Source organism: Nicotiana tabacum, chromosome 21, assembly GCF_000715075.1.
Source record: "Nicotiana tabacum cultivar K326 chromosome 21, ASM71507v2, whole genome shotgun sequence".
In the NCBI taxonomy this organism is placed as follows: Eukaryota; Viridiplantae; Streptophyta; class Magnoliopsida; order Solanales; family Solanaceae; genus Nicotiana; species Nicotiana tabacum.
The window spans coordinates 79,915,541-79,987,629 of NC_134100.1; the positions used below are offsets into that span (position 1 = coordinate 79,915,541).

At 36.8% G+C, this 72,089-nt stretch overlaps 4 protein-coding genes across 4 annotated transcripts; 3 read left to right on the forward strand and 1 right to left on the reverse strand.

Moving 5' to 3' along the window:
* The first annotated feature begins 172 nt into the window (after positions 1-172).
* Positions 173-788, forward strand: LOC107804842 (histone H3.2-like). The gene has a single exon (XM_016628781.2). It carries the CDS (start codon positions 225-227, stop codon positions 633-635), a length of 411 nt encoding a protein of 136 aa, XP_016484267.1. The 5' UTR covers positions 173-224; the 3' UTR covers positions 636-788.
* Positions 789-14,682: 13,894 nt separating this feature from the next.
* Positions 14,683-15,360, forward strand: LOC142175104 (histone H3.2). Its single transcript, XM_075241612.1, has one exon. It carries the CDS (start codon positions 14,753-14,755, stop codon positions 15,161-15,163), a length of 411 nt encoding a protein of 136 aa, XP_075097713.1. The 5' UTR covers positions 14,683-14,752; the 3' UTR covers positions 15,164-15,360.
* Positions 15,361-34,155: 18,795 nt separating this feature from the next.
* On the reverse strand, positions 34,156-36,421 carry LOC107816202 (large ribosomal subunit protein uL5z). Its single transcript, XM_016641893.2, has 5 exons — positions 36,275-36,421; positions 36,085-36,192; positions 35,865-35,907; positions 34,840-35,035; positions 34,156-34,550 (listed from the first exon to the last, which is right to left on the reverse strand). Exons 1-5 carry the CDS (start codon positions 36,275-36,277, stop codon positions 34,355-34,357), a joined length of 546 nt encoding a protein of 181 aa, XP_016497379.1. The 5' UTR covers positions 36,278-36,421; the 3' UTR covers positions 34,156-34,354.
* Positions 36,422-43,366: 6,945 nt separating this feature from the next.
* Positions 43,367-44,252, forward strand: LOC142175318 (uncharacterized). Its single transcript, XM_075241903.1, has 3 exons — positions 43,367-43,547; positions 43,699-44,005; positions 44,096-44,252. Exons 1-3 carry the CDS (start codon positions 43,367-43,369, stop codon positions 44,250-44,252), a joined length of 645 nt encoding a protein of 214 aa, XP_075098004.1.
* Positions 44,253-72,089: the final 27,837 nt, after the last annotated feature.

A 72,089-nucleotide genomic window follows, 5' to 3' on the forward strand; every position in this document is an offset into this window, starting at 1 on the left:
GGGATTAACTAACTTAATCACGTGGCGACTAAAGATTTATTACTTTGGTAGCACATAGATTACTAAACAAGTTAAGGGACTAACTAATTTAACGCCAAAAAATTTTAAACTCTTTTCAAAATTTCCCAAAATTCCCGCCCCACTTCCCTCCTATAAAACTTCCTCATTACACATCTCACAAATTCACCATTATCTCACAGTCAAAGCATTTCCCAATCTACAAAATGGCTCGTACTAAGCAAACAGCTCGCAAATCAACAGGTGGTAAGGCTCCAAGGAAGCAGCTAGCTACAAAGGCTGCGAGAAAGTCAGCTCCGGCTACCGGAGGAGTGAAGAAACCTCACCGTTTCCGTCCCGGAACTGTAGCTTTAAGGGAAATTCGGAAGTACCAGAAATCGACAGAGTTGTTGATAAGAAAGTTGCCGTTTCAGAGGCTAGTGAGGGAAATAGCACAGGATTTCAAGACAGATCTGAGGTTCCAAAGCAGTGCTGTTGCTGCCCTACAAGAGGCTACTGAGGCTTACCTTGTTGGACTCTTTGAAGATACAAATCTCTGTGCCATTCACGCGAAAAGGGTCACTATCATGCCCAAGGACATTCAGCTCGCTAGGAGGATTCGTGGTGAAAGGGCTTAGGATGAAACTTGTTACGCTTATGGTTATGGATAAATTCGTGTTCTCTGATCTAGGGCATTGTTTTTTGTGTCTTTTTGCTGAATGTTAGGGTTAGTGATGTAAATCAAGTGACTTGTTTCGATCAATATATGTAAAACCTCTGGTTTATTAGTATTTTGAAATCTTATTAATGCTGTTACATCTTATTAGCGTTTGTACTTTTGATGTTTGATTATTTGTTTAGAAGGAACTCAATAGAAACATCAAATTATTTTTTCCTTGTTATCATTTGTGTAGAAATTATCTTTTCCTTTTTCACTACTTACTGGTGCTTGGCACTTCGTATTCTGCTTATGAAATATTAAACCCCCACATTCTACTAAAGAACGAAGAAAAAGATTATGTCTTTGTAGGAAATGGAACTCAATACTAGCAGTTCCTAAGTTCTGACATTACTAGTTAAACATGGACTTAAAAATCCTCTATGTGGTGTAGGGTGTTTAAACTTTGAATTTCCTTTATCATTATTTGAAACTAAGATTGATTTGGGTTTGTTATCAAATGCTTATTTACTATTGTTGTAGGAGGGTAGATGTTTCTTTTGTCACGTTAGTCATCAAAGGTTGAACTTGGCTGCTGTAGATATGGATTAGCCATTTGATGTGTTTTCTGTTTTACTTTAGCTTCTGGCAAAATGAGTTGTGTTTTAACTAAGATGATTGGTCTTCTGTGAGGCATCTCATCTTCCGCAAGTTTTAGGTAAGTTTTCGCCCTTGTCTTACCTAAGATTGTTGGTCTGTGTTGCCAAAGAGAGCTGCTTTTTAGTTTCAGTCTGACTTGAAGTACTGAGTTTCATAAGCTGTTTATGCATTCAAATGGTTTCATAAGCTGTTTCCTTTTCTCATTATTAGTACTTTCAACCGCTGAAGTAGGTAAGTTTTGTTTTTGCTTCTAGCAATGTGACTGCTGCTGCATCTGAATGTTTCAACAGAAAGTGATGGAACCAGTCACTGTAATCTATTGGGATAAGCAGTGTTACAGTCATACTTGCTCAAATTGAGTAGCTTTCTGTATATTCAACTTGACCTGAAAGCTCCATTTGTGGATATCAATATCTCCTGAATAGATGGTATCCCTTAAAAAGAGTTGTAAATTCAGTAGCTTTCTGTATTCTGAAATCTTATTAATGATATCTGTTATTCGTTTTCTTTCAGACAAAGGTACTGCTCATACATATGGTGTGAAATTCACAAGCACTTGAAAATTGAAAAACTGTTTTATTTTGGCGATGGAGTATTGTAGTTTTGTACTCATAAATGAAGGCTTGAAGCTTGGGTAGACATACATAAAATAATGTAACCTATTTGTTATTTGGGAACTAGGAGATATATTTCTTAATGATTTCGAGGGTAATTTTCGTTTCCTTATATGGCTTTGGCCTTCTGTTATTGATGAGTGCAGGGCTTTCATGAATGTTAAATTCTCTTATGACATCTTAATTGCTACTTCTTGCCTTGTGTGTTGTTATTTAGGGGAGGAATAAAAGCATTTAGAAATATGGAACCCTGTTACTCTGCAGTGACTAATAGTATAGGTACTCTTCATTCAAAATTGACTTAAAAGTCCTCATCACTATCATGCCCAAGGACATTCAGCTCGCTAGGAGGATTCGTGGTGAAAGGGCTTAGGATGAAACTTGTTACGCTTATGGTTATGGATAAATTCGTGTTCTCTGATATAGGGCATTGTTTTTTGTGTCTTTTTGCTGAATGTTAGGGTTAGTGATGTAAATCAAGTGACTTGTTTCGATCAATATATGTAAAACCTCTGGTTTATTAGTATTTTGAAGTCTTATTAATGCTGTTACATCTTATTAGCGTTTGTACTTTTGATGTTTGATTATTTGTTAAGAAGGAACTCAATAGAAACATCAAATTATTTTTTCCTTGTTATCATTTGTGTAGAAATTATCTTTTCCTATTTCACTACTTACTGGTGCTTGGCACTTCGTATTCTGCTTATGAAATATTAAACCCCCACACTCTACTAAAGAACAAAGAAAAAGATTATGTCTTTGTAGGAAATGGAACTCAATACTAGCAGTTCCTAAGTTCTAACATTACTAGTTAAACATGGACTTAAAAATCCTCTATGTGGTGTAGGGTGTTCAAACTTTGAATTTCCTTTATCATCATTTGAAAAGTCATTATTGGGGGATCGGATTGCACGCCGCAATAGACTTATTGAAAAGTCATTATTGGGGGATCGGATTGCACGCCGCAATAGACTTATTGAAAAGTCATTATTGGGGGATCGGATTGCACGCCGCAACAGATTTATTTAAAAGTCTATATATATACTTGATTGAAATAAATATATGACAGACTTGATTAAAAGGAAAATATTGGGGGGAGCGGGTTGCATGCTGCAACAGAATTGAATGTGAATATATTGTGAGAGCGGGTTGCACGTTGCAATAGAATTGGGTGAAATAATAATGGATTATGACTGCTGGGTTGGCTTCAATTATTATAAATGAGTTACCTGATTTATTTCTATTATTTGTTGTTGTTATTAATATTGCGTACAGGTTAATGTAAGTGAACCGTCTTAGCCTCGTCACTACTTCGTCGAGGTTAGACTCAGCACTTACCAGTACATGGGTTCAGTTGTACTGATACTACACTCTGCACTTCTTGTGCAGATTTTGGAGTTGGTCCCAGTGGCGTACCATAGACTTGCTCGGATTTCAGCTACCAGAGGAGACTTGAAATATAACTGCATGGTGTCCGCAGTTCTGAAGTCCCCGTCTATTGTACTTTAGCTGTATATTTATTTTCAGAAAGCTTTATTTTATTCAGACCTTTATTTGTATTCATTCTAGAAGCTCGTGCACTTGTAACACCAATTTTGTGATGGTATTTAGACACCGTTATTTTTATGGATTATTTCAAATTGCTTCCGCATTTGCTTCCTTGTTAATATTAAATTTAAAATTATTTTAAAAATGGATAATATTATTCTAACATTGGCTTGCCTAGCAAGTAAAATGTTAGGCGCCATCACGGTCCGAAGGTGGAAATTTCGGGTCGTGAAAGTTGGTATCTGAGCACTAGGTTACATAGGCCTCACGAGTCACGAGTAAGCTTAGTAGAGTCTGAAGGATTGGTACGGAGACGTATGTACTTATCTCTCAGAGGCTATGAAGTTTAGGAACAATATCACTTCTTTCTTATTCTGTCGTGCGATTTTATTCTATCATCGATGATTGAACCATTTTACTCTTATTCTCTCGCAGATAGTGAGAACACGTAATACCTCTACCGATGGACAGGGACCAGAACCCGCAGTGGAAACTATGGCCAGGGGTAGAGGTCGAGGCCGAGGAAGAGGTCGAGGTAGAGCTCAATCCAGAGCTCGAGCAGCTGCACCTGTTAAAGAACCTCAGGTGGACTTTCAGGAGGAGGTTCCATTTCAGAATGTACCAGTTCAGAGTAAATTTGAAATTAGAGCTGATTGAGTTTATGAATGTATGACTGCAAAATAGGAGTACAATAGATATAGAATTCGTAAGACTCTTTACTTTCATTTTTTGTTGCTTAAATAGGCCGGTTCACTTGGATTTTTTATATAGGAAAGTGGAGTTAGTCTGTTGGCTTTCCTAATGTTTTAGTCGTTGTGTGGCTCGACCAGCCAAGAAAAATCATAAAAAATGCAGCCTACAGATCAATCTGAACATTGTTGAATGATATTTAACTCATGCCAAAAAATAAAGCTTGTACTAAATGGTAGTAATAGAACTGTAGTAGCAAATTCTTAATAGAGAACACTTGCTAGAGCCATGCTTGCAGGCTGCAGTGTGCATTGACCCTCCATTCTTTAGTTATTTAAGTGTTAAATACTAATAAAACAATTAATAAAGGCATGCAGATGCTAAATCTTGAAGGGTTTCAACTAGCAACCTTACCTGTAATTGCGACTACATGAACTTACAAATAGCAACAAGAAACAGATTGATTATATATATTGTCAAATCTTAATAAGGGAAAAGAAAGATAGTTAGACCAAAGAGCATATCTTCCTTTCTAATTTTAGCATATATACACCCTTGCAAGGAAAAACAGGAATACAAGAGATTAATTAAGAGGATAAAGACAGTATGAAAGGCATGGTAAAGCACTGATAGAAAGGAATGAATACTTGATCCTTCGAGCCTTTTTTAAAAAATATTATAATTGTGAATTTTCTATTTCAGAGTAAAAGATCATTCAGATATATAAAAGGTATACACAACGCTCAATAAAAAAAAAATTAAGTGAATGCTGAAACTTTCCACAATTACAAGACAAAAAGGAAATTAAAGATTCTTGTGGCAAAACTTGCAACAAATCAAATCAGAATCTCGCTCAAAACCTCCTCCTCCTGTCCCAGCAGCGTTTGGGAGCACACGAATCTTTAGCAGGTTTAGGCATATCATGAAAGTCCACCATTATGATCCTTCTCTTCGCTTTGTTTTGCTCTGCAACCCTTTCCTCAAATTTTCTTTTACTTGATTCAAACTTCATTCTTGAACTCTTCATATCTTTGATGCTTTGTGTTGTTTTTTGCATTGGTCTTGCAACTGTAGAACTTTGTGTTGTTTTTTGCATTTGTCTTGCAACTGTATAACTCTGTTTCTTTAGATTCTCTACTCCCTCAAGCCTCTGTTTCTTGGTTGCCGATCCCGTAACACAACTCATGTTCTTGCTTTTAGTATTATCGGACTGACACTTTCCTGCTTCTGTCTTCTTTTCTTTATCACTATCAACATGCTTGTGTTGAACCTTGTCGTCAATGTCTCGAGTCTTCTTTAAACTTAGTTTTACCTTCAATACAGTAGATTCGGTCTTACTGATGTTGTAGTTTTCTTGTCGCCCAAGAATATGGCATGTTTCTTGATCATCAACAGAGAACTTAGCACCGCCATTACTGTCGACTTCTTCATCTTCTTCTATATCACTAACACTGTCGATTTCTTCATCACCAACACTGTGTTTTTCCGGATTCAGTAACATCATTAGTATTTCATCTCTGTGCTTCTTGAACTTTGTTGGGTGTTTCAATGCAACAACTTGAATAGATGCTTTAATCAACTGAATTATATCTGGCTTCTTCTTTATGGAAAAAACGTTCAGAAAAACTGATTCTATATCCATGGCTACACTCTCTCAACAGCAAGAACTGCTAACCCTAATAACAACACAAGTATTATGTAAAAATTGAAAGAGATAATTTGTTTGGCAGTCGAAAGAGACATTTATATGGGAAGGAAATTTAGAAACTATTTTTCCTACATGGTTTAGGAGTACTAACTTGCGTGGAAATTAAGTTCTACACACACGCTTACTTCTCTTTCTTCAAGGACTAGTACCCATTTCTCTTAGTAGTAGTAGCAACTAACGGTAAAGGGAATTGTATAGGTTTGATACCAAAATTAAATACCCATTTCTCTTAATAGTAAAGAAAAAACAATATTTTCAACACATACATTACTGTCAATTGGGTAAATACTAAGTTGCTCGGACTCGGGTGCGGGCATTAGATACGGGCACGGATCCGAGTGTCGGATTCGAAAAAATCTAAATTTTATGATTCGGGGGTGCGGATCGAGGTATGGATACGGGGGCGAGGATTCGGCTAAAAAAATTCAAAATTATAAAAATAGAGCTGTAAGTCCGATCCGAACTCAAAACACGACCCCTTGAATTTTTGATTTGGTATCATAAAACTGTATTAATTGCTACCACCCGGATCTGGAGTCACAATTCACGAGCATTCTAAAATTTACTACAAGTAATAGTCTGAAAGAAATACAACTGTCTGAATAAAAGGGGACTACGAGGCTTGCGGATGCGGGCATGTGTACCTTGAAGTCTCTAAAAGCAAGCTCAACGCGCTAGTACCGGGAATAATAAGATGTACTTGGATCTGCACAAAACATGTGTAGAAGTGCAGTATGAGTACACCACAACGGTATCCGGTAAGTGCCAAGTCTAACCTCGGTAGAGTAGTGACGAGGTCAGGTCAAGGCCCTACTGGAGATAATAAGAAACAAGACAAAAGACAAAATGACATAATGATAATGACAAAGGAAGTGAAACAATAAAGAATTTATGAAAAGTTAACAACATGTAATCAAGGCAGTTAATACAACACAAAAGGAAAACAAAGATTTTACATATTAAGGAAACAACAACCAAAATAAATACAACAAATAGAGAAAGATCAATAGGGGGCCCTACTGAGATACCGACTCGTAGTCCAAAATCATTAAATAACTCACAGTCTTTTCTTATATCACCGCGGGAGCCTTTACATTTATTTTTGAAAATTATTTTTCGAAATAGCACCCCGCATTTTAGCCCACCTTATCACACCGCATGGATTTTAGTAGTTCCCCTGCTAGCCACGCGTATCAAGCCCACCTTATCTCACCGCATGCGTTTCAACACCCAGACCTTATATCACTATTGCTCCCAAACGCACACACAAATATACGTGATCGTACAAGTAATAAAATGATAAGTCGAGTGTTGTTGAGCCCATAGAGACTTGTATTAACTACCCACTAAATTCACCAAGATTGTTATTTAATCGAGTCGATCCAAGTTCAAAAGTGTGATTATACTAAACAATAATTCTAACTAGTAACTAAATTATCAAGCAACAAAATGGTTGTTGTGTATTTAGTAGAGACAAATATTCCAGGGTTGTGATCGATTCACCAATCCGATTGTGTTCTAGTTAACTCTCCCTTTCATACAATTCATTCATGGTTGCTAATTAATCGAACAATTGCTCTCGCAGCCTTCTCCTGAAGTACTACTCGCCTACTCAAAATAGATTAACGCTTATATTCCTATGAAATCAATCTATTAAGAATGCATTAAGATTACGATATTTAATTAAGCATGGTGACTAGGTATATTCCTATCCTAACCACAAATTCGCCCACCCTCAGAGTTAAGATCATACTCTTTTCAATTCTTCTCTAATCTAAATATGGCTTTCTCAAGCATAGCATAGATAGTAAATAGAACCTAACCGTTGGCCATACAATTAAAAAATTAATCACAGAATTGAAGAAATAATCATATATTGGTGAATTGTAATTAAGGTTAAGTCAATGTTAAACAACAATATTCATGGCTAAATCACAACCCCAGAACTATGGGTTTTAGCCACTCACGATAGTATCAAAACAAATTTACAAGTGTTGAATAATTGAAAATACAAAGAAAAGATGAAGAAAACTAAGATATCCTCACTCCCGGATGTTCCTCGTGTGTATTTTCCTTCAAAGTGGCGTATCCCCCCTTAAAATAGGCTTAGTCTTGCTTTTATACGCATTGGGTAGGTCTTGGGCCGAAATAACCTTGTCCCGAGTAAAGTTGGAGAAATTTCCGTCACCAACACCCAGGGCAACGTGGGGCGCTAGCCCTGGCCCTTTGAACTTTCTGTAAATTTCGCCACAGGTGGCGTGGGGCACTGCCTGTGGCACTGGAAATCAACATTTTTTTTATTTTTTCTCTGTTTGGCTCTAATCTCGCACCTTTCCCCCTCTATTGCCTCCGGATGATTCCTACATATAAAAACACCACGAATTAATATAAATCAATATATTTTACATCCGAAATCCATGAAACACGAGTAAAACATGAGTCGATATACATATAAATATATATACTTTAAGCGAAAAACTTGTTGCTCCCAAATGCACACGCAAGTATACGTGGTCGTACAAGTAATAAAATGATAAGTCGAGTGTCGAACCTACAGAGACTTGTATTAACTACCCACCAGTTTCACTAAAATTATTATTCACTCAAGTATTTCATAGTTCAAAAGTGTGATTATACTAAGCAATAATTCTAACTAGTAACTAAATTACCAAGCAGCAAATTAGTTGTTGTGTATTTAGTAGAGACGAATATTTCAGGGTTGTGATCGATTCACCAATCCTATTGTGTTCTAGTTAACTCTCCCTTTCATACAATTCATGGTTGCTAATTAATCGAACAATTGCTCTCGTAGCTTTTTCTCGAAGTACTACTCGCCTATTCAAAATAAATTAACGCCTATATTCCTATGAAATCAATCTATTAAGAATGCATTAAGATTACAATATTTAATTAAGCACGGTGACTAGGTATATTCCTATCTTAACCAAAAATCCGGCCGCCCTCAGATTTAAGATCATTCTCTCTTCCATTATTCTCTAATCTAAACATGACTTTCCCAAACATAGCATAGATAGTAAATAGAACCTAACTGATGGCCAGACAATTAAGCAATTAATCACAGAATTGAAGAAACAACCATATATTGGTGAATTGTAATTAAGGTTAAGTCAACGTTAAACAACAATATTCATGGCTAAATCACAACCCCAGAACTATGAATTTTAGCCACTCATGATAATATCAAACAATTTCACAAGTGTTGGATAATTGAAAATACTAAAAACAGATGAAGAAAACTGAGATATCCTCGCTCCCCGATGTTTCTCGTGTGTATTTTCCGTTCAAAGTGGCGTCTCTCCCCCTTAAAATAGGCTTAGTCTTGCTTTTATACGCGTTGGGTAGGTATTGGGCCAAAATAACCTTGTCCCGGGCAAAGTTGGAGAAATTCTCATCACCAGCGCCCAGGGCAGCGTGGGGCGCTAGCCCTTTGAACTTTCTGTAAACTGCGCCACATGTGGCGAGGGGCACTGCCAGTGGCGCTGGAAATCAACATTTTTTAACTTTTTCTCCCTTTTGGCTCTAGTCTCGCACCTTTCGTCCCCTATTGCCTCCGGATGATTCCTACATATAAAAACACCACAAATAAGCATAAATCAATACATTTTACATTCTAATTCCACGAAACACGAGTAAAATATGAGGCGATATACATATAAATATATATATATATATATATATATATATATATATATATATATAATATATATACTTTAAGCTAAATATCACCACCGCATGTGTATCAATAGTAACAACGACACGACAGAAACCTCTTGCAAATAGTAGCGACAACACGGCAGAAACCTCGTGCAAACAACCAAACAATCCTCTCAACAATAACACAAATGTCAAAACATAACAACTCAATAAAATGATACTTTATAACTTACACTCGTTACCTTGCGTACACGGCCTTGCATATCACAATTGTCACAACAATACCAAATCCTATGGGGTTCTCCCCCACAAGGTTAGACAAGTTACTTACTTCAATCCACGCTAAATCAATCAACTAGAAGGACTTTCCCTTGATTTTCCAACTCCTAACGGCTCGAGTCTAGCCAAAGCAAATTTCATACTATAAATATAAATATAGGAAACTAGTTTAAATAATGAAATTACGATCTTAGCAAAGAAGTGAAAAATCGCACCAAAAAGTCAACCCGGGCCTGAGTCTCGAAACCCGATAAAATTTATAAAATTCGAACCCCCATTCGATATCGAGTCTAACCATACAAGAATTATCCAAATTGAGCTCATTTTGACTTTCAAAACCCAAAAACTTAATCTAAGAACTTCTACACTTTTTTCTCCAATTTTTCCAAATCAAATCCTTAATTACATGATAATAATATGATAGATTAGTATAATTTAACCAAATTCGAGTCAAGAATTCTTACCCCAACAATTCCTATGAAAATCCCTCGAAATTTTGCCTCAAACCGAGCTCCTAAAATCCCAAAATAAAATATGAACCAAACACTCTGAATTCTTCCTTTTTCTACCCAGTGAATCCGCATATGCGGTCACTTAGTCGCATCTAGGACACTGCACCTGCGATCTGCAGATAAAAGCTCACATCTGCGAGCCCACTTAGGCGAAGAAACGACTGCATTTGCAGTCACGCCCAAGGCTGCTTCCCCAAATTCCGCTTCTGCTAAGGCAGTTTCCGCATCCGCAATTTCGCTTCTGCGGACAAATGATCGCACCTGGGATCCCAGCTGGGCTAGGACGATTCCTCTTCTACGACTAGTGGCTCGCATTTGCGAGTCCGCACCTGCGGCCAATCCCCCCGTAGGTGTGAAGACACCAGAACCAGCCCAGCTTCAGCATATTCACAGAAGTCCAATCTTGTTCCAGATTCGATCCGAATCACACCCGGGGGCCCCGGAACCCCGTCCGAGTATACCAACTAGTTTCAAAACACATAACGGACCTATTCGAGGCCAAAAATTACATCAAACAACTTAAATTCAATGAAACGCAACCCAAATTCAAGCCTAAGCAATTATGAACTTCCGAATTCCGAAACCAACGCTGATTGATACCAAACACAACTCCGATTGATACCAAATTTTGTACACAAGTCATAATTGACATTAAAGACCTATTCCAACTTTCGAAATCGGGATCCGACCCCGATATCAATAAAGTCCACTCCGGTCAAACTTTTCAAAGTCCTCCAATTTCCAACTTTCCCGAAATCATGCCGAAACGACATGCGGACTTTCAAATCAACATTCGGACACGCTGCTAAGACCAAAATCATCAAACGGAGCTATTAGGACCGTCAAAATTCCATTTCGGAGTCGTCTTCACACAAGTCAAATTGCGATCAACTCATACGACTAAACCTTCCAACTTAGGGACTATGTGTCCCCCTTTCACTCTGAAACTCACCCTAAACTAAAATCAAATGCCTCGACAAGTCATGTAATCACAATCTAATATAGAGGAAGCATAAATTAAGGGATCGGGGTTAAAATACTCAAAACGATCGGCCCGATCGTTACACAAGGCCTTTGAATTCACTCTCACTGGCAAGGTTGGCAGATATAACTAAACAATTTATCAATTAAAGATTTATATTCTGCTATTCACGAGAAGAGTATAAAAATAAGGTTTATGGTCTCTATTTTTCTCCATTTTCCCAGTTTGGTTCGATTTTTTTCCCGATAAGGTCTCTGCAACACGAAATATGTAGCTAGTGCTTTCAACAATTTTTTTTTATCCTAGTAAGTACAATTACATGTACTTCCTAAGAAAATAACATAAAATATAAGAACAATCATGGTATTATGCTAAAATATACTGTCACCAACAATAAATATAGTTAAACTCATAAAACATATTGTTAATAAGAGATAATAAAAATTTAATTTGAGCTTTATTTGAGTTACTAGACATCTATAGACTATAATTCTATACACTCTTCTATTGGACCATTCAAATTTGTAAGTCAAAACCCTGAAATAATATGTTAAGAAATATATATAAACTCTGAAAAGTTTAAGAAATATTTATAATAATTTTTTTTACGTATAAAGTAATATATTTTTAAAAACTGCATACACATAATATCGGCGTGGTTTGATTTCGATTTGACTTTTTTAGTTAAAACCAAACCAAACTAAACTAATTATGGTCAGATTGTTTTTCAATTCTTAACCAAATCACACCAAAGCACTGGTTGATTTTTTTTTTTCTTGATTTGAATCGGTTTATCAGTTTGATGCGATTTATCGATTTTCTTTAAATACCCTACGACGAAGTATAGTTTGACGTTTTAACTCTATTATCACTTTTATAGTTGTGGTAGAGCTCTTTACAGGGGCGGTTCAAGCACTTACGAGGCTTAAATTCAAAATTTAATATGAGGCCTATATTTTTAAAAGAAAGTTATAAGATATTTTTTTTATTTGAAGTCTATTCATCTGGATTTTTGAGATATAAAGTTATTAATAATATTTTTTATAAACGATTTTCTCTCATAATTCCTATTCAAGTGATAATATAGCCAACTCATTTAATCTTTCTTTAGATATTGTTGATATCAGATAAGAGTTTATAGAGCAATAGAAGTACCGAACTATTAGAAGCTTAAATGTATTTGTTGAACACTTGAACTAATCAAATTTAGAAAAATAAGATGAGTAATATTAAAATCTTGGAGAAAGAAGGTGAGTAAAAATATTAAATAGAAAGACAGAAAATATGTAGGGTTTTCTGAATTACGAAGAGATCAAAGAAAAGAAGGATTGACTTAAACAAATTAAGAACGGGAGAGAAAAATTTGACACGTTACCTAATGGAGGAATAAAAAGTAAAAAATTAAAACGTTGGAAAACTATTTATCTACCAATTTTTAAGTAAGTTAAATTATTATTTTATTTATATATCTAAAGAGCCTTTTTTCCTTTTATATTAACAACTAATGTTTTAAAAGGCGGGGGCGTGAGGCGTGGGGTGTGGGGCGTAGGGCGAGGCGTTTTACCTCTGACGAGGCGAGGCGTAATTTTAAGATAGTATAAAATAAAAAATAATTATAAAAATTACATTAAAATCACAAAATTATAACAACTAATCTATTTTAAATATTTATAAATTATAATACAACTATGAATAATAGAAAAGTATGACATATATCATAATATGCAAATTAGTTGCAACGTCGTTACAACTCAAACATCAAATGTAATGTATTCGATGCGAAATCTTACATGTATCTCTTAAGGAGTAATGAATCTTGAAAGAATTTCGATATTATAATTTGATATTTTTTTTAAATTCTCCTTTTATTTAATATGCTTTCTATTTGAAGGAGAATTTATATAAAAATATAATTCACAATTTAAATATGATTCTCTAGCATCATTTATTTTTAAGTTTCAACAAGTCAATAAAGTGACACATAATTCACCATACTATACCATGATAACTAATTATTTGTAAATAGTTACTAGCTAATACTGAACTATTAAATTAATAAGTATTGCATCTCGTAAATGTGAAAAAATAATATTTAGAAAAATAATTATAAAATAATTATGGACTATTATATAATAAAGACATAACAAAAGTTAATAAATAAATACTTTTAAATGAAAGATTTAGTTAAAATTTACTATCATAGCAGTCTTAGTGGATAACGTGCAATAATTTTTATTTTAATTATGACATAAAATACTCTCAACTTAATGATTTATGATTAAGAAAAAAGTAATTTTGAATAATCAACGATTTATTAAAAAACTTTGAGGATCTACAATGTTAGTTACACACAATTGCATAAAGTTCTATTAGGCGAGCCTAGTACGCTGGGTGTTAGGCGTGTCCGAGGCGTAAGCCCCGATGACCGAGGTGTAAATCTCACGGAACTAAGCCCCACACATAATCTCAGCCCCCAAGGGCGTTTTACGAATGCTCCGCCCAGGGCGAGCTCCGAACGAGTCCAATTCTGCCTTTTAAAATAGAGTTAACAACTCTACTTTTGTATTAAAAATACTAAATATTATTTTTAAAAATACCTATAAACATATTATTTTTTAAAAATGCCCCCCTCAAATTTGGGGCCTAAGGCACCGACGTTACTACTCAAAATATTAGAGCCGGCCCTCACTCTTTAGATTTCATGATGACATATATATGAATTTAGAACCTGTAATATTGTAAGTAAAAGCTTTTGTTGACTTGAATATAGTAAACATTTGCCTGTAAAAAAATGTTACATTTGGCTTGGGTTAGAATAGATGATACTAATCACAGAAGAAGAATTAGTTTTAGAGATATTTGCTAAGAATTATGTTTATCAAAAGCGTTTCCACTCCAATCCATCGACCAAGTATGGAGAAAGCACAAAAAGATCTTAAATCCTACCTTTCGTATGGAGAAATTGAAGGTTCTATCTGAAATAAACAGTTTAATTTCAATTAAACAGAAAATATTTTAGATGGGTTTAATTCAACTTTTTAGATGCGTTTAAATTGTGGCAAAAATAGAAACGACAAGTAAACACGTAAGTACAATTAGAAAGAAAACATGTTTTAAAAAAAATGTAGGAAAGAAAACAAATTAGGGAGTAACTTGCTTATCCACGTGGCGACTACAGATTTGATACTTTGGTAGCACATAGATTACTATCCGAGCTATCATCTCCTCCTCAAATCTCCACCGTTAACTAAATCTCAACCAATCAACGGACTTCATTCACTCTCAAAAAAATTCAAACTCTTTTCAAAATTTCCCAAACTTCCCGCCCCATTTCCCTCCTATAAAACTTCCCCATTACACATCTCACAAATTCACCATTATCAGACAATCGAAGCTTTTGGCAATCTACAAAATCTGTCATTTTCAAAAATGGCCCGTACTAAACAAACAGCTCGCAAATCAACAGGTGGGAAAGCTCCAAGGAAGCAGCTAGCTACTAAGGCTGCGAGAAAGTCAGCTCCGGCGACCGGAGGAGTGAAGAAACCTCACCGTTTCCGTCCTGGAACTGTAGCTTTAAGGGAAATCAGGAAGTACCAGAAATCGACAGAGTTGTTGATAAGGAAGTTGCCATTTCAGAGGCTAGTGAGGGAAATAGCACAGGATTTCAAGACAGATCTGAGGTTCCAAAGCAGTGCTGTTGCTGCCCTACAAGAGGCTGCTGAGGCTTACCTTGTTGGCCTCTTTGAAGATACAAATCTCTGTGCCATTCACGCGAAAAGGGTCACTATCATGCCCAAGGACATTCAGCTCGCTAGGAGGATTCGTGGTGAAAGGGCTTAGGATGAAACTTGTTATGCTTATGGTTATGGATAAATTGGTGTTCTCTGATATAGGGCATTGTTTTTTGTGTCTTTTTGCTGAATGTTAGGGTTAGTGATGTAAATCAAGTGACTTGTTTCGATCAATATATGTAAAACCTCTGGTTTATTAGTATTTTCAAGTCTTATTAATGAAATTTGTAGTTCATTTGGCTGTTACATCTTATTAGCGTTTGTACTTTGTGCTTGATGTTTGAAGCGTCAAATTATTTTTTCCTTGTTATCCTTTGTGTATTAAGGATTTTCACTACTCACTGGTGCTATGGAATACCCCCCTCCCTCCCCCCTCCCCCCCACGCGCACACACAACTACCATACCCTACCAAAGAACAAATAAAAAGATTATGTTTTTGTAGGGATTGTTCTAACTTTGCGTTTCCTTTATCATTATCTGAAACTAAGATTGATTTGGGTTTGTTATCAAATGCTTATTTACTACTGTTGCAGGAGGAAGGTAGATGTTTCTTTTTTTCACGTTAGCCATCAAAGGTTGAATTTGGCTGCACTGGACCAGGATTAGCCATTTGATGAATTTTCTGTTGGACTTTAGGTTCTGGCAAAATGAGTTGTGGTGCTGCAGCTGGTTGTATTTAAACTGAGATGATTGGTCTTTTGCGTGGCATCTCATCTTCGCAAGTTTTAGGTAAGTTTTTGCCCTTGTCTTACCTAAGGTTGTTGGTCTGTGAGGCCAGAGAGCGCTGTGTTTTAGTTTCAGTCTGACTTGAAGTACTAAGTTTATGCATGCAAATGGTTTCATCAGCTGTTTCCTTTTCTCATTATTATCACTTTCAACAACTGAAGTAGTCAAGTAGGTAAGTTTTGTTTTTGCTTCTAGCAAAGTGACTGCTGCTGCATCTGAATGTGTCAACAAAGTGATGCAACCAGTCACTGTAATCTATTGGGATACGCAGTGTTACAGTCATTTGTAGAATTTTCTCATTAACTTCTGGCAACAGGTGCTGCAGTTGTTTTTAAGTTACTGAGATTTCATCTCAGCGAAAATAAGGGTTTCAAAGTTAGAACACGAAAGTTTAAGTTGCTCAACTTGTCTAAACTTTGGAGGGACTAGTAATATTCTCGTTTATGAGTTAATTTCAACATAATCCAATTATACCATCCAATCGATTGGGTTTTGTTTGGGTGCACTCTCTAGGATGTTAGGGTTAGTGTTGTAGATCTCATAATGTTAAACACTAAATTAAATATAAAATGTTGAGAATTTTGTAGTCTGGTGTTGGTAAAATCTGTTTCATTCACATTTGTCCTTTACTCACTTATGTCCTCTACTCACTTTTTGCCGCTGACATAGTGCCATGTATACTGGAATTAAGAGCAACCGAAGCTTTTTAGTTTTTTGCAGATCTGGAAACAAGAAAATCATAGTATATGAAAATGAGGCTCCATTCCCTTGCTGTCCTAAGAATTTGTGCTCTTAATTTAACATTGACACGCTGAAGTCCTTGCTATGTTGAATCAGAAGTGTCCAGCCTCTACATTTACTTTATCAATTGTCAGAAGGTTAGTTTAGCCAAGCTTTTTTATTTTTTCTCCGTTCGAACCTGAAAGGAAAAACTCTATTTTCAGGCACCCTGACTCCAAGTCTTTATAAAGGAAATTTGAAATAGAGTTGATTGAGTTTATGAGTGTATGGCCGCAAAATAGGAGCACAATAGATATAGAATTCGAAAGACTCTTCACTTTCATTTTTTGTTGCTCAAGTAGGCTGGTTTACTTGGATTTTTTATACAGGAAAGTGGAGTTAGTTTGTTGGTTTTCCTAATGTTTTAGTTGTCGTGTGGCTCGACCAGCCAAGAAAAATGATAAAAAATGCAGCCTACAGATCAATTTGAACATTGTTGAATGATATTTAACTTATGCCAAAAATGGTAGTAATAGAACTGTAGTGGAAAACTCTCACTGGCCAGAGCCATGCTTGCAAGATGCAGTGTGCATTGCCCCACTATTCTTTAGAGTACTAACATCACTCAGCATTTTTGCTCTACTTGCTTGCAATAAACAACTGCAGTGGACTGTAGGCCATAACTTTAACTCTGTCATGGATTGTTTCATGTTAAGTTCATTTTGGGTGGTGTCACTTCACTAATTGTAAAAGAATTATCAAAATATTTTCAACATGGAAACTTTATATATTTCACTTTATGCATAGCTAGATGATTATCTCTTCTCTGGAGAGGTTTACTGCATTTCATGTGTGAGTACTGTAAGCAACCAGTGGGAGAATGTGACTTTTGTTCCATCTCATGCTGTAGACGTAAAACGGAACCATTATCCTGATAACTTGAAAGCATCTTTAACAAGTTCGTGTAAGTAACCTTTGATACTATACAAACTCTGTTTAATGCAACCATGAGTTGAAAATTTAATCTATACTTTCCCAACCTGTTAAACATCTCCTTGAGCTTATCTGCCTCGGAGGTATGAAATCTAGTTTTGGCTATTTAAGTACACTAAATATCAACTATCAACCTCACCTGTTGTTGCAACTACATGAATTTACTAATAGCAACAAGAAAAAGATTGATTATTGTCAAATCTTAATAAGGGAAAAGAAAGATAGTTAGATCAAAGAGCATATCTTCCTTTCTAATTTTAGCATATATACACCCTTGCAAGGAAAAACTGGAATACAAGAGATTTATTAAGAGTATAAAGACAGTAAAGCAACTCTGAGTTTTAAACAAAGAATGATACTTGAAAGGCATAGTAAAGTACTGATACAAATGACAGAGTGCAGAAAAGTAGGACTGAAAAGACCCCTTTGGAGCCAAAATACACATGAGGAGGGAATGAATACTTGATCCTTCAAATATATAACAGCTATACACAATGCTCAATAAAAAAATGAAGTGAATGATGAAACTCTCCACAATTACAAAGACAAAAAGGAAAGTAAAGATTCTTGTGGCAAAACTTGCAACAAATCAAATCAGAATCTCGCTCAAAACCTCCTCCTCCTGTCCCAGCAGCGTTTGGGAGCACACGAATCTTTAGCAGGTTTAGGCATATCATGAAAGAGATAATTTGTTTGGCAGTCGAAAGAGATAGAAGGCACATTTAGGAGTAATACTTACATTTTATTCCTGTATTTTATTGTATTTTAATACTTTTATCCACTTACTTAGAACACCTCGTCAGTTAAATCTATCAATAATATTTTTGAGTATTATTTAATTATTTAATTTACTTATTTTTAAATTAATTCAAAGTATAAATATTCTCACACCATTTTTATTTTCCTCTTTATACCTTCTCTTCCATACTATAAAATTTCAATTAGTTTTTTACATTAATATTTACCAATAATCAAAATGTATAGTATCACATTTTATTTTAAGTTGTAACTTTGAATTAGACTAAAATATTATTACATAAGTTTTTTGATTATTATACTCTAAATCTATTGAATTTTTTTTATAATTATTTTTTGTATCAAGTGCAATTAATTTGTTTTCCTCTTTTAGCCAGGATACAAATTTGACTTTAATTTTTGTTAGTAAAATTACCTACATGAGATATTTATTTTGTATTTTTAAAATTTTAATTTGTTATCCAATTGTTATTTTCTATCTAGTAAAACTTTATTTTTGTGGTCCTATGCATAATTTGAGTGTTTTCACTATAATTTTAATCTGATCTCAAGTTCAAATCGTCTTCCTTCTATTTCTAATATTAAATATTTTTAAATTTTTAATTATTGCTACTACGTTGCTATATATATATATATATATATATATATATATATATATATATATATAGTATTTCATGTTATGTGGCTTTTATTAACTTCCCTCTTTATTTAATCTCATTATCCATTATTATTTTTTAATATAATATATATAGATGTATTTTTTTAAATTTTGAAATAAATATTTAAATTAATACTCGAAATTATTACACTATTAAAATTTATTAATAATATTTTTAAGTATTATATATTTAATTTATTTTCTATTTTCTAGACTAATTCTTAGTATGAATATCCTCGCATTATCTCTAATTTATTTTTATTATTTATTATTTTAAATTTTTTACTTTATCTATTAAACTTCAGTTATGTGGCCTTATCCACATCATGATCTTTTTTATCATACTTAAATAAACTTTCTTATATCAAAATTAAATAAGTTTTATCCTTTTTTTCTTTATGATAAATTTTTTAACTTTCTCTCTATTTGTTTCTTATTTTGCTATTATATTATTCAATACTTAATATTATTACATTGTCATATAACTCTTTATTAGGTTGTTTGAATTTAATATCTATTATTACCACACTTATTTTAATATAATAATAATAACAAATAAAATTGATTTCAATAGTAACTTTGACCTCATTGCCCATATTCAAAAATAAGATTTTTCTTATCATATTTCAGGAAAAAAAATCTCATATCAAATTCAAATATATTTTATTCTTCTAATTAGATCGTATTTTCAAAAATCATCTTATACTTTGAAACTTAACCTAACAACACCCAATTCAGATATTAAGAAATATTTATTTATGTATAAAATATATGTTTATCCAATTTTTTAACATTAATATAACCTCATTGTTCTTGTTATTATATATATATATATATATATATATATATATATATATATATATATATATATATATATATATATATATTTTAAGTAAAAAAACAATTGCTACTTGAAATTTTTTCACTTTTCAAAGTCATCAAATCCTTAATATTTTAAGTAAATTTATTCACTTTATTTATATTTTAAGTTACCCCAAAGTATAATTAGTTTTTGGTTATTCTAATCTACGTCTTTCTATTTTTTTTTTATTTTATTATTATGACTTTTAATTATTTTTTTACTTTCATATTTTTAACTAATATAGAAGAAAAATTGATGATTGAGTCTATATATGATATAAATATAGGTATACATACATATATAAATATGTAGATTAGATTTCTCTTTAGATTTTGTGTGCTAAGTGGTATTTTTTCAATATGCTACTTGGCTTAACCTCATGCTTCACTACCCGCATTTCAATATAATTATAATGATCCGGCCGATCGTTTTGAGTATTATAGCCCCGTTTCCCCATTTATTGTTCAATTTATGCCTTACAATGATTTTATGACTTGGCGAATTAGTTGGTTCGGGTCCGGAAGAAATTCGGAGTAAAACGAGACACTTAGTCTCACAATTAAAAATTTAAGTTAGAAAAGTTGACCGGATGTGGACTTATGTGTAATTTTAGACCAAATCTTAATAAGGGAAAAGAAAGATAGTTAGACCAAAGAGCATATCTTCCTTTCTAATTTTAGCATATATACACCCTTGCAAGGAAAAACAGGAATACAAGAGATTAATTAAGAGGATAAAGACAGTATGAAAGGCATGGTAAAGCACTGATAGAAAGGAATGAATACTTGATCCTTCGAGCCTTTTTTAAAAAATATTATAATTGTGAATTTTCTATTTCAGAGTAAAAGATCATTCAGATATATAAAAGGTATACACAACGCTCAATAAAAAAAAAATTAAGTGAATGCTGAAACTTTCCACAATTACAAGACAAAAAGGAAATTAAAGATTCTTGTGGCAAAACTTGCAACAAATCAAATCAGAATCTCGCTCAAAACCTCCTCCTCCTGTCCCAGCAGCGTTTGGGAGCACACGAATCTTTAGCAGGTTTAGGCATATCATGAAAGTCCACCATTATGATCCTTCTCTTCGCTTTGTTTTGCTCTGCAACCCTTTCCTCAAATTTTCTTTTACTTGATTCAAACTTCATTCTTGAACTCTTCATATCTTTGATGCTTTGTGTTGTTTTTTGCATTGGTCTTGCAACTGTAGAACTTTGTGTTGTTTTTTGCATTTGTCTTGCAACTGTATAACTCTGTTTCTTTAGATTCTCTACTCCCTCAAGCCTCTGTTTCTTGGTTGCCGATCCCGTAACACAACTCATGTTCTTGCTTTTAGTATTATCGGACTGACACTTTCCTGCTTCTGTCTTCTTTTCTTTATCACTATCAACATGCTTGTGTTGAACCTTGTCGTCAATGTCTCGAGTCTTCTTTAAACTTAGTTTTACCTTCAATACAGTAGATTCGGTCTTACTGATGTTGTAGTTTTCTTGTCGCCCAAGAATATGGCATGTTTCTTGATCATCAACAGAGAACTTAGCACCGCCATTACTGTCGACTTCTTCATCTTCTTCTATATCACTAACACTGTCGATTTCTTCATCACCAACACTGTGTTTTTCCGGATTCAGTAACATCATTAGTATTTCATCTCTGTGCTTCTTGAACTTTGTTGGGTGTTTCAATGCAACAACTTGAATAGATGCTTTAATCAACTGAATTATATCTGGCTTCTTCTTTATGGAAAAAACGTTCAGAAAAACTGATTCTATATCCATGGCTACACTCTCTCAACAGCAAGAACTGCTAACCCTAATAACAACACAAGTATTATGTAAAAATTGAAAGAGATAATTTGTTTGGCAGTCGAAAGAGACATTTATATGGGAAGGAAATTTAGAAACTATTTTTCCTACATGGTTTAGGAGTACTAACTTGCGTGGAAATTAAGTTCTACACACACGCTTACTTCTCTTTCTTCAAGGACTGCAAGAATTAGTTCATAATTAGAGAATAATTTCTTTTTAAATGTATGCAAAATATAACAATTGAAATAAATTGTTCATTAATTTGTAATAAGTTCTTAAAGTAATTAGTACATCAAAGATTTAATTAATTATATATATACAAAGAAAAATGGCAAAGGATTTTCAAACCAAATCCAAGAAAAATTTACCATCGCCGTTAGCTGGTACTAGTAGCAGCTAACGGTAAAGGGAATTGTATAGGTTTGATACCAAAATTAAATATCCATTTCTCTTAATAGTAAAGAAAAAACAATATTTTCAACACATACATTACTGCCAATTGGTTAAATATACATTACATTACATTTTACCTGTATGATATTATTTTATAAAGCTACACTACGTTTAAGTATAAAACAATTCTTTATTCAGGAAGAATAAAGAATTTAGTTAAATATGCATATAGCAAGAAAAGTTACTTTATTACAGTTGTAGATCACAATTTTCTCTATCGGTTAATAGATTAATTCTAACAGATTAAAAACCTATATTTTAATTGAGCAAAATTGAATAAACCTACATATTTCATGTTTAAAATATTATTGTCGTGTATAGCTTTGTGATAGAATTTATTTTCGCTTATGTAATACTTATTTGTTAATACTTTTATTCTTGTATGAAAGTTACCTAAGAGTATTATATTTGAACTTTTAACAAACATATAATTGTAATTAGTTTTTAGTTTTCATCCGGTATCTGGTATCCGCTTTGTGGCTAAATTAATTTTGATTCGCTCCAAAGAATTTCACTTTAAGAATAAATTGCTCCATACCAAAGGCAAAAGATATTTAATTGTGACTGACATAAATAATAATTATTTCTATATATGGAAAATATCCAAATATACCTCAAAATTATGCAAAATGGTTTACCCACGCATTCCTTTAATAGTTCGGTTCAAATAAGTTCTTAATACACTAGCTTATATTTGTCCTTATTTTTTCACAGAAAATTGTTAGAATCTCTAATTGAATTATTTAGCACCAAACAATTGCCATGTGTCCAACAGATGGCTTAAAATAAAATCAATTGTTTCTCCATGTCCTCTTCTTCCCTACCAATTTTTTTTTCTTCTTCTTCTTCTTCTCCACTAGAGCGGAGCAAAAAATAAAAAATAATTGCATTACATCAAAAAATAAAAAGATAAATGAAAAAGTAAAAAATGTGGCGGTCAATAATGTAACGACTCGAGTTGTCGTTTTAAGAATTAACGCTTCGTTCAGCGACTTAAGGTCCCAAGCAGCTTTGTGATGTGTACTATGACTTGTGTCTGTGATCGAGTTTGATTTTCAGATGATTCGGGATCAAATTGGAAGAACAATTCTTATTTAAGAAGCTTAAAAGAAAAAAGTTGACCGGAGAGTTGACTATTGAGCAAATGACCCCAGAATAGAGTTTTGATGATTTCAATAGTTCCGTATGGTAATTTTGGACTTAGGAGCATGTTCGGAAAATTATTTGGAAGCCCGTAGCTAAATTAGGCTTGAAATGGCTAAAATAAAAATTTAAGTTTGGAAGTTTGACCGGGGAGTTGACTTTTTGATATCAGAGCCGGAATGCGATTCTGAAAATTTGAATACCTCTATTATATCATTTATGACTCGTGTGCAAAATTTGAAGTCATTCCAGATTGATTTGATATGTTTCGGCACGAGTTAAGAAAGTTGTATAATTTGGAAATTTTTGAGTTTGATTTATGGTGTGATTCGTAGTTTCGACGTTGTTTGATGTGGTTTGAGGCCTCGAGTAGGTCCGTGTTATGTTTTAAGACTTGTTGGTATGTTTAGTTGAGGTCTCGAGTGGCTCGGGTGAGTTTCAGGGTGAGTTTTGAACGAGTTTGGGCATTTCGGCACTCTGATGATGTTTTGGGACAGTTGAAGGGCCAAGAGCACATTTTGGAGTACGGATGTGTGGCCGCAAACTCTCAAAGTGCGGAGGCAGTAGTAATTATGTGGACCTGTAACGACTCGGCTAGTCGTTTTAAAAGTTGTAGCCTCGTTTCTCCATTTACTGCTCATTCTGTACTTTATAACTGTTATGTGATTTGCCGGGGTAATTGGTTCGGGTCCGGTGAGGTTTTTGGAATGAATTGGAATACTTAGTTCCAAAGTTTAAAACTTAAGTTGAAAAAGTTGGATGGATGTCGACCTATGTGTAAACGACCCCGCAATAGAATTTTGATGATTCCAATAACCCCGTATGGTGATTTTGGATTTAGGAGCGTATTTGGAAAATTATTTGGAAGTCCATAGTGGAATTAGGTTTGAAATGGTGAAAGCTGAATTTTTGGGAAGTTTGACCGGGGAGTTGGCTTTTTGATATAGGGGTCAAAATCCAGTTCAAAAAATTTTCATAGCCCCATTATATTATTTATGACTTGTCTGCAAAATTTGAGGTCAATCGGACTTGATTTGATAGGTTTCGGCATCGAATATAGAAATTAAAAATTTCTAAGTTCCTTAAGTTCCTTCTACGCGATCTCATGAGAATGCGATCGCGTATGCTAAGTTGGAGCAGTGAGATTTTGTACTATGCGATCGCGTGAAGGCATCCGCGATTGCGTAGGTTTGGCCAGGCCGTGCTACGCGAACGCGTGGGAAATGCCGCGTTCGCGAAGATGGATGAGGCAGAAGGCTGGGCCACGCGTTTGCTCTATGCGATCTCGTGTGTCTGTCTGCGATCGCGTAGGGCTGAGGATCCTGTGTTTCGCGATCACGTAGGGTCTTTTCTGGGCAGCTTGCAATTGCACTTCTCGATCGCGGGACCTTGTCTGCGATCGTATAGAAGAAATCACTGGGCAGAATGTTTATGTTCTGAAAATGGGACTTCCATTTTTACTAAATTGGAGCTCGGAAAGAGGCGATTTTCGAGAGATTTTCAAGAAAAACAACGGGGTAAGTAGTAGTAGCAGATAATGGTAAAGGAAATTGTATAGGTTTTATACCAAAATTAAATACCTATTTCTCTTAATAGTAAAGAAAAAACAATATTTTTAACACATACATTACTGTCAATTGGTTAAATACTAAGTTGCTCGGACTCGGGTGCGGGCATCCGATACGGGCACGGATTCGAGTGTCGGATTCGGCAAAATCTAAATTTTAAGATTTCGGGGTGCGGATCCAGCCATCCAGGTATGGATACGGGTGCGGGGATTCGGCTAAAAAAATTCAAAATTATAAAAATAGCGCTATAAGTCCGAACTCAAAACACGACCCCTTGAATTCTTGATTTTTCTAGAACACAAAGCAATAAATATAAGATAAAAGTACTACAATATTGAAGGCATGCCATTTCGCATGTCCTAAATCTGTTTTATTTTTAATTTTGAAAAATCAAAATCTCAATTTCCCCCCAAATTTGTCGATGGACTCAGGTCAAAGTATTCGAAATTAGTTGACCGAATTCGAGACGTATCCGCTTTCGCTCCCGTCCCGGGTTGAGACGGGTACGGCACCAAAAATGAAGAGCTCGCACAACTTAGGTTAAATATATACCGATATTACATTATATTTTCCCTGTATGATATTCTTTTATAAAGATACACTACGTTTAAGTATAAAACAATTCTTTTTTCAGGAAGAATAAAGATATAATATGTTTATTCCCTAAGAATAAAGAATTTAGTTAAATATGCATATAGCAAGAAGAGTTTCTTTATTACAGTTGTCGATCACAATTTTCATTATTGGTTAATAGATTAGTTATAACATATTAAAATCCTATATTTCAATTGAGTAAAAATAGAATAAACCTACATATTTCATGTTTAAAATATCATTGTCGTGTATAGCTTTATGATAGAATTTTATTTTCGCTTATTTAATACTTATTTGTTAATACTTTTATTCTTGTATGAAAGTTTACCTAAGAGTATTATATTAAACTTTTAACAAACACACAATTGTGCTTAGTTTTTAGTTTCCATCTGGCGTCCGGTATTCGCTTTGGGACAAAATTAATCTTGATCGCTCCAAGAAATTCCATTTTAAAAGCAAAGTGTTCCCTGCCAAAGATAAAATATATTTAGTTGTGAGTGACATAACGATAATATTTATTCCTATATATGGAAAATATCCAATATACCCCTAAATAATGCAAAATGGTTTACCCACGCTCTCCTTTTATAGTTCGGTTCAAATAAGTTCTTAACGTTATCAAACTAGCTTGTATTTGTCCTTATTATTTAACAGAAAATTATTAGAATCTCTAATTGGATTTTTAGCACCAAAAAATTGTCATGCGTCCCCAAGTCCAACAAATGGCTTAAAATAAAACCAATCGTTTCTTCCCTTCCAATTTCTTCTTCTTCTTCTTCACCAAAGAGAAGCAAAAATAAATATTAATTCTGTTACATCAAAAATAAAAAAGATAAATAAAAAAGTAAAAAATGTGGCGACCAATAATTAATAGTAAGTTCACTTTTGCTATGTACAGAAAACATAACAAATTTACGCGCAGCTTATTACAACAACAAAAATAAGGTGTTTTTAATTCTCAAGTTTGATTAATAGCTTGTTTGGCCAAGCTTCTTTTGAGGCAATAGTGTTTTTTATTTTTTTGTCAAAAACGCTTTTTTCTAAAATTAAGGTGTTTGGCCGAGCTTTTGGAAGGAAAAAAAGTACTTTTGAGGAGAAGCCGAAGCCGTTTTTGATAAGTAGAAAAAAATAGCTTCTCTCCAAAAGCATTTTTCTGTAAAGCACTTTTGAGAAAAATACACGTAGAAGTATTTTTTTTAAAGTTTGGCCAAACACTAATTGTTACTCAAAAGTACTTTTCAAACTAAATAGCCAAACACAAACTGTTTTTCACCAAAAGTATTTCTTTTGAAAAATACTTTTAAAAAAAGTACTTCTCAAAATAAGCTGATTTTAGAAGTTTGGCCAAACAAGCTATAAGAATTAGAAAACGCTTAGGTACGTAAATTGGAAACTTAACAATGCGCTGTGTCAAATATAGGCACTGAAGAAGAGGTGGAGGAGAAGACATGTAAGAAAGATCAAGGCTCTCTAACTAATTTTTTTGGGGGGGTTGTAAATAAAATTAAAATGTAAAGTCTCTTGAAAGGAGAAAACAAAATTGGTTCTTAAAAGTAAATTATGGGGTCCATCCCCATAAATGAAAAAAGAGAAGGAAGAAAAAAGTGTTAGATTCCATTATGACTTATTTTGGATTTAATTTTTTTTAAACCCCTCCCAAATCTAATTTGCAAATCTGCAAATTATCAAAAATAGTAGGCGTCAGACAAAGCAATTTGCAATTACAAATTGCAATAACCAACCGTTTTGATCGGTGGAAGATTGGACGCTCAACAATATAAAAGGAGAGTTTCGGCTCTCATTTCAACACACCAATCTCAGAGAAAAATATATCTGAGAGCAAAGAGAGCAGTGTGAGGTATTCATAGGCGGTGTAATCTGTGAAGAAAAATAGAGAGTGCGAGCGATAATGTAGTGAGGTGAGAATTTCAAAAGAGGGTTATTTCTTTTGAGTGTATAGTGGTTCCTGGATTATTTACTCGAGACTACGGAGTGTAAAATTCCTCATTATAGTGGATTACTTTGCTCCTTTCAGGCTCGTGATTTTTTCCTTATTCAGAAGGGTTTTTCACGTTAAAATCTTTGTGTCCTTGTTGTTCTTTTTATTCTTGTTGATTACCGTATCTCGTCACTACGTTATTATTCCGATGTTATTACCATGAATATTATTTTTGTGGGAGGTTTATTCCCAACAACTGGTATCAGAGCACAAGTTCTGCTCGTTCACAGAAATACTATTCACTATCGGTAGTACTATACTCGGTGAAAACAAAATTGTCGGAGTAAAGTACGAGGTAGAAAAATTTAACGGAGATAGAAGTTTCTCAACATGGCAAAGAAGGATGAGGGATCTGCTCATCCAACAAGGATTACACAAGGTACTAGATGCTGATGTCAAAAAGCCCGATACCATGAAAGCTGAGGATTTGGCTGACTTGGATGAAAGGGCTGCTAGTGCAATCAGGTTGCACTTATCAGATGATGTAGTAAATAACATCATTGATGAAGACATCGCATGTGGCATTTGGACAAAGTTGGAAAGCCTATACATGGCCAAAATATTGACAAATAAACTATACCTCAAGAAGAAGCTTTACGCCCTACACATGGGTGAAGGTACGAATTTTTTGTCTCATTTAAATGTGTTTAACGGCCTAATCACACAGCTCGCCAACCTCGGAGTGAAAATCGAGGAAGAAGATAAAGCCATCTTGATATTGAACTCGTTGCCATCTTCGTACGATAATTTGGCAACAATCATCCTACACGGTAAGACTACCATTAAGTTAAAAGACGTCACATCGGCTTTTCTACTCAATGAGAAGATGAGAAAGAAGCCTCAAAATCATGGACATGCTCTCATCACAGAAGGTAGAGGCAGGAGTTACTAAAGGAGTTCAAGTAACTATAGTAGATCCGGAGGTCGTGGGAAGTCCAAGAACCGATCAAAATCAAAAGCCAGAAATTGCTACAATTGCGATCAACCGGGTCACTTCAAAAAAGATTGCCCAAATCTAAGAAAGGGCAAAGGTGAAAGCAGTGGCCAGAAGAAAGATGACAACATAACCGCCATGGTGCAAAATAATGATAATGTTGTCCTCTTCATAAATGAGGAATAAGAATTCATGCACTTGGCAGATCCATAGTTGGAATGGGTGGTTGACACAGCAGCATCTTACCATGCCACACCGGTAAGAGATCTTTTTTGTAGATATGTAGCAGGTGATTTTGGAACTGTGAGAATGGGTAACACGAGTTACTCAAAGATTGAGGGCATTGGTGACATTTATATTAAGACAAATGTCGGATGTACATAGGTTCTAAAGGACGTGCGGCATGTACCTGATTTGTGGATGAACTTGATCTCGAAAATTGCTTTTGATCGAGATGGATACGAGAATTATTTTGCAAATCAAAAGTATAGACTCACCAAAGGATCATTGATGATTGCAAAGGGAGTTGTTCGTGGCACGTTGTATAGAATAAATGCAAAAATATGTCAAGGTGAATTAAATGCGGCACTAGATGAAATTTCTGCAGATTTATAACATAAAAGAATGGGTCATGTGAGCGAGAAGGGATTGCAGATTCTTGCCAGAAAATCACTCATTTCTTATACCAAAGGTACAACGGTAAAACCTTGTTTATTTGGTAAGCATCATAGAGTTTCATTTCAGACATCGTCTGAAGGAAAATTGAATATACTCCATCTGGTATATTTTGATGTTTGTGGTCCAATGGAAATTGAATCGATGGGCGATAACAAATAGTATTTATTTACTTTTATTGATACTTCACGAAAATTATGAGTTTATATTTTGAAAACCAAAGATCAGGTGTTTCAAATTTTTCGGAAGTTTCATGCTTTGGTGGAAAGGGAGACAGGCCAAAAGCTAAAGCGTCTCCGAAGTGAAAATGGAGGTGAGTACACTTCAAGGGAATTTGAAGAGTATTGTTCGAACCATGGGATCGTACATGAAAAGACAGTTCCTGGAACCCCGCAACACAATGGTGTAGCTGAGAGAATGAAGTGCACCATTGTTGAGAATGTGAGAAGCATGCTCAGAATGGCTAAATTGCCTAAGTCATTCTAGGGTGAAGCAGTTCAGGCAACATGTTACCTAATCAATAAGAGTCCATCAGTTCCATTGGAGTTTGACATCCCAGAGAAAGTTTGGACCAATAAGGAGGTGTCCTACTCACATCTAAAGGTGTTCGGTTGCAGAGCTTTTGCACATATACCAAAGGAACAGAGAACAAAGCTGGATGATAAATTTGTTCCCTGCATATTCATCGGATATGGAGATGAAGAGTTCGGGTACAGATTGTGGGATCCTATAACGAAGAAGGTCATTAGAAGCAGAGATATAATCTTCCGAGAAAGTGAAGTTGGAGCTGTAGATGATCAGTCAGAGAAGGCCAAGAATGGTATAATTCCTAACCTTGTTACCATTCCTTCTACTTCTAACAATCCCACAAGTGCAGAAAGTAGGACCGACGAGGTTGCCGAGCAAGGGGAGTAACCTGGTGAGGTTATTGAGCAGGGGGAGCAACTTGATGATGATGTCGAGCAAGTGGAGTACCCCACTCATGAAGAAGAACAACCTCAACCTCTGAAGAGATCAGAGAGGCCAAGGGAAGAGTCATGCAGGTACCCTTCCACAAAGTATGTATTCATCAATGATGAGGGGGAGTCAGAAAGTCTTAAGGAGGTGTTGTCCCATCCAGAAAAGAACCAGTGGATGAAAGACATGAAGGAAGAGATGGAATCTCTGCAGAAAAATGGCACGTATAAGCTGGTTGAACTTTCAAAGGGTAAAAGACCACTCAAATTCAAATGGGTATTTAAACTCAAGAAAGATGGAAATGGCAAGTTGGTCAGATACAAAGCTCGATTAGTGGTAAAAGCTTCGAACAGAAGAAAGGTATTGATTTTGACGAAACTTTCTCATCTGTTGTCAAAATGACTTATTTTCGAACAATCTTGAGCTTAGCACCTAGCCTAGATCTTGAAGTGGAGCAGTTGGACGTGAAAACTGCATTTCTTCATGAAGATTTGGAAGAGGAGATCTATATGGAGCAGCCAGGAGGATTTGAAGTAGCTGAAAAGAAACACATGGTGTGTAAGCTGAATAAGAGTCTTTATGGATTGAAGCAGGCACCAAGGCAGTGGTACAAGAAGTTTGACTCATTCATGAAAAGTCAAACTTACATAAAGACATATTCTGATTATTGTATATACTTCAATAGATTTTCTGACAACAATTTTATTATTTTGTTGTTGAATGTGGATGACATGTTAATTGTAGGAAAAGACAAAGAGTTGATCGCAAAGTTGAAGGGATATTTGTCCAAGTCATTTGATATGAAGGACTTGGGCCCAACACAACAAATTCTGCGTATGAAGATAGTTCGAGAGCGAACAAGCAGAAAGTTGTGGTTGTCTCAGGAGAAGTACATTGAACGTGTACTGGAATGCTTCAACATGAAGAATGCTAAGCCAGTCAGCACACCTCTTACTAGTCATCTGAAGTTAAGCAAGAAAATGTGTCCTACAACAATGGAGGAAAAGGAGAGCATGACCAAAGTTCCTTATTCCTCTGCCATCGGAAGTTTGATGTATTAATGGTATGCACTAGACCTGATATTGCTCACGCACATGGTATTGTCAGTAGGTTTCTTGAAAATCCTAGAAAAGAACACTGGGAAGCAGTCAAGTGGATACTCAGATACCTGAGAGGTACCGCAGGAGATTGTTTGTGCTTTGGAGGATCTGATCCAATCTTGAGGGGTTGTACAGATGCTGGTATGGTAGGTGACATTGATAATAGAAAATCCACTACTAGATATTTGTTTGCATTTTCAGGGGGAGCTATATCATGGCAGTCGAGGTTGCAGAAGTGTGTCGCACTCTCTACAACTGAAGCGGAGTATATTGTCGCTACTGAAGTTGGCAAGGAGATGATATGGTTGAAACGGTTCATTCAAGAGCTTGGATTACATCAGAAGGAGTATGTCTTCTCTATTGTGATAGTCAAAGTGCAATAGACCTTAGCAAGAACTCCATGTACCATGCAAGGACCAAACACATCGATGTGAGATATCACTGGATTCGAGAAATGATAGAGAATGAATCTCTAAAAGTCTTGAAGATTTCTACAAGTGAGAATCCCGCATATATGCTGACTAGGGGTGTACATGGACCGGGTTGGTTCGGTTTTTATCAAAATCAAATCAAACCAACTATATCGGTTTGGATTGGTTCGGTTTTGTCGGGGTTTTCGAGTTTTTTGTTATATGAATATTATTTCAATCTTACTTTGTTAAATTTTTGATAAGTAAAGTATATGTTAAGTAAAAATTGAAAAAATTGACAAATATATGATCTATTAAAATATTCTTATGGAAGAATTTTCTTAGTAACACATGATAGTTATTTTTTAGTCGTCTGACAATAATTTTACTTTCAAGGTTAACCGAATTTAATAATTAAATATAAAAATAAATATGAACTTATATAATTATATGTTCTATTTAATTTTAAATTATCGAAATGCCTTTTCAAATTCGAAAAAGATATAAGAATTTAATAGATCTTGATATATGAATATTGAAGAACAAAGAGATTGACGTATTTCACTAACATTTGATAAGAAAGTGATCGTACAACCCATTTAAAGTTAATAAATATGGAACACTTCATATTTAACTAAATATTACATCCCATAAGAGAACCGCAAATATTTCTAGATATTTTTTAAAGAAAATTCTATGAGAAGTCTTAAAAGTATATATAAAAATTATATATATGTCGGTTTGGTTCGGATTTTTTTACTCAATACCAAACCTAATCGGATTTTTTAATCGGTTTGGCTTGACCTTTTGGTTTGGTGCGATTTTTCGGTTCGGTTTGTACACCCTTACTCCTGCCTTTAAAAGACAGATAGACTGTTTCCAATAGACCCTCGGCTTAGGAAGGAGAGAGGGGAGGGGCAATAACAAGCGAACCGATCTGGAGGGGGAGATTTGTGGTGTCCATCCCCATAAATGAAAAAAGAAAAGGAAGAAAAAGTGTTAGATTCCATTATGACTTATTTTGGATTTGATTTGCAAATCTACAAATTGTGAAAAATAGTATGCGTTAGACAAAGCAATTTGCAATTGCAAAAACCAATCGTTTTGATTGGTGGAAAATTGGGCGCTCAACACTATAAAAGGAGAGTTTCGGCTCTCATTTCTACACACCAATCTCAGAGAGAAATATATCTGAGAGCATAGAGAGCAGTGTGAGGTATTCACAAGCGGTGTAGTCTGTGAGAAAAATAGAGAGTGAGCGATATTGTAGTGAGGTGGGAATTTTATTATTTCTTTTGAGTGTATAGTGGTTCCTGGAGTATTTACTCGGGACTACGGAGTGTAAAATTCCTCATTATAGTGGATTACTTTGCTCCTCTCGGGCCTGTGGTTTTCCCTTATTCATAAGGGTTTTTCACGTTAAAATCTTTGTGTCCTTGTTGTTCTTTTTATTCTTGTTGACTACCGTATCTCGGCACTACGTTATTATTCCGTTATTATTACCGTGAATATTATTTATGTTGGGGGTTTATTCCCAACATAAATATCCCTTTTCTAGGAGACTCTGTGCCTCAATTTATATCACAAAATGGGAGGAAAGAAGAGAGTTCGGGAACCAATCAGCAAAAGGACGGAGAAAAAGAGAGTTTGGGCACCAATCAGCATAAAACAGGCAAGGAATTTTGATTTCTGTAGAGTTTGCCGATTTTATTGTATGCTAAATGCAACTTTTTTTGTTTTGAATAGGCATAATAATCACAAGTTAGTACTAGTTTTAATAAGACAAATATTAGGATTGAGAACACTACTACAAAACTTTAGGCAAAATGAATTTTCATTTGCAGTTATCAGAGCTGAGTAATTAATGGAAAGTTAATTATAAGAATTATTAGCTGAGAGAAATAAATCGGCTGATTGGATTAAGCTGCTACGTGCAAAAATCAAGTGGATTAATACAAGAGGCACTTTATAGTTGCTAGTTGCTACTGACGAAGAATGAAATACCAAAGCTGATTTACTCTGTATAAATTAAAAATGAAGGAGAAGCTGAGCAAAATTAGACATGTTTTTAATTGCCAACCTTATTTCATGCATGTCACTGCTGCACTTCCTATGTTACAACCATTATTCGTCCTGAAATAGATTTTCTTTTTTTTTCTTGGTCAAAGATGTAATCACAAAACACTAACAGTATTTGACTCCCTCTAGATGCTACTAGTAAAAGTAGTACTAACATACAACTCACACACTAACCACAGTCAATGAGATTTAGAACCTAATATTTGCCTGAAACAACATTTGAAGAAGTGCTTATAAAGATTATAAAAACTCCTGCAACCACTCAAGATCATAATTGTGCAATAAGGAACTTTTAGGATCACAAGATAGTCTCCAATTGTATATCCTAGTGCAGAAAAAAGTAAAATTTCATTCAGCCCTTGGCACATTTAAAGTTGCTCTTATAGTGATTAATGTCGCAGGTTACATGTGGAAATACCCCTCTGCAAAAATACAAGAGGACTGTATTCAACCTCCCTTATCATTGCATTACGCAATTTGTGTACAGGGTCAACCCTTTGATTAAAGTATCTGCAATGCTACGAGATAAATATAATTTAAATTTAAAATCAGATAAGTTTGTCGCCAAGAGAAGCAAACTACTAGAAATGCACGACAGAAAACTAACACAAAACGATATAGTAAGATTGAGTTGATCGCATAGCCAAAATGAAAACATAATATGACAAATAACAGTAACTCTCAAAAACTATTTAACTCTGGGAGTAATTAGATGTTGGTCTACAAAATGCATGAACATAAACTTGCTACTGAACAAATTGATCCAGCAGACAGCTCTCAACTAGCTCTCAGCTTACTCAGCTTACTGAATGTTAGAGGACTTGTTAAGGATAACACCTTCATATTTGACCTGGAACCACTTCATGGCGTCTTCCTTTGTAACCCTGTGCTGGATTCCAACCCGAGACTTGCACCTACGACGTCTGGCAACACGGTATCCTGGGCGTTCTAGGACAACATAGAAATCCATACCATAGATACCAGTCGAAGGGTCATACCTTTAAAACATTTAAACAAATAGAATGTCAATGAATCAAGAAGGCACAAAATTGCACAGATATAAATGCGGAAGAGCAGATGCAAATCCTCCTAGGCTCCCATAGTAAGGTAAGGTAAAATATAACTAGTCTTTGTATACTCATGAAATAAGAAACCAAACACTTCTAGAAGAGGATTAAACAGTAACCGACATATACGTGATAAAAGCTGGCAGCACTCCTAAACTATATATGTGGAATGTGAAAGATATCTAAACAACAAATTAGAGATAGATCTCAATCTGCTTACTTAATTCCAAGATCAATGTGCTCCTGAATACCAAATCCAAAGCAGCCAGTCTCACTGAAGTTCCTTCTCAACAACTCATACTCCTTGACCTTCAATCCACTCTCAAGGAGCTGCATAGCTTTATCCCCTCTGACAGTGACGTAGCAGGCAATCTTTTCATTACGTCTGATTCCGAAGGATCGCACAGTATACCTTGCTGTCAACAGGAATAAAGCAAGCATATGACAAGCCGAAATAGCACCCAACGCAAAATGTGTAATAACATATAGTCAGCTAAAAGACGAGGAAAAATTGAAGCAAAAATTGCTATTAAATGATGATTTTGGTTTACTAGAGACATCAACAGATTGTTTTAGCTCGGTGGAAACAAAATCCTTTTCAAACATCTCATGAAAATAACCATACACGTGAGACCAATATCAATGTAATACAAATGAGGAACATTATGTGTAACTTGAGACACGTAGGCCGCAAGTTTCAATCATTATTACACCAACTTGACCAACTAAGAGCACTAACTCGTGCTGCGTGCATCCACTTTAAGAAAAATAAATCCACATTGATTAGAAAAGTGTTTTTATTTTGCTAGTTGCTTAACGCCTTAGCTCGTCACAACATAATGAGTTTAAACAACAGCAACAACAGGTAAGCCTCAGTCACAAACAAGCTGGGGTCAGCTATATGAATCATCGCTGACCATGCTTCTCCATTTAAGCTCAATTAACAAGAAAAGTTTAAACAATAACTATAAATAGGAAAACAAGGGGGTGGTAAAACCCTACAACCTCGTATTTCTATTGATTACAAATTAAAGCCAAACTTCAACAAATTACCAGTTCAGCACTAACATTACCTTATCAGATTCTTTCACGCAAAAGAAGAGTTCATTCTTTGACGGACACAGAGCTCAAAAAACATAGAAATGAGCTGGATACAAATGTTTCTTAGAAATTGGAACTAGTCATAACACCCGAATTCGCAAATAAAAAACGAAAACAAAGTGCAAATGATATTCAAAATCTTACCCTTGGAGAAAACAGGGGATTGGCCACTGAGTTGCTCCAAGACCTACAAGTACAATAAAAACATTCAATTAACCATTTAAACACATTCAATAATAACTAGTCTGGATCGAATATATAAAACGTTTATAATAATTCCACTCTATTCGGGTCCCATTTCATTCTAATACTGGAAAAATAATGTCTTTTTAAGCGTAAATTAAGGGGTTATGAAGTGGGTGACCTTGGCGGCTCTGGTGAGACGATCTCCGCTTTCACCGACAGAGATGTTGAGAACGAGCTTCTGGACTTTAATCTCCCTCATCGGATTGCTCAATTTCTTCTCTGAAGCCTAAAAAACAGAGCGAGTTTAGATTATGAATACAAATATGTAAAAGCAACAACGAAATCGAAAATGGAAGGCGGAGAGGTACCATTGCGCTTCGTTTGTAGCTACAGGGCAGGTAGTTTAGGGTACACGGGGAAGGGGAAGGGGAAGGGGAGAGTCTGAGAAACCCTAGTTCAATCCCAGTATATATATGTGCGTCTAATGGAGCTGCGCTGTTGTTAGCTTTCTCAACCTAGGGGCATTTTCGGAATGATTCCTAATATGCTCATTAGATTGCATTTAAATCCGTAATTACGTAAAACTGTCACTTTATGTAACAATTAATTTGGCATGGTCACATCGTTATCTTATTTTTTCTTTTCTTTTATTTTTTTAATTAAATAATTATATTTTATTATTTACCTTATCTGTTTACATAATAATTTTATCATGTACCCTACTTTTTCTTGTAAGTTTTATTTTTTATTTTGTCGGTACATGATATGATTGAAACGACGGCAAACGATACAATCTATCCAAATATTGTATTCATTAAAATAATATAATACAATACACTACGATACGATACATTATGAAACGATATGTAACAATCATCCAACAAACCGTTAATATTGTACTCTTTGCTTCATTACACGAACCATTAAATGTTCGTTTGGTGTGAAGAAAGAATGGGTAAGAGGCCTAAAATACCCCTAGGAAAATCACCGTTCATTATTACTTTAGGATCATTTATACATCTATCGTTAGAAAATGGTCTTATATTGTCATTGTTACTAGCATTCTCCCACTTAAAAAATACGGCAAAGGGCCAAATATACTTATGTATTTTCGAAAATGGTCTAAGAATACTCTTCGTTATACTATTGGGTCATTTATACTCCTCCCGTCATACTTTGAAACAAATATACCCTTACTTTGGATGAAGTGTCACGTGGCAGCACCAGATGAAAACGACCCATTTCTTTTTTTTTACCTCATTCGTTTTACAAAATCCACCACCCGACCCGTTTTAAAATTCAGTTTTCCGTTTTTTTAAAACATATATTTTGTAAAAACTGGAATTTATTTTTTGTAAAAACTGGAAAGAAAAAAAAAGAATTTGCAAAATATATATTTTTAAGTTTTTTCAGTTTTTTTAAAGTATTGTTTTTGTAAAAACTGGAAAAGAAACTGAAAAATATATATTTTGTAAAAACTGAAAGAAAAAAAAAATTGCAAAATATATATTTTTCAGTTTTTTTAGTTTTTTAAAGTATATTTTTTGTAAAAACTGAAGAAAAAAAAAGATTTTGCAAAATATTTTTTTTTAAAACTAATGCATATGTAGTCCACTGCTTTAGAAGAGTTTTATTTTTTTCAGTTTTTACAAAAATAAATACTTTTAAAAAACTAAAAAAAAATTAAAAAATATATTTTGCAAATTTCTTTTTTTTTCCAGTTTTTACCCAAAAAAAATCCAATTTTTACAAAATATATGCTTTAAAAAAACTGAAAAAACTGAATTTTAAAACGGGCCAGGTGGTGGGTTTTTTAAAACGGATCGGGTAAAAAAGAAATGGGTTATTTTCATCTGGTGTTGCCACGTGGCACTCCATCCAAAATAAGGGTATATCTGTTTTAAAGTATGACGGGAGGGGTATAGATGACCCAATAGTATAACGAGGGGTATTCTTATACCTTTTTCGAAAGTACAGGGGTATATTTGACCCTTTGCCGTAAAAAATAACAAAGCTAATTTAAACGATAATCAAAAGTTTAACGGGTAAATTTGGACTTTATAGAAATATTTTAACACGTGGAACCCAATCAATCGATACTTTCATTGAAATCAATAGTAAATACGGGACCATGTGCTAACATCAAATAAACGGTGTTATTTGTATATCATGTCCTTTTACAATTTATAATTTAAGAAAATGACATTTTTATATCTCTTATGTGTAAAAGATAGATATCTTACGTGTAAAAGTAAATCTTCTATGTGTAAAAAAGGAGGTAGGGTCATAAAACTAAAAACAAGTTTGTAAAGAGTCACAAATATACAAATAGCTTTAGAGTACAACAACAATAATAACAACTCAGTATAATCCCACTAGTGAGGTCTGGGGAGGGTAGTGTGTACGCAGACCTTACCCCTACCCTGGGTAGAGAGGCTGTTTTCGATAGACCTTCGGCTCCCTCCCTCCAAGAACTCCTACCTTGCTCTTGGGGTGACTCGAACTCATAACCTCTTTGTTGGAAATGGAGGGTGCTCACTATTAGTACGGATGGTAAAATTGAAATTTTTTGTAGTAAAGAAATAAATTTGAGCATCTTCCCTTAAAAGATTTTTCAAGAAAATGCTTTCTTCAAAAAAAAAAAAAAAACAAATTGGTTTTGGGGGTGTTTGTTTTTTAGAGTTTGCAAAAGTGATATCCTTTAAGAAATTATTTTCGGACATTTTAAATGATGCTTATGTTAGAGTTTGCAGACCCAAGTTTTAAGCTTTTACGAATTGTTTGATTAAATTATTTGCAAATTCAAGTTTTGCTCCTCGAACAATCTCTCGTATGGTCTTTCATGAATTGCATTGTCACGATCCAAACCAATGGGCCGCGACAGGTACTTAGTGCCTTACTCAAGCGAGTACCAATGTAAAGTATCTTTCTTATCAAACTATCATGGATAAATGAACCGTAAAGGCCGTCATGAGATAACCAGAATAAAACATAAGGGAATACTCGACATAGGACGACCCAACATGGTATACAAACTTATACATATGACATACTGGCCTAAAAGATCAAAATAATCATTTGTATTCTCAAAACATAGGTCGACAAGGTCATACAATAATCTCTATACATGACATCTGTCTACAAGCCTCTAAGAGTACATAAACGTCATAAAGGTCGGGATAGGGCTCCGACATACCAATCAATATATGTCCAAAATATATTGACCAAATAGGCAACTCCGAATGAAGTGCACCAACACCTTCCGCTGAGCTGATAGCCTACTATGAGGACCATCAACCTGTAGGGATGTCAGTACGAATAAAGTATCGAGTATGTAAGGCATGAAAAGCAGTATATAAAAGACATAAAGGAAACATGGAGTAAATGACTCAACCTGTAAGTTTGAATAGCTCAGTGAATAATGAAACATTTATAGTGTCATGTATATGCGTATAAATGCCATATCATGCATAGGTATATGCGTACATAACATCATCAAGCCTCTGAGGGCATCCCATCATATCATCTCGGCCTTAGTGGGCGAAATCATCAATGTATGCCAGCTAATCAGGTGGTGGTGCGTATATAACGTCGTAACCTTTTTTCATACCCCATATACATATAATATATGCGTATATAACGCCATCTGGTCATGTGTCAACGTACATGTATAAATGAATGCAATGCATAATGAAGTAAGTCAATAAGATCTCTCGGAATATCATAAGATCAATATGCCTTCGGTTAATATCACGAAATATACTTTATCAACTTACATATTTTATGAGACCCATGAACATGCGATATAATAATAGGACACATGGGAAATCAAGAACATAGGCTCCCATATTACTTCTAAGAATAGAGTCATTTGTGAAAGTTGCGTATTTGCTCGTTTCGTTTGTATCATATGGATCATGCCAAAAGGAAAGAAGGGATAACCTTAACATACCTTATCACAGTTTGTCCAATGACCATGTAGAACTCGTCTCATCACACTTAAATCTATAACAACGATAATAATACTACTGTTAAGCTGCGAATGATGCAACTATCGTACAACGAATGACGAGCTTATTTTACATTAAAACGAACAACATCTCCCGTGTTTTCCTTGCTTTCCCCAAGTTCATAAAACAATAAGAACACATAAAACCTTCAACTATATACCTTCAGCATCACAACACACCCAACATCCCAACAACACCAATCAATCTATACAACAATAAGTGCACAAACATCACCAACGAAACCACAATTTAACACGACGAGCGGCAAGCTTGAATTAGAACCAAACCCCAACTCTTTTTTCCATCTCCCCTGTACTTACAACACCATAAAAAGTCCAGCATATAAACATATATATTGACATGGCATTCAAACCTTATATCATAAAAGTAACATAAAAAAACTCAACAAGATATAATAACAACATGGACAACTTCTAGGTATTGTGTGGTTTCTTCTTCTCCTATTTACAACATCATCAACATACTCAACATATTGAAAAGAATAATAACAATAAGGACATTATATATATTCCATTCCCGACGATTTACAGTCATGTAAAGTCATATACACAACTCCAAAATAGTCCAATAAGATACAACAACTTCTTATACACTCCAAGTTCTATCTTGTAATTCTTCATCTAAATAACTTAACTAACACATAGATAAGATTAAGCTCAAGCAATAGGGTATTATACATACCTTAAATAATCAGAACAAACTCGAACCAAAGTTTCCCTTAGCTTACAAGAACCCCTAATAGCATCATAATACTATAGAGACTCTTTTTTTCGCTTAGGCTAACTATTGAGGTTAGGTCTAGGTAAAACCACCTTGGATTCGACTTGGAACCTAGGAGAACTGTTAGAGAGGTGTTGAGAGAGTTTGAGAACTGTCCTTGGTAAAAAATGACTAAAAATGAGCCGTTCAACCCCTTTAAAATGTTCAAGGGTCGTCTACCACCTAAGTGGGCCCCATTGGGAGCTGCTTGGCACAGTCTCACGAAAACGCGAATATCTCTCTACTCCAATATCGTATTGACAAACGGTTTAATGCATTATAAACTAGACTCGTAGATCTTCAATTTGGTAGGTGGAAAATCCCGTAATTTCAAGTATATTGGGAGAAAAGCTCCGCTACATTTGACCTGATTTTCAGCACATTAATGAATGCAACTTGTGGTGACCTTTGCCAACTTTTGTTCCACAACTCGCTCGACTTCAAAACATAACACACGACTATCATATGACTAAAATAACTCATAATATAACCTCCTTATCATGTTAAGTACCCTAGTATCACCCCAAAAGTACATGTTATAATATTCCCAACTTGTCGGCTTTCGACGAGACTTATTTTCTTCAATTTGTTTTGCTTTTAGGCCTTTTAACCGTCTTGGTACTTGTTATCCATGATCTTAAAGATTTGTAACCTCCAAGGTAACATGATTAACTTACTTTATGTACTTTCAAATGTGATCTTATTTCTGAGCTTACATCAATAGACTTACGACATACTCTCACGTACGAAAACAAGGGGTGTAACGTGCACTTTGTCTTGGGATTGCATGTTTAGAACATTTTTCTATTTTTCACCCGATATTCAATATCTATTTTTGGACCCGGCTTAAATCCTACCATATTTAGAACTTGAATCAACTAGGGAAGAATTACATATCGTTCCTAGTAATGGCGTTTGTGAATATATAATAACATCACATAATCTTTTAAAAAAATGAAAGTCGACAAATTTCAACTATTAGAAGAACTGAAGTATATCATTACTATGATTTGTAATCAAAGAAAATAAAATTAACTCATTATTGCCTCTACTATAATAAAATTAAATTTGATGCAAATATTGGCTGCAGTTAATACAAAATTATAACAACTGCAGTAGTGGGAGTAAATATTGAAATATTATTTATGATGAGAAATAGATCGTCGATATGATTCATGTTATTTATTCTTTTAGTTCTAACTAATATCATTGAAGTGTAACTTTAATTTTTCTTGGAAAAACATATAATCAAAACATAATTATATTTTGAATTAAGTTATTAAACCACAAAAACGGTTCAAACACCTAGAAAGTTTGTGGACTTTTATTCAAAAAATAAATTGCACATGAATGTAATTTTCCAAAAAACAAATAGTTGGGCTTGACTTTTTTTTTTTTTTTTTTTTTGAAACAACAGTACTTTAATTTTGGGAAACTGAGTTTGAATAAGTTTTTGCTTTAGGAGACCAACACAATTTGGCGCCGAAAAATACCTATCTTCATTCTTCAGTGATGTTTTAATTTCCAGATTTTTTTATTAAGCCCCATAAATTTGTTTTGAAAAGAAAATTGTTTCAATAATTAAATAATTATGTATTCGGAAATTCAAGAAATCCTTAAAAAATTTTACGAGCCACCAACGCCTCAATTAGTGAAGACAGAAAGCTCACCAAGTCCAAGTGAGCTAGCCCTCAACCTCGAGCTATCCGAAGTAGAAATAGTTCTCTCTTTTTCTCTCCGGCCCTCTTCTTTGAATGAAAAATGTCTCTCTCATTTTTCTAGTATAAAAGTGGTAGGTTAAGGCAAAACATATTACATTCAAGACATAATATTGTGCTACCAAAGGACATTTAGTCAAAACACAATTATAAAACACAGATCAAACATGCAGATTATCGAAACTAAAAAAACATAATTTCAATTGAATTTGGCATCTACACCAAAAAGAATTGTTAAAAGTGTTGGTATTATTCCTATTTAGGCGTTATACTCTAATTTGATAATGCAAAGAATAAGAAACTTCTTATTCACAATTAATCTGTGGTTAATTCTCATATCTCTCCACCATTATTTTTTATAACATATCTAGATTGTATGTATATGCAAAGTGGGAGAATGAAGTTACTACTTCATAAATGGTTCACATTCATTCATATGATAATTTCTTAATTTTTATTACTTCATTTGGGAAAAGATATTAGTTTTTCAGAAAGTTGAAGTTAGTGTCTTTATGACAATTTTGTCATTAAGACAAGAATAATGTTACATAACATTAACTCCCATTTGATTCTTACATTTTTCTGATGGAAGAAACCGTAGATGATTTTCCTATATAAGCATCATCATTTGTGAAGTAAATAACCAACCAAAAATATTATTCTCTCATCCTCTCAAAAGATTATTCTTCTTCATATTTTTCTGGGCAATTCTTTTTTGTAAACTCTAAACTTCCAGCCACGAGTACATGTGTTTGGGAGTATTGTGGAACCTTGGGGAGCGACTGATCTTAACGATTTGCATCCAGTCGGACCGAAATCGCTTTCAAGACAGTTGCTTGTCACGACACAGTATTTATTCGATAAGCTATTTCTATTCTTTTATTATTATTGGTCAATATTATCAACTATTTTTCTAACAATTTGAAAGCGATTTTGCGTATAATATTGATCAATGGCTACCACTTTGACTAAAACTCTTCCCGATTTGTCAAAGCTTGAGCCTTTGGATGGAAAGAATTATAAGGGTTGGTCCCAGAAACTTTTGATTTTCTTCGAACAATTAGAAGTTGATTATGTTTTGTTCAACAAACCTTCTACTAATGTTGTTTCTAATACTGATGTTGTTGTTGATAGTTCTAATACTATTGTTGCTATTGTTGTTGATAATACTGCTAAAAAGAAATTCGAAAAAAGATAATAAAACTGTTCGAGGGCATCTGCTTAACCATATGACTAACCCTCTGTTTGATTTATTTATAAATTAAAATTATAAATCTGCTAAAGTCATATGGGATAGTTTGGAGAAGAAATATGGTATAGATGAGGCAGGGAAAAAGAAGTATGTGGTTGGAAGGTGGATTAAGTTCCAAATGGTTGATGATAAGCCAATTATGGAGCAGGTTCACGAGTATGAGAACTTGACTGTTGATATTCTGAACGAAGGTATGGAGATGTGTGAGATTCTTCAAGCTAATATTCTGCTTGAAAAGTTACCTCTTTCCTGGAGTGATTGCAGGAACCAACTCAAGCACAAGAAGAACTTAACCCTCCAAGAACTGATCAGTCACATGAGGACTGAGGAATCAAACCCGTATCAAAGATGAAGAGGCAGAACGTCTTAAGGATAAGATAAAATCTCTCTTTCTTAATTCTTCTAAACTAACCTTGTGGAATCTTCTAGTACTTTTGTGGAAGACAAGTTTAAAGGAGAACAGAAGAAAGGCCAAAAGAAAGGATATCTGAAGAAGCAGAACTACTTCAATAAACCGGAGGACCAAATACAAAAGTCGAAAGGACCTTGCTATGTCTGTGTAAAACTTGGTCACAAGGCTTTCTAGTGCAACCAAAGACAAGGACAAAGCTCGAAGCATGGAGGGAAAGCTCTAGTCCAAGATAACCTTATTGAAAGTGTTGATGTGATTGCTGCTATGGTCGTTGAGGCAAATATGGTGGCTAACAAGACTGATTGGATACTGGACACAGACGCTTCAAGGCACCTCTACGCCAACAAGGAATTGTTCCATAACTTTGAGGAATCTACCGATGGCGAGTGTGTCTACATGGTTAACTCCACTACGGCTTGAGTTATGGGTAAAGGAAAAGTTCCTTTTAAGTTAACTTCTCGAAAAACGTTAGCCTTGAACAATGTTTTGTATGCTCCCACTATTCGTAGATGTTGATACCCAATTTTGCCCTCATATTTTATAAATATCATGTATATTTTTAAAATATCATTTTTGCACCATCACCAATTGACAAGAGTCATATAAGTATTTTCTATAGTTCTTTTCATAATTTTAAGGCTTTAAAATTGGTTTTCTTACATTTAAATTATTCAAATATTTATTAATTACTCCTTCGAATTATTTTATGATGACTTAATCATTCAAATTTATTGTTTACACCCACATATATGCTTTATAATATTTTACTTTATTTTATATAATTACATTTGTATTTTTCGAACTATTTATACAATTTCGCAACAATAGCCTATATTCTATACATAACTACATTATTTACATTGTTTACACTAAAATAGTATTTTTATATTTTTATAATGCTAAGCTATTATTTCCAATCATTTTACTGTATAAGTGATATTTTTATTATTTATTAATTATTTTTTATAAATTATTTTAAACGAATTCGCATATTTAATGTTATAGCCCAATCAGGGCTAATTTCGGACCAAAGTACGGGCCCAAACACTTTGACCATTCATTTTTTCTCTTCAGCAGCCCAACCAAACAACCCCTTTTAAACCCGATCGCGATCCGTTCATTTAACCCGCCCCATTTCCTATTCGATCTTGACCGTTGATCTTAAATGATCAATGGCCCATAATAAATCCCTCATTCTCCTTATATCCCCATAAACAAACCCTAAAGACCATTCCCCCAACCGACCGCCTTTGCATTCTCTCTATTTCTCCTCTCTTCACAAAACCCTAGCTGCGTTATCCCCCAAATCTTCTTCGAATCCGGCTATACTATGGAACCCTATCACGATATTACTTACCTTATTCCGCTACTACTCATGCGTTTATGGTGTTACTTAGTACTTGCTCAATTTTGGCAAGTACAACCTTTCAAAATCAGACCTGATTGACTTCGATCTTCGAGGATTTAGACGGTATCTCGTTTACATACACTTGAAATGAGGTGATTCTTGCACTCCTAGTTTGATTTACAGTTGGCTGAAACCAACTAGGGTTTTATATCTCCATCTCCTTTACCGATTCTGATTGCATGAGATCTTTTCTTTCTATTTTTATGTTTAAATTTATTGTTTTCCATGTTTGTCTGTTCAAATCGATCGCTATATAAACCCCCTTCCCCTCTAAGTTTGAATGACTACTGCTATGACTACTACTACCACTATTCTCCCACTCTCATTCATCCTATACTATTCTGAGATTTTAATTTTTGGCCGGCTGAAAGCCAAGGCCAGCAGATTCTGTTCATTAACCTCCTCCAGTGCAAGCACTGCTCGGAGCCCATTTCGAGGCTCCTGTGAACTCTGAAGAACTGGGGGTTTGGGGTTTCATCATTCTCCAGTAATTACAACTATTCTTGAGATTTTGAATTCTTTATCAGGCTATAATTTTGATTTTTTGCATAGTTAGCTAAATCGATTCATGATGTTTACTTGGTTTACAATTAAACTTGATTGATGTTTATCGCACTTTGTTTGGATCCCTGGAAATTGCGTCTTTCTAGAATTATTTTCTTCTTGTCGAATCCCTTATGCATTATCTGCTGTTCTGCTGCAAATTATGTGATTCCATTATCTAAATACTTAGCCTAATATGCTCTTCCTTGACATTACTAGCCTTAATACATGCCCATTGTAGATGTCCAACTTGATTAATTACTTTTCTTCACGTTTAAGTCTAATTGATTACTCAAGACTGTTGCTTATCATGAATCCATGATTTAGAATCTATTAGGAAATTAATGTATGCCCAGAACCTATTGGAATGTGTCTATGCTAAATCTTTCATGTATACCTGTTATTTTCCTGAAATCAACTTGTGATTATATGAATTCTATATGCTAATACTGTTGCAATGCTAAGTCAAACTTGTTCTTTGCTTTGATGTTGTGTGCTCACTGATCGTTTGAGACTCCTAGGGTGAATTCCAATCCATGTCTAGTTTACTTCTCTTTATGTTGACTAAGACAAATCCCTGCCCTCTTCACATAATGCATGCTTACTTTATTTACATAAAATCCAGCCTCTTCACATCTGAGTGCTTACCTATTGGATTTAAAACCTTTATGTGGTAAATTGTATTTGTCTGAATATTTTACATGTTAAGCTCTGCAAGTTGTTTGTTCTCATTAGGCTCTCATGTTAAAGCTTCCATGTTAAGACTATATCTCACTGGTTCTTGTCTATGACACTACTAGATTTTCATGTTCAAACCCCTACCTAAAGCTCTTTAGGCTAGTTCTGGACTATACTTTGTTTTGAAACTTTGTTTGAAATAGCCATGTTGCTCTTAAACTTTGTTTCTGGAATGATAACCATAAACTTACCTCATATGTGCTTTGTGTGCCTTCCAATGTAGTATGATCCTATCTATATGTCTTGGCTAGAGCTGCCATTGGTCACGATTTAAGGACTAAGTGTTTAAGCTTCAGAGCTGTTTAATTAATTCTATGTGGAGTTTTTTGCCTGTATGGCTAAGTTTGGCATCCGTTTGGGTAAGTATGTTATTCGTTTGGGCCTGGTATGTTGGGTTCGAAGTATACTGTCTGCACTTGGAGGTTGGGCCTGCTGTCCGCATGAAGTTCTAAGCCTGTTTGAAGGCCCAGATATATTACTGGGTTATTCTACATTTGTATTGGCATGTAATTATTTAAAATAATCTGTAATAACTTGTAAAACTGAGTGATGGGGAAATTAGTGAAAATGGGACTGAGGTATTCTAATGGTTGCATAAATGGGTAGAAAACATGCTTATATGGTCTATGTGTTTTATTTGCTATTTCGTTTAGCATGCCTTATTTGTTATTTCGTTTAGCGTACTTTATTTATGTACACTAATATAATCATGCCTATAGAAATCACACACACTTCACTTGTACACTATTCAAAACATGTTAGTACTCGCCATACTTGTTTTCTATGTCCATTACTGTGCACACTTAGACAACATGCCTATAGGATACAATAATATTATTTTGCTAACGCTCATTTAGATACCATGTCTATAGGGTTTCAACTAATATATCAGTCACTTCTATTGTCTTGGTACATTATTAACCTAGATATCATGACTACATGGGTCTTAATTAATTAATCAACTACTTTATTACTTCATTGTGTTACCATACATAGAAGCCATGCCTATAAGGATAAAATCTTATAAAATCAATTACGTCTATCAACTGTTAGAAATCCTGCCTATAGGATATTGTCACTCGCATCATAAGCTGTTAATTCTGGGCTCCCGAAGTTGTTTTACGGCCCCATCGCGCAATATTTAGATATCATGCCTATAGGATTGTAATGCCTTATTTGCAAATCTATTAGCCTAAAGCTGCACTGCTACCTGTACAATACTGAAAATCAGAATCGCCTAGAAACCATGCCTATAGAACTTAACAGCTATAATGTTTCTTAACTCTGAAATTGTCCACTGCCTAAATCTATTGCGTGCATTTGTGGTTTGTGTGGGGGTTAACTTGAGCCCTTTCTTGCATTTTATGTGAAGTCATATATGTTTTGAATGTGCATTAGTTTTATCATTTTTGAGCATCCTAAGTAAAGTCTAGAACCACCCAAATAGCAGGTCCAAAGCCTTCTGGACCATAGGCATGTGACTGGTAGTGCACGCATAGGACGCTGTTTAGAATTGAATTAGAACGCTTTAGGTAAATAAATTTAACATAGTAATTGGGTAGCAGGAGATAATAGTCTGTGTCTGCTGAATAATATGAGCAACCCCTACCCTAAGGGAGTTGCGAAGTATTATTTATATTGCACGGGGTGATCCTTTAGTCTAAAAAACTTAGGATCCCCCTCTTCTTTATATGATTATTTGTTCACACTTAGTTGTTGAATTTAGAACAATTGAGTTGTACCGTGTAACCTCTATAGACTTGTACTGATTATCTATACAACTTAATTGTTATCCGATTTTCTTTACACTTGTTAATAATAGAACCTTTAAATTCTTTGTCTTCCCTCGCTTATATGATCACATAGGACAATTATAATCTAATAATCCACATAGTATGAAATTTGGCATGGACCCACAGTTGTGGACCTCAAAAAGTGCCTAACACCTTCTCTTTGAGGTAATTTGAGCCCTTGTCCTATATTTGGTGACATGGACTAGTTCTAACAGAGTTATTTGCAAATAGGTTCCCTAACGCACCTCAAAATCGTTAGGTGGTGACTCTTCTCTTTTAGTACCCATTTAAAAGAGTTGTCACACGTCGAAACCCGCTTTTGTGAGAAAATGGGGTGCGACAGCATGTCGACGCTGCTGGAGATTTACATTTAGGCTCTTACCATAACAAAGTTGACTTGTGTGGATTATTTGATGACATGAACGTCCCCTTCCCTTATTTCCTTCATTTGTTTAAATTGATATGACATGCATATCCCTTTCCCTATTTTCCTTTACCTAAATTGCTATGACATGAAACATCCCTTCCATGTTTCCCTTTTATTGCTATGACATGTACAAGAATGCTATATCATGTTTCTCCCATCCATATCCCTTTATTTATTTCATTTAATTCTCGCACATTTTTATGATTTAAACTAACTTCCCTCTTTTGTCTTTCCTTTTTTCTTTTCTTTCTTTTGTTCATCTTTATTACTTACTGTTTTTATGCACTTTTATCATGTAAATATTTGGCAACGTGTTACTATTTTGCATAAGGCATGCTTTCAACATCATACTTTACTCGTGATTATTATCAACATAACGACGCTTGATGAGTGTCCGCGCTTTCCTGAGAACACCCTTTTAAACCGGAAAGGCTTATTTGCAGTAGACTAGTCGATCAGCGGTGTAGTTGATGGTCCCGTGCCTTTCCCTCTCAAGTTGTCCACATGAAAGTACCAGTCCACATGAAAGTACCAGTCTAGGACGAGAAGAAAACTATTTTTTTAATTTGGCAATATAGAAATGACTCCTCTCCTGGAAGAAATATGGGGTTTCGCCAAGTTACCATAGGATAGTCCAGGACTACTGGTGCCAGAGAATCGCACTCCACATAGTTTTCTGAAGATGTTGGGTTTTAAGAAGAATGATGAACTGATCTTCCTGAAGAAATCATACATCCCCTTTGAATTTATCTATGAGCGTTTTGGGCATAGCAAATCATATCGCCTTCATCATGAGGAGCTAGCCATTACCTCTTTAGGATGGGTGCATCACCGGATTTATGTTTTCATAGTTTGTTTCTTGGGTTTGTTAATCTTTTCGATGCAAGGGGAGAATTCATACTCGCTTAGCCATGGTCTCAGGACCTTAATGGAGGGTATCGAAGAGAAAAATTACACTATCATCCTGATGATCTTAGCTGAGATGTACCATGCTCTGGATCAGTGTAATCATAGGTCCGGACACTTTAAGGGTTGTAATCTCTTGCTACAAGTTTGGCTACTGGAACACTTTCAGAGGGGTGATTATCGCCAAGAGCTTCTAAGAAGGCCAGTGAATGACTACATAGCCAGTCATTATCCAAAGAAAATGACATTCATTCCATACAGGTTTTCAAAGCCTAGAAATGTTGTGGGTCGGGTGCGTTTCTTCAGAAATCTGACAGACGAGCAAGTGCATTGGATGTATGAATGGTTTCCTAGCAGTGAGTTCATTATCAGATCCAAAGGAACTACTCACTTAGTATTGATCGGGTTGCAAGGCATCTACCATTACGCTCCTATAAGGGTACTGAGTCAAGCTGGAAGGAAACAAGTTATACCTGGGGTTTTGCAACATGGTTTAGTATAAGGCAGATTTCAAAGGGGATGCCACCCCATTCAAGTTCGAAGCGCAACACATGTGGAACCAAAAGATAACTGTGGAAGGAGAAACCATTGAACCAGACAGGTATCACGCCGTTCATATGTACTACTATCTCTCATGGTTAGAGGATGACATAACTGGGGACGTCAAACCGGGAGTCAATTTGAAAGATAGAATCATAGATGAGGTAGCTGAAGCACATGTGAAGTATAAGAGGCTATACAAAAGGGTGTTCGAGTCCGAAGCTAAGCATCTGGAACAACATAAAGTGAACATTGAGGCGATAAGGGAAAGGAAGGAGATTGCTAATAAGTCGACAGAGAGGTTAGAATATCTAGAGCAAAGATTGATGGAGCTGGAAGGGAAGATGAGAAAGAGGTTTTGGGATTGTCAAGGCATGGATGATGATGAAGGAGGGAAGCTGACAAAAGCTTACTTGCTACTGGACATGCGTGATCTGGGGAACATGATTAATGGGGTCAAGAGAGCCAAGCATGGAGAAGGTCCTTCAAGGACCAAGTAGATTAGGAGATAATGTCATTTACTGCTTTCTAGATTAGATTTCGATATAATAAGGCTTAATGCCATTAGTGACTTTATTATTATTGTCGATCTAGTGAAAGATTGATTTGGCTTATTTTCGCCCTAATGAAATGAGGCAAACGTTGACATAAATTTTCTCCAAGTCTATGTGTCGCTTAGGCCTACCTCAGGCACAATGGGGCCCCCAAATTAGGACGCAAATTATTGCATAACCTTATGTGATACACGTCTAAATAGTGCAAACACTCTTTTACTTCGTCTTACTTACTTGGTTACCTTTTGCTTTTTCTTTCTTTTGATTATTCCCATTCCCAAAGGTTGGTTCGTGCATTCTGGAATCATTAGCATACCACACCAGATCCAGAGGTCCTCCACATCCTCCTCCACCTAGCGATCCGAAAAGTAAAGGCAAAGGCAGAGGGAAGATGGATGATTTAAGTGGTATTTGAAAAGACAATGCTACCATGTCAGAGAATGTTGAAACCTCAAACGGGAGAAGTACGTCAGGACATAATGAGTTGGTCTTACGTTTGGAGCAAAAAATCCTGGAGTTGCAGGGTGAGCATGAGCAAGTCCAAAATCTGGCAAACCTCTCTCTTGCCCTAAATATTCCTGACATCAACCAGCAAAACACAACTACTCAGAATCAAACACCACCACAAAACACACAAAACCAGAATCCACCACCCATAGCTCTGAATCCTCCCGCACCGCACCCGTATCACAATCCCACACCTACCCAAAATCTTAACCCACCACCAGTGCAAACCCCTTAACAATACCACCATCACCTGACCCAATATCTGCAAACCACCACTTATCACACTCCTTAAAATGCACTACAACCTACCCCCGATCTCCCTCAAATCTCAATCAATGATCATTCATATACCCAAGTTCCAGGAACTCATCAAGGCAACATGATATACGAGGAAACCTTACCTCATACCCCACAACAAACTTTATACATACCTGAGACGACAGAGAAGGACCTGCTCATTCAAAACATGGCAGAAGAACTCAAGTTCCAGGAACTCATAAAAGAAACCCGATATACGTGAAAACCTTACCCCATACCCCGCAACAAACCTTATACATACCTAAGCCAATAGAGAAGGATCTGTTCGTTTGAATCATGGCAGAAAATCTCAAGAAACTGACAGGGAGAGTCCAGAGTGTTGAAGGTAGGAAGGGTGTTGAAGGTTTAAACTACAAAGATTTATGTATCCAGCCAGATGTAGAACTGCCGGAGGGTTACAAACGTCCCAAGTTTGAGATGTTTGATGGCACTAGTGACCCAAAGGTGCATCTGAGAACTTACTACGACAAGCTTGTAGGAATGGGTAAGAATGAACAAATCTGCATGAAACTGTTCATGTGAAGTCTTACAGGAGACGCCTTATCTTGGTATATAAGTCAGAATCCAAAGAAGTGGGAGAATTGGGTGAGCATGGCATCTGATTTCATGGACAGATTCAGGTTTAATACAGAGAATGCGCCAAACGTTTTCAATATTCAAAACCTCAAGACGAAGCCGGCAGAAACCTTCCGCGAGTATACTACTCATTGAAGATCAGAGGCCGCCAAGGTGAGGCCACCACTTGAAGAAGAACAAATGAACAAGTTCTTTCTTAGAGCTCAAGATCGCAGTACTATGAAAGGCTGATGGTTATCAAGAATCATAAGTTATCAGACATCATCAAGTTAGGAGAAAGGACAGAAGAAGGAATCAAGAGCGGGATGGTGAATAATTTCGAGGCACTGCAAGCCACAAACAAGGCCTTGCAATTAGGGGGTTGTCATGACCCAATTTTCCCTCCATTGGGTATCGTGATGGCACCTTGTCTCGCCACATGTGCAATAGTAAAGTAAATGCCCGTCTTATCTCGCCACACGTGCATAATAATGTTCCCACCTTGTCTCGCCACATGCGCAACCCATATATATATATATATATATATATATATACATATCCCGCCTTGTCACGCCGCATGTGCAAATATCAATGGTAACAATAGCACGACAGAAACCTCGTGCAACCCCATAACAACAACCACACGACAGAAATCTCATGCATCACAATAACAACAACCACACGTCAAAAACCTCGTGCATCACAATAACAACAATCGCACGGCAGAAACCTCGTGCATCACCACAATAAGTACAACAGAAACAATGACAATAATATAAGGGTACGACAAATAAGTCAACTCAAAAATTCCAGAACTCAAAGAAATGGAGGAACTAATTCACAAGGAGTAGCCACAATAGAGAATGCTAGTCATAATAAGAACAACTCCACAAGAAAGGAAATACTATGTAACAAGGGTCCACAATATATAGTTCGACAACGAGGGAGCTAACACAAGTCGAATAATTCCAAATAAGGACAAGTCAACTAAATTATAGGATATCTAACTTCTTTTAAGTTTGGGAAATTATGAAAGAGATACAACAAATTCAATAAGGATAAGCAGCGGAAAGATAATCATAGCCTCAATTAAGGGTGAACTATTATAGAAAAGATAATTATAACTTCAAACAAAGATAAGCAATTAGGAAAGGATAACATGGCAATAGAAGAGATAACAATTTTAGTTAAGGCACGGATGAATCAAATAAGCAACAAGAGTAGATCATGAAGCAATTAATTCTAACTAAAGCAGGTAGAGGTGAAACTAATAATTAAGAGACGTATTCATAATATAACAACTGCATAATCAGTGAATACAAGGACCTAAGAATCCTAAAAGGCTAATTTTCCACAAATAAGTCCGAGCACGTACTCGTCACCTCGCGTACACGGACTACAATTAGCATAGAAGACTCAAATCCTAAGGGGTAGTTCCCCCACACGAAGTTAGGCAAGATACTTACCTCGAACCATGCTCAATCAATCAGTAAGGATGCCCTTTCCTCGATTATCCGAATCTGAATGGCCCAAATCTAGACAAACACAATTATATATCATGAATAAAATTATAAGAAACTAATTTAAATAATAAATCTACGACATTAGCAAAGAATCGAAATTTCGGCCCAAAAAGTCAAACCGGGCCCACGTCTCGGAATCGGGTAAAAGTCACAAAATACGAACACCCAATCAACCACGAGTTCACTCGTACCAAAATTATCCAAATCCGATATCAAAATCCGAATAAAAACTCAAAAATTTATTTGAAGAACTTTCCAACTTTTTCCCAAATTTCTCAACCAAATTCCTTAATTAAATGGTGAATTCAACTATAGATTACTGGAGTATAACCATAAATGAGTTAGGAATCGTTACCCAATATCTTTCTTTGAAAAACCCTTGAATTATCGCCTCAATCCAAGCTCTCAAAGACCCAAAAATGAAAATGGGACAAAACCCTGGAACTTGGCCTTTTCTGCCCAGCGATTTCGCTTTTGCGGGCTTCCAGTCGCACCTACGATGCCGCACATGCGAAAATTCCATCGTAGGTGTGGAAATGACTTAAGTCCTCTGGTCCGCTTCTGCGAGCACAAGGCTGCATTTGCGAGTGCGCACCTGCGGATTCTTGTCTGTTTCTGCAGAATCCTCACTCAGCCCGCCTTCCGCTTCTGCGATCCCTTCTCCGCAAGAGCGGCTCCGCTTCTGCGCCCCATTTGTCGCACCTGCGACCACTGGCTACCCAGAACAGGGACGCATTTGCGAGCTCCCTTCCACACGTGCGAGTCTGCACCTGCGGCCACCCCACCGCAGGTGCGATTACACCAGAAGCTTGAAAGCTTCAGCAACTACACAAGTCCATATTTTGATCCGTTAAGCATCCGAAACTCACCCGAGGCCTCCAGGACGTCAACCAAACATACCGACCCGTCCTATAACACCATGCGAACTTAGTCGAGTCATCAAATCACATCAAACAATGCTAAAAAAAATAAAATCACCCTCCAATTCAACTTAATGAACTTTGAAACTTCAAATTTCTACAACCGATGCCGAAACATATCAAACCACGTCCGATTGACCTCAAATTTTGCACACAAGTCATAATTGACATTACGGACCTACTCCAACTTCCAAAATCGGAATTCGACCCCGATATCAAAAGGTCCACTTCCGGTCAAAATCTCTGAAAATTTGACTTTTACTATTTCAAGCCTAAATCAGCTACAGACCTCAAATTTACAGTCCGGACATGCTCTTAAGTCCAAAATCATCATACGAAGCTGTTGCAATCATCCAAAACCTATTCCGGAGCCGTTTACACAAAAGTCTAAATTCTAGTCATCTCTTAGCGCTTAAGCTTCCAAAACTTGCATCATTCTTCCGATTTGACTCTGAATCGTCCGGTAACTGAATTCAACCACGCACGCAAGTCAATACACATAATAAGAAGCTGCTCAGGACCCTATGCCACCAAACGGGACTTAAATTCTCAAAATGACTGGCTGAGTCGTTATATCCTTCCCCTCTTAAACAAACGTGTCAAGAATCGCCTCGAAGTCTTAAAATCACTGAAAGCCCATATCCAACATACACCCGCGGGTGAACCCACGTCACCCCAATCCACATAAGCCTTACGACACTATCTCAACTGTAATTTATCATTTCTACCAACGCCGATAAACCTTAGAGTCAAAATTCTCACTTTCCATTCATCTCCAAAAGACCCGATTCTAAATCCATACCCGATATCAGTCTCAACCAGCTGCAACAACTCATGCCTACACCCACAAGGTACGACCACCCAACATGACATGCCACATATGGGCCCAAAATAATATTTTTGATCAAAACCAACACCAGCAATTAGCCTCATTTCCATTAGAGACCCGTTCAGACCTCCACACCGCTGACAATGATGCAAGAAACACGAAGACCTCATAACTATACACCCAGATCAACAAGTTACATCTAACACCACTGGTCACACACCTAGTAAAATAAAACTCAAATAAGCACAAGACGAAAATGAATAAATATGAAAAGAGAAACACATAAGAGAAATATCAAACAAGCCCGACAGGCACAACTCTCTATCAGAACCATGCTACGCATAGATTTAAAAAGAAAGAATCAAGGTATATGAACAAACCACAAGGATCTCATCCCGATATAATTTCCACCGCAGCACGCAGCCCGGCTCAACATATCAAATCACATGGAATCGCGAGGGTCTCACCCTCAACTCTGAATCACAAGCAGAATACACATCATACCAATTGAAATCTTCCACTAACTTAGTTCTGCCAATAAAATCACAACATTTACTGAACTCTCACCCTGGTAGAGTATCAAATCACAAATCGTAACCAATTACTTAGGAATCACATCAAACCTGTAATAATGGACAATATGAATTCACTTCTAGTCTCGCAACTCTCAATAATGGATAAAAAAATGATAGACACGGGCTACCACTCATAGAATCTCCCAACAGGGGCAAACACATAAACATAATACTAAGTCATGAACTCACCCATAGATGGGACAACAAATAGGGGGACTCGTCCCGATAAGCAGAACCGAATCAAAATACAAATGGTACCCCTCTGTAACAAATCAAAAACATGCATGTATGACATCATCTGGCGCAACAGCCTCAAGCCTACTATATGAAACACATCAACGGGTCGGGCCTTCCCCTCTTGGGCACTCTCTACCCTCCTAAATACCCCGATGTGACACATCTGTCCGGAGTCTAGGATAATCTCTCACCTTGTGGCTGGTATCTCCACACTCGAAGCAACCTCTCTGCTGACGTGGCTATGGGAACTGTGCGGTACGGTACTCAGAGACCCATGAGCACCTAAAACATTGTGGGAAGCCTGAAGTGCAAACTGAACTGGCTGACCCACAAAACCTCTACCATGTCATACCCTGCCTCCAAAATAAGGACTAGTAGATCTTTATGGTCTACTAGGCCTCCTCGCCTCCCTGTCCTCTCTCTCCGGACCTCGCCTGTCCTCTCTCTCCTGATCCCACATGCCTTCCACTCGGCGAGCGATCCCTACCACCTGCTAAAACGAAATGTACGACTCTAACTCCCGAGCCATGCTGAATTGAATATCATGCCTGAGTCACTCAATGAATCTATGGACACGCTCTCTAACTGTAGCGACCAAAGCATGTGCGTGTCTGGCCAAATCGCTAAATCTAATGGCATACTCTGACACTGATATAGTGCCCTGATGTAGCTACTCAAACTCCGCACGCCATGCATCTCGAAGGGACTGAGGTACAAACGCTCTCAGGAACATCTCTGAAAACTGAACCCATGTAAGTGGAGCTGACTCGGCCGGGCTATCCAACTCATATGCCCGCCACCACTGATAAGCTGCTCCCCTGAGCTGGAACGTAACAAAAGCAACCCCGCTCATCTCCACAATACCCACAGTATGAAGAATGCGGTGACACTCCTCTAGGAAACCCTCGGCATCATCTGCCGCCAATCCACTAAAGGTAAGGGGGTGGTACTTCTTGTACCTCTTAAGTCTGAGTTGTTCTTCCTCAGATGTTGCTGCCCTAACCACGGACTGAACTGGGACCACAGGCTGTGTCGCCATGACACCTGGAACCTGACCAACATGAACTCGCTGCTTTGGAGTATGGGCGGAGGGAGTCTGGGTTCCTCCCCGGCTGTGAAGTAGCTGGTGCTACCGGAATCTACCCCACCTGAGCCAATGTACCAAACATGCTCAGGAACTGTGCTAAGGTCTCCTGAAGTCCGGGGGTAACAACAGGCGCCTCTGGTACCCGCCCCCAACCGGAGCTACTGGCGGCTCCTTAACTGCTGCTTGTGTAGATGCTCTAGTTGCGGCGCGTGCTCCTCTTTGGCCTCTGCCTCTGCCCCTAGCGACATCTGCTCCGGGGGCAATGCCATCAGTAACTGCAGCTCGTATCCTCACCATATGTGAGAGAATGGAATGATAAAAGTTCAAACTTCGAGATCAATGAACTCACACGATAGGAATGAAGGAAGTGAAACTGTCCTAATAGTTCTGTAGCCTCTCAAAAATAAGTACAGACGTCTCTGGACCAATCCGCAAGAATATTAAACTCGCTTATGACTCTTGTAGCACCTATGAACCTAGAGCTCTGATACCAACTTGTCACGACCTAATTTTTCCTCCGTTGGGTATCGTGATGGCAAGCCTAACTTTTACTGAATAACAACAATAATTAAATAACATCTAACAATATTTGAAATGGAAATCTCTATAAAATTTACAATTCCTAAAATCGTTAGTACAAGTCATAAGCTCTACAGAGTTTGCTCAAAATTTCTAAATACAACTATTTAGAAATAGGTAAAACAGTATGAATACAAAACAGGAAGATGACTCCGAAGCCTGCGGACGCAGCAGCAGGTTTACCTTGAGTCTCTACACCAACAACTCGCACCACTAGCTAATGATTAACTGACTTCGAAATACCTGGATCTGCACAAAAAAATATGCAGAAGTGTAGTATGAGTACACCATGGCGGTACCCAACAAGTATCAATATTAATCTCAGTGGAGTAGTGACGAGGAACAGTCAAGACACCTACTGGACTAAATAACCTGAACAAGTATAAGTATAGAAACAACAGAGTATGATATCTACATAAAGACTACACGAAGTTGAAATTAATACGATAAAATTTTAGTAAGAAAGGTATACAACAATTATCAGCGGAACACTATAATCATTACATAGAAGAATGAACGGAAATATAGCCTAAATCCGATAATCACAGATAAAGAAAGGACAAGTAAATCTCAACAAAATGACAACTTTTACACTAGGTTTTAGTCAATAAACTCTATATGGTGCCATGGAATCAAACTCACAACTCACGGGTCTCAATATCCGAACCCTAACACTTGGCATCCTGTGCCCTCATTACACCTCATAACTGCACTGACGACTCGCATGCCAAATAGAGCAATTCTCACATAGAAGGCAAGTAAACAAGGGTGTTCATCTATACTCAATAATATCAAGAAAACTTCTTAACCGATAAGAGTGCTCAACTACGTGTATACTTGTGCAAGTGTCCTAATATAGTTCATGCCCGCTAGTAAGTATAGGAAAAGAAATAGACAGCACGTAGAATGTTTTCACACAACTTTCCACAAGATAAAGCTCACACAGGTAAGTGTACCACTACACAAACATCAACAACAAGAATTCCCCCAGGCCATCACAAGTCATCACAAATCAATCCCTGACACAACCCACCTTGTCTCTCCACATGTGCAATAGTAAAGTAAATGCCCGCCTTGTCTCGCCACACGTGCATAATAATGTTCCCACCTTGTCTCACCACATGCGCAACCCATATATATATCCCGCCTTGTCACGCCGCATGTGCAAATATCAATAGTAACAATAGCACGGCAGAAACCTCGTGCAACCCCATAAAAATAAACGCACGACAGAAACCTCGTGCATCACAATAACAACAACCGCACGGCAGAAACCTCATCCATCACAATAACAACAACCGCACGGCAGAAACCTCGTGTATAACCACAATAAGTACAACTTCAACAATGACAATGATACAAGGGTACAACAAATAAGTCAACTCAGAAATTCCAGAACTCAAAGAAACGGAGGAACTAATTCACAAGGAGTAGCCACAATAGAGAATGCTAGTCATAATAAGAACAACTCCACAAGAAAGGAAATACTATGTAACAAGGGGCCACAATATACAGTTCGACAACGAGGGAGCTAACACAAGTCGAATAATTCCAAATAACGACAAGTCAACTAAGTTATAGGATATCTAACTTCTTTTAAGGTTGGGCAATTAGGAAAGAGATACAACAAATTCAATAAGGATAAGCAAAGAAAAGATAATCATAGCCTCAATTAAGGGTGAACAATTACAGAAGAGATAATTATAACTTCAAACAAAGATAAGCAATTAGGAAATGATAACATGGCAATAGAAGAGATAACAATTTCAGTTAAGGCACAAATGAATCAAATAAGAAACAAGAGTGGATCATGAAACAATTAATTCTAACTAAAGCAGGTAGAGGTGAAACTAGTAATTAAGAGACATATTCATAACATAACAACTGCATAATCAGTGAATACAAGGACCTAAGAACCCTAAAAGCCTAATTTTTAACAAAAAAGTCTAAGTACATACTCGTCACCTCGCGTACACGGACTACAATTATCATAGAAGACTCAAATCCTAAGGGGTAGTTCCCCCACACGAAGTTAGGCAAGATACTTACCTTGAACCAAGCTCAATCAATTAGTAAGGATGCCCTTTCCTCGATTATCTGACTCTGAAAGGCCCAAATCTATCCAAACACAATTACATATCATGAATAAAATTACGAGAAACTAATTTAAATAATAAATCTACGACTTTAGCAAAGAATCAAAATTTCAGCCCAAAAAGTCGACTCGGGCACACGTCTCAGAATCGGGTAAAAGTCACAAAATACGAACACCCAATCAACCACGAGTTCACTCATACCAAAATTATCCAAATCCAATATCAAAATCCGAATAAAAACTCAAAACTTTATTTGAAGAACTTTCCAACCTTTTCCCAAATTTCTCAACCAAATTCCTTAATTAAATAATGCATTCAACTATAGATTAATGGAGTATAACCATAAATGAGTTAGGAATCGTTACCCAATAGCTTTCTCTGAAAAACCCTTGAATTATCACCTCAATCCGAGCTCTCAAAGACCCAAAAATGAAAATGGGACAAAACCCTCGAACTTGGCCTTTTCTGCCCAGAGATTTCGCTTCTATGGGCTTCCATTCGCACATGCGATGCCGCACCTGTGGAAATTCCATCACAGGTGCAGAATTGAGTTAAGTCCTCTGGTCTGCTTCTGCGAGTACAAGGCCACACCTGCGAGTGCGCGCCTGCGGATTCTTGTCCGCTTCTGCAGAATCCTCACTTAGCTCGCCTTCCGCTTCTGCGATCCCTTCTCCATAGGAGCGGCTCCGCTTCTGCTCCCCATTTGTGATACCTTCGACTACTGGCTACCCAAACTAGGGCCGCATCTGCGAGCTCCCTTCCGCACGTGCGAGTCCGCATCTGTGGCCACCCCACCGCGGGTGTGATTACACTAGAAGCTTGAAAGCTTCAGCAACTACACAAGTCCAAATTTCAATCCGTTAAGCATCCGAAACTCACCCGAGGCCCCCGGGACCTCAACCAAACATACCAACCAGTCCTATAATACCATAATAACTTAGTCGAGTCCTCAAATCACATCAAACAACGCTAAAAAAGCACGAATCACCCTCCAATTCAACTTAATGAACTTTGAAACTTCAAACTTCTACAACTAATGCCGAAACATAACAAGCTATGTCCGATTGACCTCAAATTTTGTACACAAGTCATAATTGACATTACGGACCTACTCCAACTTTCGGAATCAGAATCCGACCCTGATATCAAAAGGTCCACTTCCGGTCAAAATCTCCAAAAATTCAACTTTTACCATTTCAAGTCAAAATCAGCTACAGACCTCAAATTCACAGTTCAGACATGATCCTAAGTCCAAACTCACCATATAAAGCTGTTGCAATCATCCAAAACCCATTCCGGAGCCGTTTACACAAAAGTCAAAATTTCAGTCATCTCTTAGCGCTTAAGTTTCCAAAACTTGCATCATTCTTCCGATTTGACTGTGAATCATCCGTTAACTGAATTCAACCACGCACGCAAGTCAATACACATAATATGAAGCTGCTCAGGACCTTATGCCACCGAACGAGACTTAAATTCTCAAAATGACCGGCTGAGTCGTTACAGGGGCATTTCGTAGAAGATAGAATTGGGTGCCGTGATGGTAGCCAAAGTCCCCAAGTCTCCCCTTACATACCAAACACCTACACCCACATATCAACTCTCACCTCCAAAATACTAATATCCTGCCATCACCTACCATACATATAATACCCAACCTGCATATTACCATTTACCTCCGCCCACTTGCCAAAATTACCCAAAGCCATGACCAAACATTGACTGCAGAGCTCCCAGACAATATACCCTAATTGCTGAACCCATAGCCCAACTGTATGAGAGACTAAAGGTCGTTAGTTACGTCACTCTTGTTCCTACTGTTACTGTTGAGAACCCTTCCCAGTGGGTTAACCCCAACAAAACTTGTGCCTATCACTCAAGCATGAAGGGTCATACCATTGAAGAATGCCTCATGTTAAAGGACAAGATCTAGACACTAATCGACACCAATGTTATACAAGCAAAGAAAGCCGCACCAAATGTCTGTAATAACACTCTCCCGGATCATAGGGGCGAGGGAGTAAACGTGATAGAAACTGATGAGGAATGGGATCATTAGGGATCCATTGGACTTATTCGAGAGGTGAATGGTCCTAAAACATCTTCTATCACCCTCTTACCAATTGTGGTGCAAACCCAGGCACCATTTGAAGTCGAGGTAGCTACACCTTTCACTGTGATGGTAGATCCTACACCGTATTATAAGTCTGATGTCGTCCCATGGGTTTATGTTGCCGAGTCAAGAAAAAATGAAAAAAACAAGATGGAAGAGACAAGTATTGCGCAAGGTATGACTAAGACTGGCATAGTTAATACACCTGAGAATCTTGGAGGAACAAACAAAAAAATTGCATCTAAGCCACCTGTCGTTGAGACGAGCACTGACGATCTTTGAAGGAAGGTACATGCAAGGGAGTACTCTGTTGCTGATCACCTAAACAAGACTCCCGCCCAAATATCCATCTTGTCACTGTTGCAAAATCCAGACAAGACAAAAATGCCTTGATAAAAGTGTTAAGCGTAGCTTATGTGCCTGCCGGTATTACTAGCGGGGAGATGGCTAACATGGTCAGACAGGTGCTAGACAGTCACAAAATTACTTTCCAAGATGAGTTACCTCCAGAAGGGTTAAACCACAACAAAGCATTGCACATCCCTATGCAATTTGAAGACAAGTTCATTTCCAAGGTCCTGATAGATGGAGGTTCGAGCCTGAACATATGCCCGCTGACCACTATAAAAAGATTAGGTAAAGGCCTGCATGAGATATGGATGTGAAGCATGACTGTAAAAGCGTTTGATAGATCTCAGAGAGCCACTATCGGAGAAATCAACCTTGATCTACATATGGGCATGACCTGGTTTGATGCCGAATTCCATGTGCTAGATATATCCGCCACCTACAACCTATTGTTAGGATGACCATGGATACACACAGCTGGGCCACTTGCTTCCTACACCTTGTGATGTTCAAGTGGAATCATCATGAGGTGATCATTCATGGAGATGAAAGCAACCCTATCTACACAAACCAAAATGTGCCAGTCATCGAAAATAGGAGGAAATTGGGAGGAGAAACATACCACCGCATTGAGTGAGTAAATGCAATTGAGAAGGATCGATGGTGGAGCAATAAGATAGAAATCATATTGATGTGGTAGGGATATGAACCGGGTAAGGGTTTTGGCCGAAAGCTTCAAGGGATCACAAAACCCATATGACCACAGTATCATGGCATGACCTTTGGGCTCGGATATGAATATACCGTGTAAGAGTACCAGGATTGGACATCACCGTGGCACACCGATTATTATTAGCTAGAACAACCCATACCACCGCTGCACAAGACATTCCTCCAGACTGACATGATTTGGGGATCCGAGGAAGAAGAGATTTTGGCCAGTATGAGGAATCTATTTCTGAACGAGTAAGACATGAACTGCAGTGCAATTTTAGAGGAGGAGGAGGAAGATCTTACTATTCAGACAGTAGGAGAAGGAGTTGTTCTCAAGAACTAGACCGCTACATCGTCCTGGGCTCGCCGAGTACCTGGGTATCCTGGCAGAATTAACATGACTTATTTTTAAATTATTTTTGAGCATTTAAGATATTTTCAGTGTTTTTTTTGAAATAATTACTCGAGCCATCGAGTCGTACTTGTTGATAATTTTAAGCTTTATTAATGCATTATTGACTTATGTATTTATTATTATCTTTCTACATTCTTTCTTCAGTGTAATTATTACATATCCTGATAAACCTACGACTGTGAAATATAATGAGACAACGCAACATCAGGAAAGTGATTCAGAAGATTTGGAAGATCATATAATACCTGAGGAAATTGTCAAAGAAGTAGAGAAGTTTGAGAACAAACCAAAGTCCAACTTGGAGGAAAGTGAGGCAATTAACTTAGGGGATTCTGAAACGGGCAAAGAAACTCGCATAAGCATTAATCTATCACCGTCAGAGAAGGAAGAATACATCAGGTTTCTAAAGGAATATAACGATATTTTTGCATGGTCCTATGATGACATGACTGGGTTAAGCACATCCATAGTAGCTCACAAACTACCTACCATCCCTATGTGTCCACCGGTAAAGCAGAAGCTAAGAAAATTCAAGCCAGATATGAATCTAAAGATAAAGAAGGATGTTACCAAGCAAATCAAAGCCCAGGTCCTTCGAGTGGTCGAATACCCAACCTGGTTAGCCAACATTGTGCTGGTTCTGAAGAAAGATGAGAAAGTCAAAGTATGTGTTGACTATCAAGATCTGAACAGAGCAAGTCCTAAGGATGATTTTGCATTACCCAACATACACACACTGATCGACAGCTGCGCCAAGCATGAACTCCAATCCTTTGTGGATTGCTTTGCAGGATACCCCCAGATTTGGATGGACGAAGAGGACGCCGAAAAGACAACCTTTATCATACCATGGGGGATATATTGTTACAAAATGATGCCATTAGGTATGAATGCTGTGGCAGACACATACATAAAGGCTATGACGACTCTTTTCCATGATATGATACGCAAGGAAATAAAGGTGTACGTGGATGATGTTATCATAAGAAAAGTTCAGATCACAAAACAGACCTGAGGAAGTTTTTCGACCAACTTCGAAAGTACAATTTGAAGCTTAATCCTGTAAAATGTGCTTTCGGAGTCCCTACTGGGAAGTTGCTAGGTTTCATCGTCAGTCGCTGCAGTATTGAGCTAGACCGGTCAAAAATCAAAGCTATTTAGGACTTGCCACCGCCAAAGAACAAGAAGGATGTGATGAATTTTCTGGGATGCCTAAATTATATCAGCCATTTTACAGCGCAGTTAACGACGATATGTGAGCCGATCTTCAAGATGATGTGGAAAGATGCCGTGATGAACTGGACCGAAGAATGTCAGAAAGCTTTCGACGAAATCAAGGAGTACTTGTCTAAACCGCCCAAGTTGGTCCCGCCAGAGCTCGAAAAACCCATGCTTCTATATTTGTCTGTATTGGATGGAGCCTTTGGTTGCATTCTGGGGAAACATGTTGAAACCGGGAGAAAAAAGCAGGCGATATATTATCAGAGTAAAAAGTGCACACCTTATAAGGCCCGTTACTCTTTGCTGGAGCGCACCTGTTGCGCTTTGACATGGATACCCCATAAGTTAAGACATTAATTTTGTGCTTACACTACATATCTCATATAAATAATGGATCCACTAAAATACATCTTTCAGAAACCTATGCCTACAGGTAAGTTAGCAAAGTGGAAAATATTGCTAAGTGAGTTCGACATCATCTATGTTACTCAGAAGGCAGTCAAGGGGAAAGAATTGGCTGATCACTTAGCAGAGAACCCCGTAGACAGAGAATACGAACCATTGAAGATGTATTTTCCCGACGAAGAAGTGTCGTTTGTAAGTGAGGATATTGTTGAAACATATGATGGTTGGAGGATGTTTTTAGACGGAGCAACAAACTTCAAGGGAGTGGGCATCGAGGTTGTTTTAGTATCAGAAACCGTTCAATATTATCCGGTATCCGCAAAGCTCAGGTTCCCATGCACCAATAATATGGCGGAATATGAAGCCTGCATCCTGGGACTATGGTTGGCCATCGACATGAATGTTCAGGAGTTGCTGGTAATCCTAGATTCTGATCTATTGGTACATCTGGCACTAGGAGAATGGGCCACCAAGAACACTATAATATTGCATACTTGCATTGTGTACAAGAGTTGATCAAGAGGTTCACAAACATAGAATTGATGTATGTTCCAAGGATCCAGAATGAGTTTGCAGATACATTAGCTACCTTGTCTTCCATGATACAACACCCAGACAAAACTTTCATTGATCCTATCCCAATAGAGATTCGTAAGTAGCCATCTTATTATGCTCATATTGAAGAAGAGTTTGACGAAAATTCATGGTTCCACGATATCAAGGAGTATTTGGAGAAAAGAGAATACTCAGAAAATGCCACATTCACCCAGAAGCGCACGCTTCGAAGATTGGCCAACCATTTCTTTTAGAGCGGAGGAATTCTGTATATAAGGACTCCTGACTTGGGATGTTGCGATGCGTCGATGCTAATGATGTATCTAGATTGCTTGAAGAAATACACGCCGGAACTTGTGGACCTCACATGAACGAGTTCGTTCTAGCCAAGAAAATATTTAGAGCAGGGTATTTCTGGATGACCATGGAGACAGACTACATCAAATATGTTCAAAAGTGTCACCAATGCCAGATACATGTTGATATGATACAGAGCCACCCAACGAACTCAGTGAAACGAGTTCACCCAGGCCTTTCTCTGCTTGAGGCATCGATGTCATCAGACCAATTGAGCCCGTTGCTTCAAATGGACACAAGTTTATTTTGGTAGCTATAGATTACTTCACAAAATTAGTTGAAGCCGCTTCCTATAAGGCTGTGACTAAGAAGGTTGTAGCAAAATTTGTCCGGGATCGTATTGTTTGTCGATTTCAAGTACCTGAGTCAATCATTACTGACAATGCCGCAAATCTCAACAGTGATTTGATGAAAGCTATGTGTAAAACATTTAATATCAATCATCAGAACTCTACAGCATACATGCCACAGATGAATGGAGCCGTAGAAGCCGCCAACAAGAACATCAAGAAGATATTGAGGAAAATGTGGACAACTACAAGAAATGGCACGGGAAGCTACCATTTACTTTTCTCGGGTACCACACCACAGTTCGTACGTCAACTGGGGCAACCCCTATCTACTGGTCTACGGTACTGAAGCTATTATTCCCACCGAAGTGGAGATTCCTTCCTTAAGAATCATACAAGAGGCCGAGCTCAGCGATACAAAATGGATACGGAGTTGGTATGAACAGTTGGCTCTCATTGATGGTAAGAGAATGAACGTAATGTGTCACGGCCAACTCTACAGAATAGAATGGCAAGGGATTTCAACAAAAAGGTTAGATCGAGGCAATTCACACTGGGGCAATTGGTGTTGAAACGGATCTTCACGCATCAGGACGAAGCAAAAGGGAAATTCTCACCCAACTGGCAAGGACCTTATATGGTTCACCGAGTACTAACAGGAGGAGCGCCTATGCTTGCAGAGATGGATGGATAAATATGGCCAAGACCTATTAATTCAGACGCAGTCAAGAGATATTACGTTTAAAATAATGTTTGCACTTTCTCTTTGTTGTAATCTGAACTATGCTTGACCTGGTTCCCGTTTAAGAGAGGATACGTAGGCAGCCCTGTGGGTTCGGTCACATCATAATAAAATCTTCATTCCCCCCTATGGTTAGAAAATGGGGCAAGATTTCGAGTTCTTCAAATCTCATTATGTCAAGGATCACCAAGAAGTGTATCGCCAGAAGTAAGCATTTGAACTAGGGCAGAATTTTGAGGAGGGTCCTCAAAATTCCGAGTTCAAGAGGTTGCAATGTCTCAAAAGTGTGTCACAATCGCCAATTCGACAAAATTATTTACTTTTATGCATTATCATATATTTTGAACAACTATATTTTTATATAAATAATTTGTCACAAATGCATATTTTAGAAAATTTCATTTTTTGTAATAGCCAAATGGTACCCAGGGTGACTCGAACAAGGCAGCAAGACAAGGAGCAAAGGCGAAATGAAGAATCAAAATCATGAACCAACCTTTCCCAAAAAACAAAACTCACAATATTTCTTTGGGTGCAGGCATAACGAACATGACAAGCATGCCCGCAAATTCATAACAAGAATGCTACCTTTACTAACAGAAGTCACCAAGCGCAAATGCGCCAAGCTAAGAATCGCTTTCTTTATCATATTTAATCTTCGTCTTTCTATGCATAGGGCTAAGCACTGCCCTCATTTTTTGCATGAGGCTAAGCACTGCCTAATCATTGCATAAGGCTAAGAACTGCCTTTCCTTGCATGAGACTAAGCACTATCTCCATTCTTTGTATAGAGCTAAGCACTGCCCTCATCATTGCATAAGGCTAAATGTTGCCTTTCTCTGCATGAGACTAAACATTGTCTCCATTACATTGCATGAGGCTAAGCACTGCCTCTATTATTGTATAAGGCTAAACGCTGACTTCCTTTGCATGAGACTAAGAACTGTCTCCATTACATTGCATGAGGCTAAGCACTTCCTCAATTATTACATAAGGCTAAACGCTGGATTCCTTTGCATGAGACTAAGCACTGTTTCCTTGTATGAGGCTAAGCACTGCCTCAATTATTGTATAAGGCTAAACGTTACCTTCCTTTGCATGAGACTAAGCACTGTCTCCTTTACATTGCATGAGGTTAAGCACTGCCTCTATTATTGCATAAGGCTAAGCACTGCCTTCCCCTACAAAGGGCTAAGCACTGTCCTCATTACATTACATGAGATTAAGCGTTGTCTCCATCATTTGCATAAGGCCAATCATTGCCTTGTCTCATTCTTGCATACAACTAATGCCACGACCCAAAATCCCAACCTATCGTGATAGTGCCTATATCGATACTAGGAAGCCGATAATATCAATAAACCACAATTTCTTTTAAGTTTGAAAATATAATAATTAAATACAATACGAACACTCCCCAAAACCGGTGTCACTAAGTACATGAGCATCTAATATGAATACAAGTCTGGAAAAGTACAGTCTATAATAGTCTAAGACCAAAATACAGTAATAAGGAGATGGGGAAGGAGAGACAAGGTCTGCGAAACATGATAGCTACCTCTAAATCTCCGGAAAATCAGTTGTACGGAAGAATCAACACCCGCTATATTCGGGAACACCTGAATCTGCACAGGAAGTGCATGGTATAGTATGAGTATAAACAACTCAGCAAGTAACAATAATAAATAAGAAACTGAAGATAGTGACGAGCTATACAATTATAGTTCATGTTCAGTAATTCCAGCAAAGAATAGACATGCTTTCAAATCCAGCAGTTTAAGTCAAATCAATTTTTATATAATTCAAGTTCATGTAATCCGGATATAGAATCTTTCAGAAATTGCACCACAATAACAGATAGCAACTAAGTGCATCAACCAATGAAAAACAAGTACAACCTCTCAGGACAACAATCACTCACTGGGCTCCCAGCCCTCAGCATTCACACTCAATGGGTACCCGCGCTCACTGGAGGTGTACAGACTCCGGAGGGGCTCCTACAACCCAAGCGCTATAATCTGCACGGACAACTCACGTGCTGCACGGACAATTCACATGCCATAATATAAATATCTGGATCCGCACAGCTAACTCACGTGTTGCACGGCCAACTCACGTACTATAGTATAATATAAGGATCCTCACGGCAAACTCACGTGCTATAGTATAATTTAAGGATCTGCACGGACAACTCACGTGCTGCACGACCAACTCACATGCTATAGTATAATATAAGGATCCGCACGGACAACTCACGTGCTGCACGGCCAACTCACGTGCTATAGTATGATATCTCACAATCAGGCCCTCGGCCTCACTCAGTCATAAAGCTCTCCAGTCTCTCGGGCTCTCAACAATCATAAAAACAGCCCAAATAACAATGATATGATACATCAATAATGAACAATAAAGACTGAGATAAAATAATCAAGTAAATAGTGACTGAGTACAAAACAATAATTTAAGCAGATAATTCAACATGTACACAACCTCTGTGGGTCCCAACAATACCAACATATAGCCTAAGCATGATTTCTAGCATGACTTATAGTCAAATTTCCACAACACATAGAGAGCACATAGATATCAACAAGTTTTTCAGCTTTACAATTTCCATGGAACGAACCAAGTCACAATCCCCTCGGTGCACGCCCACACGCCCGTCACCTAGTATTTGCGTCATCACCAAAATAATCACATGACATAAAGTCCGGGGTTTCATACCATCAGGACCAGATTTAAAACTGTTACTTACTTCTGAGCGTGAAATTCTTCACTCTGCTATGCATTTGCCTCGCAAATCGACCTCCGGATGCCTCGAATCTAGTCACAAATAATTTATTTCAGTCAATAAAATTTATTGGAATTAATTCCATATGAAAATATAATTTTTCCATAAAAATCCGAAATTTAACTCCAAAAATTGCCCGTGGGGCCCACATCTCAGAATCCGGCAAAACTTACAAAATCCGATAACCCATTCAATTATGAGTCCAACCATACCAGTTTCACTCAAATCCGACTCTGAATCAAAACTGAAATCTCAAAAATTTATTTCTATGAGATTTCTAAAAGTTTCTCAAAATTTCAATCTCAAAGCACTAATTAAATGGTGAAAACAAGGATATATTCGTGTATATTGACCAAATCCGAGTTAGAATCACTTACCCCGATGTTTTTCCTTGAAAATATCAAAATCGCCTCTCCTCAAGCTCCAATTCGTCAAAAATGGCAAATGGGACGAAGTCCCCTGTTTTTATAACTTACAGATCTGTTAGGGAGCCCGATTTGTACCACGGTCAGGGAGCCCGATTTTGTACCACGGTTAGGGAGCCCGATTTTGTACCTCAGTTGGAGCCCGATTTTGTACCTCGGTCATGGAGCCCAATTTTGACACTTGGTCAGGGAGCCCTATTTTGACAACATTTCCAGCAGAAAAATTGCAGCAGCCTTTGCAGCAACTAAGTCCTACTTTTGATCCGTTAACTATCCGAAACTCACCCGAGGCCCTCGGGACCTCAACCCAATACACCAACAAGTCCTAAAACATCATATGAACTTATTTGAAACCTCAAATCACATCAAACAATGCTAAAATCACAAATCACACCCCAATTCAAGCTTAATAAAACTTAAGAATTTTCAACTTCTACATTCGATGTCGAAACTTATCAAATCAAGTCCGATTGACCTCAAATTTTGCACACAAGTCATAAATGACATAACAGACCTATTAAAATTTTTAGAATCGGATTTCGACCCCGATATCAAAAAGTCAACTCCCTGGTCAAACTTCCCAAAAATCCGACTTTTGCCATTTTAAGCCTAATTCCACTACGGACCTCCAAATAATTTTTCGGACACGCTCCTAAGTCCAAAATCACCATACATGGCTATTGGAATTATCAGAATTCGAATCCGAGGTCATTTACACATAAGTCAATATCCGACCAACTATTTTAACTTAAGCTTCCAACATGAAAATTCATTCTTCCAAGCTAACTCTGAAATACCTTAAAACTAACACCGACAATTGACACAAGTCATAATACCTCATAGGAAGTTATTCAAGACTTTAAATAGTTGAAAGGAGCTTAAATGCTCAAAACGACCGGTCGGGTCGTTACAACTAAGCATCAACTATTCCCTCTATCGAACGACCGATATTTCTGCATCATTACATTTCATGGGCTGGAATATCGCCATATTGTCAAAGGCGTCATAGTCTGAAGGAATCATCATCATAGCCCGAAGACATCATGCCATGGCCTGAGGATCTCTCAAAACTGCACATCATTATTCAAAGGCATCATAGTCCAAAAGCACCATCCTCATGGCCCGAGGACACCATTTCATGGCTTGCGAATCCCTTATCATATGCTTCATGGCCCAGGACATCATGGTCTAAGGACATCATCCTTATTGTCCAAAGAAAACTCTCATGAATATATAACCCCATATATATTCGCGCGCATCGTGTTTTAAGTTTTGCAAGTAACTCGGGAGGTAACCGTTCTACAAACAGGAGCAATACTCGCTCCGACTTCCGTTCACAACATTCACATCCTTCTATCATCTCAAACGTAACCGATCAACAATTGATTTCCTTTTATCCTCATAACCGCTAAAATATTTGCCTTATACATCTGTGACCTTTAAATTTACATTCATAGCTCTGCTTGAAATTATCCGTTACTCCTGATACCATCCTATACA

What these genes read in the sequence shown, in the direction of transcription:
- LOC142175104 (XM_075241612.1), top strand. Translation starts at nt 14,753, where the DNA reads ATGGCCCGTACTAAACAAACAGCTCGCAAATCAACAGGTGGGAAAGCT.
- LOC107816202 (XM_016641893.2), bottom strand. An exon ending in ATCCCCTGTTTTCTCCAAGG is followed by an intron (nt 35,036 to 35,864) that starts GTAAGATTTTGA and finishes TCCTGTTGACAG; the next exon opens with CAAGGTATACTGTGCGATCC. An exon ending in CACATTGATCTTGGAATTAA is followed by an intron (nt 34,551 to 34,839) that starts GTAAGCAGATTG and finishes AATGTTTTAAAG; the next exon opens with GTATGACCCTTCGACTGGTA.
- LOC142175318 (XM_075241903.1), top strand. Translation starts at nt 43,367, where the DNA reads ATGGCTACCACTTTGACTAAAACTCTTCCCGATTTGTCAAAGCTTGAG. An exon ending in TACTGATGTTGTTGTTGATA is followed by an intron (nt 43,548 to 43,698) that starts GTTCTAATACTA and finishes AATCTGCTAAAG; the next exon opens with TCATATGGGATAGTTTGGAG. An exon ending in AGGACTGAGGAATCAAACCC is followed by an intron (nt 44,006 to 44,095) that starts GTATCAAAGATG and finishes GGAATCTTCTAG; the next exon opens with TACTTTTGTGGAAGACAAGT.
- LOC107804842 (XM_016628781.2), top strand. Translation starts at nt 225, where the DNA reads ATGGCTCGTACTAAGCAAACAGCTCGCAAATCAACAGGTGGTAAGGCT.